Consider the following 67,743-nt stretch of genomic DNA (forward strand, 5'->3'; position numbering starts at 1 on the left):
GTTAAACCCTTCTCCACATCCTAATTCTAATTCTTCTTGAACAAGTTTCATACTGTAACAACCTAGTGCTGGTCATCCATTCAGGAGCCCTCTGGGTTAGAACTGCCTCAATTTGATGTGAGACCTTAACAATGACAGATCCCCCATCTGGCAGCTCCTGGGCCTCAGTTACCATTAAAACTGTAGCTGCACAGCTTTGCAGGCAGTGTGGCCAACCCCTAGCCACTGGATCCAATCCTTTGGAAAAGTAAGCCACAGGTCTTCAACTCCCACCGAGTTCCTGCATTAGAATTCAACACAGAACTCAAATTCTTTTTCCAGGTTGTCCTGAAGGGACAAAAGCCTCAAAGATGCTCTGAACCAGACAAGGAGCAGGGGCCAGCAGGTCTGGTGGTTCAGGAGATTGCCCACATTGCCCAGGCTTGTCTGAACGTGCCCCAGGGTCCAAGCAGGCCAGGTGTGTGTGCCTGTGGCCACCTTTGGAGAAAACTCATTCTATAGGTTACAGGGTCAGATTTTTAGCTGTTCATCTTTGTTATCACTGCCAGCATTGTCTCAGCATATCTATAAATACCAGCCCAAAGAGCCGGAGCCTTGCCTTGCAATTGTGCAAGCTCTGGGAGAAGTGACAAGCCTTGCCTGGAATCCGAGCTGTGCTTCATTTTACCCAGACTGCAAGACCCCTCACTGTAAGTGTTGTAAAGCCCAGGAGCAGGCAGAAGTCTTGCTGGGCTGAGAGAAGAACCCCAGGAGGAGCTGAGAGTCCCTGGCACAGTTTGGTTTCATTGGAAGACGCCACAAGCACTGCTGTGAAGATTGCAGCTGGCGAGCCTCTCCAAACAGGCAAAGCTACAAAGCCGACAGCCCTGCAAGCCTCGGCAGCAACCTCTTTGCTACAAAGCTTTCAGCCACAAAGCCTTCAGAGATAAACCCTGCGTGTGCCTCAGCAACGAGCTGCAGGAGCCAAGAGAAAGTGAAACTCTTCCTGCAGCTCTCACCTGCTCGACACCACTTTGGTTGTGTTTCAGCCTCCCTGGTGCCGCGGGTGCCAGGATCGGTGAGGAATGGCATCTGATTTTTATAAGCATCTGTTAGAGGTTTGTTGCCCTGGAGAATTCCAGAGTCCCTCCCCCCTCGTGGGCAGTCTCCAGCTCTGGTGCTGATGTTCCCTATGCCTGGTCTCTACAGTTTAAATTGCTGTTTGCTGTGCCTGGAGTTTTGCTCATATTGGTTGCCTTGCTCCATGTTGCTGTGGGAGGGATCAGCTCCACAACCAAATATTTCCAACCACAAATTAGGTTTTATTAATATTTCCCACGGGATTTTTTTTTATTAATAAAGTAATTAATATGTTATTAATCATTCTGCCTATTGAATATTAATAACCTCCTTGGGATCACAACACAGCTCTGGAAGGGAACCTTCAGGTAATCTGCTTTTTAACACTTCCAAGCTCTGCCTCCCTTCTGAGGCTGGATATGCAAGCACAAGCTGCACTCTACAATGGAAAGCAATGACAGGTACAGAGCATACAGGAGTTGCAATGTTATACAGATATTTACAATGAGCAAACAACACGGAAACCCCCCCGGTCCAAAAGACCAGGGAAGCTACTCCACTGCTCCCCACCCCCCAAGCCTCCCCCCACCCTGTACCAGAGAGAGAGAGAAGCTGGGAGAAAGCAGTGTGTTAGCTAATCTCAGCCTCAGCCAGAAGCGTAATCTTCTCCCAGGCAAAGCGGAACAGCCAAGCTCGGAGAAGAGAAAAGGAAAGAAAAGGGAAGTGAAATGTGAGGAGCTGTTATGAAACAGCTTCTTTGATCCCAGACATTTATCCAATGAATATGTTTAGAATAATCTTCTGCTTTCTTTTTCACACCCAATAGTGATTTGTAGATTGTTTTCTACTTCTCTGCTTGAAATCTGCAGCTGAATTTTAAAGGCATAGCCTAAAACTCCCCCAGGGCTCTCACTCTGGCGCTCATATTCCACTCTCTCTTGCTCCCCTTTGCTGCTCTCATCTTGGACTTGCTCTGCATTCAGGGTAGAATTGGAGAAACCAGCACTGGGACCTGGCTTCTCCCCCAGACCTGCCTGCCTTGGGATCCTGCTCCCTGCCTGCTGTGAAACTACAGCTTTCTTGCGCTGCTCAGGCACCTAACACCCCCTGACAGCTAAACCATGGCTCCAAGTGCCACATCCACTCCCCTTTTGAACACCTCCAGGGATGGTGACTCCACCACCTCCCTGGGCAGCACATCCTAGTGGCCAGTTCCTCTTGCTGGGAAGAACTTTCTCCTCACCTCCAGCCTAAACCTTGTTGTGGAGGGGGTCTATAAAAGGATATTTTAATGTTCAATAAGCAGGGCAATTAATTAAAATATTAATAATTTATTAATATTATAAAAATACCGGGGAAAAAAGAAGAAACAACTAATTAAAACCTATTTACAGGTTCGAGGTGTTCGGTTGTGGAACAGATACCTCACCAGCAGGAACAAGTAACAATTTAAACAATATGTACAAAAATCCAGAAGCAAACAGCACTTTAAACTGTAAAGAAAAGGAACCTCGGCAATGAAGCTGGCGATTGCCCACAATGGGGGAGGGAACTCCAGAATTCCCCAGGGCAACAGACCTTCAATAGATGCTTATAAAAATCAGATATTGTAATTACTCACTGATTCTGACACCTCGTGGCACACGTTAAGATCTAGACAAACCAAGATGGCGTCGACCACGTGGAAGCTACAGGAGCACCGTTTCACTTTCTGTTGCTGTCTGCAGCTTATTGCTGAGGCAGGCTTTATTCCCAAAAGATTTGTAGCTGAGAGCTTTGTAGAGAGGAGGTTTCTCGGCTGTAATCCTTTTGTAGCAGCGCTCGCTCCTTGCTGCAGTCAAACGAAACTGTCCTGGGGACTCAGCTCCTCTGGGGTTTCGCCTCTCGGCCCGGCAAGACGCGTGTTTGTCCGCTGGGCTTTACAACGCTGAAACAGCGAGGGGTCTTTGTTGTCCTGTCTGAGCAAAACTGAAACACAGTTCAGCTTCCAAGCGAAGTTCGTGCTTCCTTCCAGAGGGTGGACAACTGCAAGACGACCCTCTGGCTCTTTGGGCTGGTACTTATAGATTTTCCCGAGGCAATAATGGCCAGTAGCAACACAGATCTAGGGGTAAAACCCTGGTATTGCAACCTATAGAAAACCACCTTTTCAAACGTGGCCAAAGGCACACCCACCTGGCTCATTGTCTGACTCAAGAGCCATTCAGAACAAACCTCCCCTGGCACAGCTTGAGACTGTGTCCTCTTGTTCTGGTGCTGGGTGCCTGGGACAAGAGACCAACCCCCACCTGGCTACAACTTCAGGGAGTTGGAGAGAGCAAGAAGGTCTCCCCTGAGCCTCCTCTTCTCCAGGCTAAGCAACCCCAGCTCCCTCAGCCTCTCCTCACAGGGCTGTGCTCCAGACCCCTCCCCAGCTTTGTTGCCCTTCTCTGGACACCTTCCAGCATCTCAACATCTTTCCTAAACTGAGGAGCCCAGAACTGGACACAGCAGTCAAGGTGTGGCCTAACCAGTGCTGAGCACAGGGCAGGATGACCTCCCTGCTCCTGCTGGCCACACTGCTCCTGATGCAGGCCAGGATGCCATTGGCCTTCTTGGCTACCTGGGCACACTGCTGGCTCATGTTCAGCCAGCTGTCAAACAGTACCCTCAGGTCCCTCTCTGCCTGGCTGCTCTCAGCCACTCTGACCCCAGCCTGTAGCACTGCCTGAGGTTGTTGTGGCTGAAGTGCAGCACCCTGCACTTAGTCTCGTTAAATCTCATCCCATTGGCCTCTGCCTACCCATCCAGCCTGGCAAGGTCGCTCTGCAGGTCCCTCCTACCTCCAACAGTGTGGCAGTTCAGGCTGGGTGCCTCCTGCTGGTGCCACACAAGATACATCTTGTTATAGATGACTGCAGGTAACAGTTTCTGGTAACAGTTTTATGAGCAATGAAAGGCCATAAAAGGCAATAAAGGGCAATAAAAGCAAGCAAGAAGCATGCTGGGCTTGTGAGGGTACAAAAATTTCACCTCACAGCACTTTACAATAGCTTCCTTTCCCTTATATAGCTACATCATCTACATCAACAGGCTTATGCTAGAAGGCAGGCATATGATAATGAGTTCTCAGCACAGGTGGGCAAATCCCTGGAGGAGGAGAGGCTTCCTTGCTCATGAGCACTCTGCATGGTAGAGGTCTTCCCAAAGGTTGAAAGATGAAGTAAAAGAGTCATCTTCAAAGTGTCCACTTCCATGCATGTCCTCTTGCTCAGGCTTCTTATCTGAAGAAAACAAATTCCTAGTTCTGGATAGAACTGGGTGTTTGTCTCAATACATCTTCTCCTCGGCCTTGGTGTCTCCAACTAACCAGGCACAGTCTCTGTTTGAGTCTGTGAAACATGCAGCTTTCCCTTTGGCCTCCAAACAGGCTCTTGCAAGCTTCTGACCCTTCATTTCAGTGCACTCCGAGTTCTGTACTTTTTACAGAAATCACTAGCATATTCATCACACATCTCAGGTGTCCTGAGTGTGCAGCCTGGTGGGTGGACACAAGAAGCGGAGTATTTCATACCCATAATATCCTGCACCCTCTAATTCCAGCTGCAAAGTCTTTCTCTGCCTTTTTCTTCCCTCCCTGCTCCCGTGGGAGATGCTCCCTGTGTGCTGTGAGAGACTCTGTGTGCTTTGAGTTTGGCACTGTGCTTGCAGCTTCTGCACAACACCAACTGCTTTTCCATTTAACCTTTCCATCACTTCTGCAATCCATCTGTGTGATGAGTGCCATTCCTTTGCCCCTGTCAGGGGGCAGGAGAGGATCTGCCTGGCCTCGAACCTGCTCCTAACTTGGTGTCATCTGCAAATCTTCTCAGCAGCTTCAGTTTAGAGCTGCCTCCCCCGATAAGGGCAGAAGCTGCAGCCCCAGTAACTGCAAAGCCACCCAGCGCCAGACTGCTCAGGGTGAGGTGCCTGAGCAAAGACCTTTGCCTAATGACCTGCAAAGTTTACTCCTCCCTCCCCCCCACAAGGCAGCTCTTCCCCTCCAGTTAAGTGTCGCAAGAAGGGGTCGCCAACGATCAATATGATCCACGAAATCCCCCTTTATTGTTCCACACTTCCTTATTTATAGTCTTATCTTATACATAGTTAATTCTATTCTAATTTAACACATACTATTGGTTACTTTCTAAAAGGTTACATCATTGTTTTCACTACTCTGTGGGATTTCCTAATTGCTTTTTTTCCCAGCTCTTGTCCACTTCTTATCTTGTTTGCCTTCCTTCTCAGGGGCAGCTTGACTTCAGCATATCAAGCATCAGAACTTTTCCACAACTCCTACTCCATTGCTATATTAATAACAGAAAGTCCTTCAAGGACTAATTTGCACAGATGTTCAAACCATTTCCCAACAGTTAAGAGCTGTGTGTGCAGCACAGCACTGACATTGTTACTGCTGCTAGGAATTAGCAGCCCGCACAGATTTGTGTGCCCTGCCCCGCTGGGTGTTCCCCACTCGACTTTATGTGCTGGATGGTAAAACAATTACAGACACAGATCCTCCAACCCTGCCCCCACGACCCTGCTGCGAAGGCATTTGATGAGCTCCTGTGTTTCCCTGCACCCTGAGGCAGACCCCCACACCCCAGACACCCCGCCCCAGATGCCCCCCCTCACCTCTGGCACTCCCACTCCCTGCCACCAGCAAGGAGAGCTGCAGGCCCCAGCTCCTGCAGACCATTATTTCCTTAGTTATCTCTGGGGAAATATGCAGAAATACCCCAAGGCCTCAGCACCCTCCCTTAGCAACTTTTCAGCTATATATTGCCATGGGTCAGGAGCAGTGTGGCCAGCAGGAGCAGGGAGCTCATCCTGCCCTGTGCTCAGCACTGGTTAGGCCACACCTTGACTGCTGTGTCCAGTTCTGGGCTCCTCAATTCAAGACAGATGTTGAGGCTCTTGAAGGTGTCCAGAGAAGGGCAACAAAGCTGGGGAGGGGTCTGGAGCACAGCCCTGTGAGGAGAGGCTGAGGGAGCTGGGGCTGCTTAGCTTGGAGAAGAGGAGGCTCAGGGGAGACCTTCTTGTTCTCTCCAACTCCCTGAAGTTGTAGCCAGGTGGGGGTTGGTCTCTTGTCCCAGGCACCCAGCACCAGAACAAGAGGACACAGTCTCAAGCTGTGCCAGGGGAGGTTTAGGCTGGAGGTGAGGAGAAAGTTCTTCCCAGCAAGAGGAATTGGCCATTGGAATGTGCTGCCCAGGGAGGTGGTGGAGTCACCATCCCTGGAGGTGTTCAAGAGGGGATTGAATGTGGCACTTGGTGCCATAGTTTAGCTGTCAGATAATAGGTTGGACTTGAAGATCTTTGAGGTCTCTTCCAACCTTATTCATTCTATGATTCTATGATATGTGGGGGACTCACCCAGGCCTTTCCATTTCTACCCTCCTGCAGTTCCCATAGCACTCCCCAGGGAGATTTCATAGAATCATAGAATCAATAAGGTTGGAAAAGACCTCAGGGATCATCAAATCCAATCTAGCACCCAACAGCTCATGGCTAAGTAAACCATGGTACCAAGTGCCACATCCAATCCCCTCTTGAACACCTCCAGTGATGGTGACTCCACCACCTCCCTGGGGAGCACATTCCAACAGCTAACAATTCTCTGCACCTCTTAACAGCCCTCCTTGGTCTGCCCTGTGCCTGCCCTGCAGACCCCCCTGGGGGTGTCTCTCCTCTGTCTCAGAATAGAATAGAATAGAATAGAATAGAATAGAATAGAATAGAATAGAATAGAATAGAATAAAGCCAGGTTGGAAGAGACCTTCAAGATCATCAAGTCCAACCCATCATCCAACACCACCTAATCAACTCAACCATAGCTCCAAGCACCCTATCAAGTCACCTCCTAAACACCTCCAGTGATGGTGACTCCACCACCTCCCTGGGCAGCACATTCTTAGTTGTTTAGGTGGGTTTGATTGGTTGATGGGTTGGACATGATGATCTTGAAGGTCTCTTCCAACCTGGTATTATTATTATTATTATTATTATTATTATTATTATTATTATTATTATTATTATTATTATTATTATTATTATTATTATTATTCCAATGGGCAATCACTCTGTGTAGAATTTCTTCCTAACATCCAGTCTGAACCTCCCCTGGCACAGCTTAGACTGTGTCCTCTTGTTCTGGTGCTGCTTGCCTGGGAGAAGAGACCAGCCCCTGTCCATCTACAACCTCCCTTCAGGTAGTTGGAGAGAGGAAGAAGATCTCCTCTGAGCCTCCTCTTCTCCAGGCTAAGCAACCCCAGCTCCCTCAGCCTCTCCTCACAGGGCTGTGCTCCAGCCCCTCCCCAGCTTTGTTGCCCTTAGGTCTCCAATCAACCTTTCGGTGCCAGCGGCCACTGGAGGGAATTGATCACCAAATTCAGGAGGGGCTGCTGCCCATCCCCTTCTCCAGCTGCCGTCCCTGAGAGGTGTGGAAGCTCCCGGACGAAGCTCCCAGCTGCAAGGACAAATTCTCTCAAGTTGCTGTTCACAACAGAGAGGAGTTTAATAAAACTCTGAGTAAAGGGAGACTCCACAGGACAATTCCTGGTGGGGTGTCTCCAATTGCTGAAGCCACAGCTCCCCTTGGATCCTAAATTCCTGGATGCAAATTTCCCTTTCCCCGCCTCCGGGGACAGCTCGGAGCGGCCCGGAGGGGACAGCGGGGAGCGGGCGGCGGTGCCGAGCCGCGGGCGGGGAGCAGCCCCCGGGGACTGCCCGGGGCCGGCAGCAGAGCAGGGCGGAGGCGCCGAGGAGCGGCGGGAGGCGGAGAGCCAGGGCCGAGCGGAGCGGACGGGACCGGGACCTGCCCTCCGTAGCGCCCCGGAGCCGCTCTCGTGACCGCCCCGGAGCCGCCCCCGGCGCCGCCCAGCGGGGCACGGCCGAGAGCCTCCGCGGCCGCCTAGCGACCTCCCCGAGATGGCAGCGTTCGGAGCCGGCCGGGTGAGGCCGAGGAGATCCCCGGGGGCTGGGGGCAGCCGGGGCGGGACGGGAAGGGCCGCAGGAGGCTTCGGGGCACCGCCGAAGCAGGGCTGGGGAGGGTCTCGCCGCGGCCGCCGGGGTCGGGGTCCGGCCGAGCGCCGCCAGCTCCGAGCCCGGAAGGCTTCGACCCAGTGCAGGACAGGGCCTGGAGGCGACCCCGGGGGCGGCAGCTGCGCCGCCAGGAGCCGGAGCTGCCTCGGCTGCGGGCGGCGGCCGCCGGAGCTCCGATGGCTCCGCCCGGGGCTGCTCCCGGCACAGGCAGCGCCGCAGTGGGGGAAAGGTGAAGGGCGAAAGGACAGGGAGGAAGCGGCCAGCGGCGGAGAGCCAGGACGGCAGCAGAGTCCCAGGACAGTTCTGTGTCCCCAGGGCGGCAGCAGAGTCCCCAGGGGCAGTTCAGTGTCCCCCAGCACCGCCCCCGGCTCTGCTGTCCCCAGCCTCTGACCCCTCCCCAGCTCTGCTGTCCCCAGCCTCTGACCCCACCCCGGCTCTGCTGTCCCCAGCCTCTGATCACCCCCCCCGGCTCTGCTGTCCCCAGCCTCTGATGCCCCCCCCCGGCTCTGCTGTCCCCAGCAGGTGCTGCGAGCTGTGGCAGGGCAAGGATGGAGATCCCTGACCAGCAGAGCTGCTCCAGATGTGCACAGCAGCACAGCTGGGGCTGGCTTCAGCTTCGGTGAGTGCTGAGGCTGGGCAAGGGGCAGGGACAGAGCTCAACTGTGCTGCAGCTCCCTGGCAGTGCCCAGGGCAGGCCTTGGCTCCGGGCAGCTTTCTCTGCTGCTCTCACAGCTTTGGGAGCCCCAAAGTCCTTCCCTGCCGGCTGAGGGCAGCCAGGCCTGGGGGGGCTCTGGGGGAGCTGCTCCTGCCCTCGGCCAGGCTCTGGCTGGAGCTGCTGGGCTGCCAGAGCTACCTGCAGGAGCTGTCCCCAGCTTGGCTTTTGCAGCGCTCCGGTGGCTGCCTGTGGCCTGAGCTGGGCTTGGGCACAGGGCCAGGGCAGGCAGAGGTTCCCCTGCCCCTGGGCCGCTCCAGAGGGCACTGCAGCCACTGTGGGGCACAGCCAGGTGCTGGAGCTGAGCAGCCAGAATGGGCACAGCAGCAGCATCGCTCTGCCTCCAGCTCCTGCTGCCCTCCTTCAGCCAGGCACAGCTCCTGGCGCGGGGCACTGCACTGCAGCTGCCCTGGCACTGCCCACTCTGGTGCCCTGCTCTGGGGGTGCCTCGGTGGGGAGGCCGTGGGGGCCCCGGGGGGTCGGGGAGGGCTCTGAGGAGGCTTTCTCCGGGCAGCCAGGGGCGGCTGACCCACTCTGCCTGCTGGGCTGGGCCCTGCCTGCTGGGCTGGCAGCCCTGGTGACTGTGCTGTGCCCAGGGCTGGCCTGGCAGAGCTGACTGAGGAGCAGAAGGAGTTCCAGGCCACGGCTCGGAAGTTTGCCCTGGAGGAGATCATTCCTGTGGCTGCTGAGTACGACAGGACTGGAGAGGTAAAGCTGCCTGCAGGGGGCACAGAGCAGCCCTGGGGGGGGGGAACAGAGCAGCCCTGGGGGGGGGGGGGGACAGAGCAGCCCTGGGGGGGGGGGAACAGAGCAGCCCTGGGGGGGGGGGGCACAGAGCAGCCCTGGGGGGGGGCACAGAGCAGCCCTGGGGGGGGGGGCACAGAGCAGCCCGGGGGGGGGGGGCACAGAGCAGCCCTGGGGGGGGGGGGCACAGAGCAGCCCTGGGGGGGGGCACAGAGCAGCCCTGGGGGGGGGGGCACAGAGCAGCCCTGGGGGGGGGGCACAGAGCAGCCCTGGGGGGGGGGGGGCACAGAGCAGCCCTGGGGGGGGGCACAGAGCAGCCCTGGGGGGGGGGGAACAGAGCAGCCCTGGGGGGGGGGGGAACAGAGCAGCCCTTGGGGGGGGGAACAGAGCAGCCCCCAGCTGCCCCTGGCACGGGCAGGCTGTGCCCCATGCTGAGTGCTGCCTGCCCTGCCCTCTCTCTGCCAGTACCCTGTGCCCCTCATCAAACGAGCCTGGGAGCTTGGCCTGATGAACTCTCACATCCCAGAGAGCTGTGGTGAGCAAACCCCTGGGGCCCTTCCTCTGCCCCCCAGGGGCTCTGCAGGAGCTGTCCAGAGCCCAGGGCTGCGTCCCTGCCATGCTGTGCCCCCTGGCAGCCCCTCTGGCCCTGGCACAGCTCTCTACAGCCAGCTGGGCTGGGGCTGGCTGGGGGCAGGCAGGGGCCAGGCCCTGCAGGGGGAAGCTGCTGCTGGAGACAGCCCAGCAGGGGCTGGGGAGATGCTGGGGGGGGCTGGAGCGGCTCCCTGGGAGGGAGGGCTGAGAGCCCTTAGGGCTGTGGAGTCTGGGGAGGAGAGGGCTGGGACGGGACCTGGCCAGGGGCTGGGAAGAGCTGAGGGGTGGGGGGCAAGAGGAAGGGGCCAGGCCCTGTCTGGTGGTGCCCAGGGAGAGGGCAGGGGGCAGGGAGGCCAAGCTGGAGCCCAGGAGCTGCCACCTGGGCAGGAGGAGAAACTTCCGTGGAGTGAGGCTGTGGAGCCTCCTGCCCTGGAGCCTTCCCAGCCCCCCCTGACGTGGCCCTGGCAGCCCTGCCCTGGGTGCCCATGGGGGCCTCTGGAGGTCCCTCCCAGGCTCAGCACTCTGTGACCCTCTGCTGTGGAGCACTCCTGGCTGGGGGCACTCGGGGTTGGGAGGCACTCAGAGGGGCTGGGAAGCACTTGAGGGGCTGGGGGCACTCAGAGGGCTCCCCTGGGAGCTGCCCTCAGTCGCTGCCACCCTTCCCCTGCAGGGGGGCTGGGCCTGGGCACCTTTGATGCTTGCCTGATCACCGAGGAGCTGGCTTATGGCTGCACTGGGGTCCAGACTGCCATCGAGGCCAACTCCCTGGGGGTGAGTACTGCCTGCTCCTGCCTCCCCCCCCCCACCTCCTGGGCCCATGCCCGAGCTGGGTTCATGCTCTCAGTGTTCCCTTGCAGCAAATGCCAGTGATCATTGCAGGCAACCAGCAGCAGCAGAAGAAGTACCTGGGCAGGATGACAGAGGAGCCTCTGATGTGTGTGAGTACAGCCCAGAGCCCTGCAGCCTGCCCCTGGCCGCTGCCGGCACCGAGGCCACAGGCAGGGGATGCTGAGTGGCTGCTTGCAGCCGTCCTGAGTCCCTCCTGCAGGGCAGAGCCTCTGCTGCCCCCTCCCACAGCGGCTGCAGGGAGGTTCAGGGATGGGCCCAGAGCTGCAGGGCTGGGGCCGAACCCTTCCCCCGGGGCTGCCTGGGAGCCAGCAGGGAGCAGAGAGCCCTGGGCAGGGCCTCCGGAGCTGCCCAGCTGAGGCTCCTCGGGGGCAGAGCAGGGAGCCCCCAGAGCCTCTCCCGGGCTGCTGCTGCCAGGCTTGGAGCTGCTCAGCTCCCAGCCCAGGGCCTGGGACAAGCTCCAGGCTGCTCCTGGCCGGCTTCCAAAGCCCATTCTCAGCATCCCTGTGGATTTCTGAGGGCAATGATCCCCCCGGGGCCGGATCCTCGCCCAGGCAGCTGCTGGGGCTCCGGTTACAGCCCCTTGGGCTCCTGCAGGCACTTGAGTGCAGGCTGTCCCAGCCCAGCCCGGGGCTGCTGCAGCGGCTGGAGGCTGCCTCAGCTCAGCCTCTGCTGCTGAGGCTTCTGCTCTGCCTCTCTCCAGGCCTACTGTGTAACAGAGCCTGGGGCGGGCTCTGACGTGGCTGGCATCCAGACCAGGGCCGAGAAGAAGGGAGATGAATACATCATCAATGGGCAGAAGATGTGGATCACCAACGGGGGCAAAGCCAACTGGTGTGTAGGCTTCTGCCTGGGGCAGCTGCCCTGTGCCTGCTGGGCACCCAGCTCTGGCCCCGAGGCACAGCCTGCTGGCCCTGGCAGCCTCTGCCCCGGCCCTGGGGCCCCAGCACCCTGCAGCCAGCACTCAGCTCGGCGCCGCCTGCAGAGGGACCTGGGCCGGGAGCTGCCATCTGCCCCCCGCAGAGGCTCTCAGGGGCTGATGCTGCCGGCCCCAGGCAGTTCTCTTGCTCCTCAGGGCAGGGCAGCAGCGTAGAGAGCTCCTGCACAGAGCTCAGGAGGCTCTGCCCAGCCCCAGGCCTGGCTTGGGGGATGTGGGCTTGGGGGCTGAGCTGCTCCTGCTGCGAGCCCAAGCCTGCTCCACCACCTCCCAACCCTTGCTCCTCCCCAGCTCCTTCATTCTTTGCCAGCCAAGGGGAAAAGGTTTCCCCCTTCCCATCTCCAGCTGCTTTTCCTCCCCCCCATGGCCTCAGCCCAGGCAGAGCCATCAGAGGACCTCCCTGGTGCCTCTGGGCACCGCTGGAGCCACAGCAAATCCTCCCCCCTTGGGCTCAGCCCCAGAGCTGTGCAGGCAGGAGGCTGCCAGCAGGTCCCCAGTGGCCCCTGGAGCCTCTCTGCTCTCAGCAGCTTCCTTTGGTGCCCCTGGAGCCAGCTGCAAGCTGCATCCTTGGCACAGCTGCGGGGGGGCAGAGCCTTGGCCTGCTGCTGCCAGGGAGCTGCAGCAGCTCTGGGCTCCTGCAGTGAGGGCTGCACTGGCACTGCCCTGCAGCTCTAGGGCAAGGGTCCAGGGTCCAGGGCCCAGGGCTGCTCTCTCAGGCACAGACTGCCTGCCTGGAGCCTCAGCTGGAGCAGCCTCTGGCTGGGGAGCTGCTGCCCCCTGCCCTCTGCTTCCCCCCAGGTACTTCCTGCTGGCTCGCACCCACCCAGACCCCAAGGCTCCTGCAGGCAAAGCCTTCACTGGCTTCATTGTGGAGGCCAACAGCCCTGGCATCCAGGTTGGCAGGAAGGTGAGGAGCAGGCCCGGCCCTGCCAGCCCAGGAGCCGCTCTTGGCGTCTCACCCAAGCAGGCCCCCAGCTGCCTTGAGAGGAGAGGCCTTGGGGCAGTGCCCCCGGCCCGTGCCCACCTGCAGGGAGCTTGGCACTGCCCAGCACAGGGGCAAGAGGCTCCCTTGGGAGCCTTGGGTGGGCCCAGGGCAGGGATCCCTCAGCAGGAGCTGAAGGCAGCTGGCCTGGCACAGCTGCCAGAAGCACCTTGGAGCCCCAAGCGGTGCCAGGCGGTGCCAGCAGCAAGGGGCAGAGCTGCAGCCACAGCCCCCTGAGTGCTGTGCCCTCAGCTGCTCCTGCCCAGGGAAGAGGCCTCGGGGGGCACAGGGCTGGGGCCATGCTGGGGCCGGCAGGGAAGCAGCAGTCGGGTGGCAGCCAAAGCTCAGCCCCGGGCAGCAGGCAGGGCCCTGGGCGGCCGCTGCCCATCTCCCTCCCGCCCTGCTGTGGGCACAGCTGCAGCTCCCTGCTGCCCGCCCCGGGGGGCTCTGTCCTGCCTCTGCCAGCCCTGGCACAGAGCCCAGCTGGGCACAGCCCCGGGACTGAGCCCCAGGCAGAGGAAGGATCCTGCCCAGCTCCAGGGCGGGCTGGGGGAAGGCAGAACTGGGGCTGGGGAGGGAACTGGAGCTGGAACTGAAGCCCTTGGGCAGAGAGCAGCCCAGAAAGCTCAGGGCTGGTGCCCGGGGGCCGCTGAGGCGCTGGCACCGTGCTGCCCCTCGGCAGCCCCAGCGAGCTGCCCCTCCGCCCCCTGCCCCCCGCAGGAGCTGAACATGGGCCAGCGCTGCTCGGACACCAGGGGCATTGTCTTTGAGGATGTGAGAGTGCCCCAGGAGAACGTCCTGAGAGCAGAGGGAGCAGGCTTCAAAATCGCCATGGGAGCCTTCGACAAGACCAGGCCGCCGGTGGGTGCCAGGCACGGCCCCGGGCAGCTGTGCCGGAGGAGCTGTGCCGGAGGAGCTGTGCCGGGGGTGCTCTCCCGGGGTTGCTCTCCCGGGGGGAGCTGTGCCGGGGGTGCTCTCCCGGGGGTGCTCTCCCGGGGGTGCTCTCCCGGGGAAGCTGTCCCGGGGCTGCTGTCCCGGGGGAGCTCTCCCGGGGGCGCTGTCCGGCGGTGCCGGTGCTGAGGCTCTGCCCTGTCCCTGCAGGTGGCAGCCGGGGCCGTGGGCTTGGCTCGGAGGGCGCTGGACGAAGCCACCAAATATGCTCTGGAGAGGAAAACCTTCGGGAAGCTGCTGGTGGAGGTGAGAGCAGAGCCTGCAGAGGCAGGGGGCCAGGGGCTGCCTTCTGCCAGCTGTGCCAGCAGGGAGCCCCCACGGCTGTGCCCTGGCTCTCAGCAGGGAGCTCTGGCACAGCTCTGCCCCTGCCGGGCTGCCCCAGGGCACAGCTCGGCCCCGGCTGGGCCGAGGCAGCGCTGCAGCAGCTCCTGGGCTGCTCCTCTGGCCCCTGCTGCTCAGAGACAGCTCTGGGCCAGGCCCCTGAGGCTGCTGTGCTGCCAGGGCAGGGCTGAGCTCTTCAGCTGCAGCCAGGAGAGGTCTATGGGGGGCAGAAGCCTCTGGGGGACAGAGCAGCCCAGAGCCAGCGAGCCCCAACCCAGGGCCGGGCACAGCCCTGCGGGGGGCAGGGGCAGCACTCATGGGCTCAGGGCATTGCCAGGGCTGGCAGAGCCCTCAAGGACCACCCGGTGCCAACCCCCTGCCAGGGGCAGGGTCGCTTCCTCCTGGATCAGGATGCCCAGAACCACATCCAGCCTGGCCTGGAGAGCTTCCAGCAGGCCCTGGGCACCCCCTGCCAGTGCCTCCCCCCCGATGGGGAAGAGCTTTTTCCTCATGTCCAGCCCACACCCACCCTGCTCCAGCTGGGGTCCATTCCCCCCCCCAATCCCTCCCTGGCATCCTAAGCAGTTCCTCTCAGCTCTCTGTAGCCCCCTGCAGGGCCACACTCAGGTCTCCTGGGAGCCTTCTGCCCCCCAGGAGCCAGCAGTGAGCCAGACCCACAGCTCAGAGCACTAAAGCTCAGCTGCAGCATCCCAGGTTGCATTCCTGTGCTGCAGAGCTCAGCCCCTGGCAGTCAGGCTCAGTGCAGCCCAGAGCCTGCTGCCAGCCTGTAATGGGTTGGGGCCGACCCCCTCCCCACCACAGGCAGAAATAACGACTCAGACAAACTGATTGCAAAAGTAGTGGAGAGTTTAAATAGAGAACAGTGAGTGTGCACAAAAGGAAACATGGTGACAAGAAAGGAACCAAAGTAAACCCAGGAAGACCCCAAACCCCACCTGAGGGTGCATCCAAAACCCCCAGGGCTCCTTCTTCCCCCTCCCTCTGCTGGGCTAGTCTCAGCTGGCCAGGCCTGAGACTGCCCATCCCCCTGTGGCCTTGGGCCCAATCAGGCCCATGGCCGGGAGATCTCTCCCCCAGTTACCAAGTCTCGGAGAGGGAAGGAAAGAGGAAGTGCCAGACCCCACCGCAAAATTTATAGTGGTGCAAGGGATTATGGTAGAAATACCTAATTTCCTGAGTCCACCCACTGGGATGGACTTCTGGACACAGGAAACACCCCTGTAGCAGAGGGCACCCAGCCCAAACTACGACACAGCCCTGCAGAACTCAGCTGCAGCCCAGAGCCTGCTGCCAGCCCAGGCACAGAAGGCAGCCCCAGAGCAGCCTCTGCTGTGCTGTGCTGGGCCAGGCCCCGGGCTGGGCGCTCAGGGGCTTCGGTGTCCCCGTGGCAGCACCAGGCAGTGTCCTTCCTGCTGGCTGAGATGGCCATGAAGGTGGAGCTGGCTCGCTTGGGCTACCAGAGAGCTGCCTGGGAGGTGGACGCCGGCCGCAGGAACACCTTCCAGGCCTCCATCGCCAAGGCCTTCGCCGGCGACGTGGCCAACCAGGTGGCTGCAGATGCAGTGCAGATCTTTGGGGGCAACGGCTTCAACACTGAGTACCCTGTGGAGAAGCTGATGAGAGATGCCAAAATCTACCAGGTGAGTGCAGGGCAGCAGGGGACCTGCGGGGAGGCTGCCTGGCACAGCTGGGGGGGACAGGCTGCCCCTGAGTCCTGCCCCTGGCTGCCCTCAGCCCTGCCCCTGGCTGCTCTCAGCCCTGCCGCTGGCTGCCCTCAACCCTGCCCTCAGCCCTGCCCCTGGCTGCCCTAAACCCTGCCCTGCTGCTGAGCCCTGCCCCCAAGTCCTGCCCTGAACCCTGCCCCTGGCTGCCCTCAGGTCTGCCCTTGCTCTCTGCAGGCCTCAGCTCTCGCTGGCTGCTGTCCCCTTTGCTGCCCTGCAGCTGCTGCTGCAGCCTGGGGGTGCAGGGCAGGGTCCCAGCTGTGGCAGCAGCTGCCGGGCTGTGGGGAGCTGCTCAGCTGACTCTTCTGCCCCTTCCCTTGGCAGATGTATGAGGGCACTGCCCAGATCCAGAGGCTGATCATAGCTCGGGAGCACCTGGGCAAGTTCAAGGGCTGAGGAGAGGCCTGGGGCAGGGCTGGGGCTGCTGCAGGCTGCCTGTGCCCAGGGCAGGGCTCTGGGGGCCTTGCTCAGGGCCAGCAGAGGCCTGGAGAAAGCCTTTTGTGTCCCAGCCCCAGCCCTGTGCACAGGATGGAGCTGTGCCTGCCCCTGGCTACCTGGCTACCCTGGCTGCCGACCTCGGTGCCTGCTGGGCAGCTGTGGGCTGCCAGGGCACCGCTTGGGCTCTGGCCTTGCTCTCTGTCCAGGCACAGCTCTGGCCGGGGCTGGCAGCAGAGCTAAGCCCCTGCCCAGTGCACCTCTGATTAAAACAGGAGCAAAATGCTGATTGCCTTCTTCGGGCCCCGGCTCTGTGGGGGGGTCCCCCCTGGGGGCAGCTGCCAGGAGCCGCTCTGCTCCCCCAGGAGCCCCTCGGGGCCAGCAGCTGGGCTCTGGGCACCACTGGCGCAAGGACATCCTCTCAGAGAGAGCTCTGGCGGCCCCGAGCCCGGGCTCTGTCCCCAGCCCTGGAGCTGCCTCGGGGCGCTGTGGCAGCCAGGCAGCCCCAGCAGCGCCAGCCCCGGGGGAGCTCTGTGCTGCCTCCCCAGCAGGAGGCCTCCCGCTCACAGCGGCTCCACAGCCAGCAGGGACACAGCCTCAGCCGCGCTGCCCGAGAGGCTTCTCCGCAGGGGCCGCAGCTCCTCCGGCTCCAGCCCGGGCAGCGCTCGGCACCGCCTGCGCTGCTCCTGGCTCTCAGAGAGCCCCGGAGCGGCTGGGGTCAGGCAGAGCTCTGCCCCGGGCAAGGAGCAGCCCCCGCGGGGTGCAGCCGAGGGATGGAGCTGCTGGCAGGCAGCCCCGCGGCAACGGAGCCGGCAGCGCTGCCGGGCAAGGAGCCCTGCGGGGGCGTCCGGGGGCAGGGAGGAGAGCGCGGCCAGGAGCACAACCGGCAGGGCTACGGCAGCCGAGCTCCGAGCCCGGCCCGGCCCCGCCGCCCGTCAGCGGCACAGCCTCGCCCGCAGCTCCCGCGGCGGCAGCGCCGTCGATTGGCGGGACACGCCCCCGGCGGCCGGCGCTGCCCGCGCCGGACCCCTCCCCCCTGCTCCGGGGCCTTCGCGCGCCCAGGGCAGTCCGTCCTGAACACCGGGTCCCGAGGGCCCTTCGGAGCTGCGCCTAGCAGCGCGGCTCAGGCGAACGCCACGGGCAGCCCTGCCGGGGACCTGAGCCGGGTCCCTTCGGCCCCGCCCCGCAGCCGCGTGCCTCTTTCCCGCGGCCGCCGCGCGGCGCAGGTAGGACCCGGCCGGGGTCGCTTTGGCGGCAGTGGCAGGGAGCCCCGAGCCCGGCCGCACCGGCGGGGAGCCCCGGGCCGAGCCGAGCCCGGCCGCACCGGCGGGGAGCCCCGGGCCGAGCCGAGCCCGGCCGCACCGGCGGGGATGGCGGCGGAGAGCTGCGGGCGGCGCTGCCGTTGTGGCGACCCCGACCCCGCCGCCTGCTCTCCGGCTGCTGCTGCCCGGGGCCGCCGGCGGCAGCTTGGGCTCCGCCCGGGGCTCGGTGCGGGCGGAGGAGGCCCTGGGGCCGGGCGAGAGGAGCAGGGCCGTAGGCCGCGGGCAGGCCCCGGGTGAGTGCGGGCGGAGCAGAGCCGCTGGGAGCCAGAGCAGGGCCCGGGGCAGGGCTGGCTGCGGGAGGCCTCCCTGGGTCCCTGATGCTTCTTGGCGTGGAGCAGCTGCTGCCAGCTGCTGCCGAGCGCTTCGGTCTGGGGTTGCTCTGAGGCACAGGCTGCTGCTGGCCAGGGACTGCCCCGGGCAGCTTTGGGTTCTATCCTCTCAGCTGGGGCTTGAAGCTCTGCTGCTTGTTGTGCCCCAGAGCCTGGCTGCATTCCCTGTCCCCTCCCCTGCAGGAGCAGCGGCCCCAGGGTGCCCCCCCGACCCGTGCCGGGCAGGGAGCTTATCAGAAGCCCTCCCTGGGCTGTGCTGGTGCAGCCTGCTGGGGGCAGGTTGGCTGCCTTGGGGCCAGGGGAAGGCAGCAGGGGAGTGGGGGCTGGGCAGGGCCCTGCTGGGGAGCCAGAGGAACCCCCCCAGGGGTGGGGAGAGCAGGGGCTGGGGGCTGTGCTGCCTGCTGGCCAGGGCTGCTCTCAGCTAGGGCTGAAGGGGGGCTCGAGGGGAGGGTCTGGGGGAGCTCAGGGCGGGGCTCTGGGAGCCCTGGGGCCAGGTTTGCTGGATGAGGGCCAGCAGTAGGCTGGGGACTGCTCCTGGCTGTGCCTGCAGCTGGCAGCAGAGCTGAGTTGGGGCTGCAGGTGCCAGGAGGCTTTGCCCCCCCGGGCCATTTCAGCAGCCCCCAGCTGGCTGCAGGGGGCAGAGTGGAGCTGCTGGCAGTGCCTAGGGTGTGCCCAGGAAGGTGCCCTGCTGCCCTCTGCTGTGTCTAACAGAGGCTCCCTTGCTGCTTTCTCAGGGAGTAGCAGCTGGCAGTGCAGAGCTGAAGCTGTGTGCCCAGGAGCTGCCCTGCTGAGCTGCTGGACCTTGGCACGGGACCTGGGAGGCCCAGGTCAGTGCTGCCTCAGACCCCTCTGTGCCCTGCTGGGGCTTGGCCTCCTCCCCCTGCAGCTTGTGCCTGACCCTGCTGCTCAGGAGTGCTCTGGGCTCCCTGCAGCTGGCCCTGGCTGCTGGGGCTGGCATCCAGGCCTGCTCTGTGCCCCTGGCTGGGGCTGGCAGTGTTGGCAGCTTGGGTGGCCCCAAGGCAGCAGCCTCCCTGGGTCAGTGATGATCCTTGGCATGTATTAGCTGATGCTAGCTGATGCCCAACCTCTTCAGCTCTAGAATTACTCTGAGGCCCAGGGAGCTGCAGGCCCTTGGGTTGCTGGCACCTTGGGGCCCTTGCTCAGCCAGGTGCCAGCTCTTAGCCCAGGCTGAGCAGAAGGAGCACAGCTGGGGCTCAAGGAGGTGCCCACAAAGCCTTCTGTTTCTTCCCCCAAAGGTTGCTTCCACTCCAGCCCTGCTGTGGACTTCTGCTCTGCCTTCCCTGGGGGAAGAGTTCAGCTCTGCCCTGTTCTTGTCTCACTTGCAGGGCTATGTCCAGCTCTGGAGCCCTCAGCACAGGAGGGACCTGGAGCTGCTGGAGAGGGTCTAGAAGACGCCCCCAAGAGGATCAGAGGCTGAGGAGCTGGGGCTGTACAGCCTGGGGAGGAGAAGGCCCCAGGGAGACCTCAGAGCAGCTCCCAGCCCCTGCAGGGGCTGCCGGAGGGCTGCCGAGAGGCTGCAGGAACAATGGTTTGGGCTGAGAGCAGAGCAGGTTGAGATTGGATGTGAGGAACAAGTTCTGCACCAAGAGGCTGCTGGAGCACTGCCACAGGTCTCCCAGGGAGGTGCTTGGGGCCATGCCTGGAGATATCCAAGGGAAGGCTGCACAGTGCCCTGGGCAGCCTGCTCCAGCTGAGGATGTCCCTGCTGGCTGCAGGGCTTGGACTGGGTGATCTTTGGAGCTCCCTTCCAGGCCAAAGCATTCCAGGCTTCCACAGTCTGGGTGCACAGGACAGGTGCCAGGAGCAGAGCAGAGCTGCTGCCCTGCAGGCAAAAGGCTTCCAGGGTGGCCCAGGGCAGCCTGCTGCAGCTGGGGCTCTCTGCTGGCTGCAGGGGCTTGGCGCTTGGGCGCTCCCTTCCAGCCCAAGCCTTTGCGTGGCTGTGAGCAGTGGAGAAGTCTCTGCACCAGAGGGGCTCTGGCAGAGGTCTCCCTCTCAGCACAGCAGCTCCTGGCACTCTGTCTTCTCCACTCCCAGGAAGGTTTCTTCTTCCTTTCCCCCCTGGCTGTCCTGCCCATCCTGTCCTGCCCATCCCTCTCTCCAGGCTCTCTTGCTCCAGGGTGGATCCTTGGCACTTTCAATAAAGATACCAACAACTGAAAATCCATCCACAATTTATTGATCCAGAGCTCTCCCCAGGAGCTTCTCTGCAGCAGAGCTCAAGGTTCAGGTTGGGGTTGGCCCTTCCCGCTGAGAGAAGCTCCAAACAGCTTCAGCAAGGCCAGAAGCTCACAGCCAGAGCTCCTTGGGCTTGGGAGAGGAGAGCCTGGTGTCAGCAATGCAGCTTGACCTCTGGCCACTCAGCAGAGGTGGCTGAGGCAGGAGGCGAGAGCTGAGCCTCTCCCCCAGACCTGGCTGTGCCCAGGATGTGCCCTGCTGCCTGGGGGCACCAGCTAGGGCAGCACTGCCAGGCCATGGCTATGCCACCACTGGGCAGTAGGGCAGAGAGGTTCCCCTGCTCCCCTGCTCAGCTCAGGCCACATCTGGAATCTTGTGTCCAGCTCTGGGCCCTCAGTTCCAGAAGAATCTCAGGGAGCTGCTGGAGAGAGTCCAGCCCAGAGGCACAGAGCTGCTGCAGGCAGTGGGAGATCTGCGAGGAGAGCCTGAGGCAGCTGAGGCCGGAGCCCAGAGCTGGAGGTGAGAGCCAGAGCCATGAGCCAGAGCCAAACCTGTGAGCTGGAGCTGAGAGCCAGAGCCTGGAGCTGCAGCCATGAGCCAGAGGTGAGAGCCAGAGGTGAGAGCCAGAGCCGGAAGCTGGAGCCATGAGCTGGAGTCGAGAGCCAGAGGCTTCCTGTGCCACTCACACAGCAGAAACTGTGCTGTGCCGCACCCTGAGAGCCGGCCCCCAGTCACAGGATCAGAGGATCACAGATGTCAGGGACTGGAAGGGACCCATAGATACAATCGAGTCAAAGCCCCTTGCCAGAGCAGGGTCATGCACTGTAGCTCAGGTCACACAGGAACACATCCAGGCAGGCCTTGAGCATCTCCAGAGAAGGAGACTCACAGCCTCTCTGGGCAGCCTGCTCCAGTGCTTTGTGACCCTCCCAGTGTAGAAGTTCCTCCTGGTGTTGAGGTGGAACCTCCTGTGCTGCAGCTTACATCCATTGCCCCTTGTCCTGTCACAGGGAGCAAGTGAGCAGAGGCTGTCCCTGTCCCCTCCCTCTTGACCCCCAGCCCTCAGCTATTGATAGACATTGATCAGATCCCTCTCAGCCTTCCCCTCTCCAGACTGAACAGCCCCAGGGCTCTCAGCCTCTCCTTCCCAGGCAGTGCTGCAGTCCCTTCAGCATCCTCACAGCCCTCCCTTGGACTCTCCAGCAGATCCCTGTCCCTCCTGAACTGGGGAGCCCAGAACTGAAGGCAGTACTGAAGATGAGGGCAGAGCAGAGGGGGAGGAGAACCTCCCTGCATCTGTGTGGTAGTTTCAGGCTGTGCCTTTAAAATTCAGCTGCAGATTTCAAGCAGAAAAGTAGAAAAATATAAATAATTCACTCTTGGGTGTAAAAAGGAAAACGAAAGATTAAACAAATCCATTGGACAGAATGGTAGAGCAGCAGCTGTTCCATAACATCTTTCACATTTCGCTTCCATTCCCATTCCTTTTCTTCTGTGCTTTCTGCTTTGCTTGGGGAGATCAACAAGTGCTTCTGGCTGGCCTTGAGAGAAGATGAGAACACAACACTGCCTCTCCTGCTGACATGCCTTCCTTTTACCAAAGAGAAAGGGGAGGAAGTTTGGGGGGGGGGGGCAGTGGAACCAGAGGGTGCCAGGAGGGTTCTGTGCTATTTTCTGACTGTAAACACCTGTGTGACACTATAGCTCCACTGTAGCTCCTGTGTGCTCTGCACACATTCATTGCACTCTGGGGCAGAGTGCAGTTTGTGCATGCCAATACAGCTCCCATTGGCTTCCAGCTGACTCAGTTGCGCTTAGCTAATGGGAAGAGGGAACTGCAGGCCCCCACAGTCTGCTGGACACTCTCAATGCACCCCAGGACCCCATTGGCCTTCCTGGCCACTAGGGCACCGTGGCTGTCCGAGGCCTGTCTGGCCCTACCAATGCCCCATCTGTGGGGTGCAGGCAGCCTCCCAGGAGCTCTCTTGGAGCTGCTGCTTGTTCTGAGTGCTCTGGGCCATTTTGGTTCGATAGCCGCTCGGCACCGCTGCTTCGGGACAGCTCCGCTTGGTTTGAGAGCTTTCTGCTCGGCTCTTTGCCTTGCTTTCGGGGGTTTGCCGGTCGGGAGGAGTCCTGGTGGGCAGGGGTGCGGGCGGGACCGTGCTCTCATGAGCGGGAGCGGGAGCCTGCCGTCAGCGGCGGCAGGTTTCAATCCCGCCCAGGCTGTGCGCGCGGCGCCAGATTGGCTCCAGAGCCTTGCGGCTGCTTGCACAAAAAAAACATTGCCCCATGGTCGTCACTCGGACAAAGGGTAGAAAAACAGCATCTACCCAGACAGAGCTGTTTCATCAGCATGCTGCAGTCCAGGCTGCCAGCTGCAGAGAGTGCTTCAGCCTGGCACTTGGAATAGAGGGAGAGGGAGAGGAATGCTGTGTCAGGTGTGAGCAGGTGAACTTTCTCCTCAGCCTGGTGGCAGAGCTGAAGGACAAAGTGGCCGAGCTGAAGGAGGAGGTATCTAGGCTAAGGACAATAAGGGAAAGCTCACTGGAGAGATCCCAGATGACTGGAAGCTGGCCAACGTGGTACCCATCCACAAGAAGGGCCAGTTGGATGAGCCAGGGAATTACAGGCCTGTCAGCCTGACCTCAGTGCCAGGAAAGATTATGGAGCAGGTCATCCTGAGTGCAATCACACAACACTTAGAGGATGGCCAAGGGATCAGGCCCAGCCAGCATGGGTTTAGGAAGGGCAGGTCCTGCCTGACCAACCTGATCTCCTTCTATGATCAGGTGACCCGCCTGGTGGATGTGGGGCAGGCTGTGGATGTAGTCTACCTGGACCTCAGCAAGGCCTTTGACACCGTTCCCCATAGCAAACTCCTGGCCAAGCTGTCAGCCCATGGCTTGGATGGGAGCACACTGCGATGGGTTAGGAACTGGCTGGAGGGCCGAGCCCAGAGAGTGGTGGTGAATGGTGCCACATCCAGCTGGCAGCCAGTCACCAGTGGTGTGCCCCAGGGATCAGTGCTGGGCCCCATGCTCTTTAACATCTTTATTGATGATCTCGACGAGGGCATCGAGTCCATCATCAGTAAATTTGCTGACGACACCAAGCTGGGGGCAGGAGTTGATCTGCTGGAGGGTAGAGAGGCTCTGCAGAGGGACCTCGACAGGCTGGGCAGATGGGCAGAGTCCAACGGCATGAGATTTAACACATCCAAGTGCCGGGTTCTGCACATTGGCCACAGCAACTCCATGCAGAGCTACAGGCTGGGGTCAGAGTGGCTGGAGAGCAGTCAGGCTGAGAGGGACCTGGGGGTGCTGGTTGACGGTAGACTGAACATGAGCCTGCAGTGTGCCCAGGCAGCTAAGAGGGCCAATGGCATCCTGGCCTGCATCAGGAACAGTGTGGCCAGCAGGAGCAGAGAGGTTATTCTGCCCCTGTACACTGCACTGGTTAGGCCGCACCTCGAGTCCTGTGTCCAGTTCTGGGCCCCTCAGTTTAGGAAGGAGGTTGACTTGCTGGAACGAGTCCAGAGAAGAGCAACAAAGTTGGTGAGGGGTTTGGAACATAAGCCCTATGAGGAGAGGCTGAGGGAGCTGGGGTTGCTTAGCCTGGAGAAGAGGAGACTCAGGGGTGACCTTATTACTCTCTACAACTACCTGAAGGGAGGTTGTAGACAGACGGATGTTGGTCTCTTCTCCCAGGCAAGCAGTACCAGAACAAGAGGACACAGTCTCAGGCTGCGCCAGGGGAGGTTCAGGCTGGATGTTAGAAAAAAGTTCTATACAGAAAGAGTGATTGCCCATTGGAATGGGCTGCCTGGGGAGGTGGTGGAGTCGCCATCACTGGAGGGTTTTAGGAGAAGACTTGACGGGGTGCTTGGTGCCGTGGGTTAGTTGCTTGGGCGGTGTTGGATTGGTTGATGGGTTGGACGCGATGATTTTGAAGGTCTCTTCCAACCTGGTTTATTCTATGTATTCTATGAAAGGGAGTTAGATTTGTGGGAGAAGGCTCTGCAGATCTCCCCTGTTGAGGGAAGGGTCCCTGGAAACAGGGACGGATGGATACAGGTCCCTGTATCCAGGTTCCCCAGTGGAGAAATCCACCCCGGCCCTCTCCTCCTCCTCCGCTGCCCTTGCATAATAAGTATGAGGCCCTGCAGGCCGAGGGCAGTGGGGGTGAGAGGGCTGAGGAGCAGCCATCCAGAGGGGAGACTAAGGCCAAGCAGTCCCCACCAGCTGTAACAACCAGCTCCACAAAGAAAAGGAGAAGGGGTATAGTTGTTGGGGACTGTCTCCTGGGAGGTACTGAGGGACCCATATGTTGTCCCGACCCATCCCACAGGGAGGTCTGCTCCCTGCCCGGGGCGCGGGTAAGGGACTTTGCAAGGAGAATCCCCAAGCGGATCCATCCCTCTGACTATTACCCTCTCCTGGTAATACAGGCTGGGAGTGATGAGATTGACAAGAAGGGCACCAGGGCGATTAAGAAGGAGTTCAGGGCCCTTGGACAATTGATCGATGGGGCAGGACTTATTAAATGCCATCCCGTTGGACTCTGCCCATCTGTCCAGTCAGTCGAGGTCCCTCTGCAGAGCCTTTCCACCCTCTAACTGACCAACATCTGTTCCCAACTTGGTGTCATCTGCAAACTTGCTGATGACTGACTCAACCCCCTCATCCATACCATCAATGAAGATGTTAAAGAGGATGGGGCCCAGCACTGATCCCTGGGGGACGCCACTGGTGCCTGGCTGCCAGCTGGCTGTGGCACCATTCACCACCACTCTCTGGGCTCGGCCCTTCAGCCAGTTCCTAACCCAGCTCAGAGCGCTGCTGTCCAAACCACGAGCTGACAGCTTAGCCAGCAGTTTACTGTGGGGGACGGTGTCAAAGGCCCTGATGAAGTCCAGGTAGACCACATCCACAGGCCTCCCCACGTCCACCAGACGGGTCACCTGATCATAGAAGGAGATCAGGCTGGAGAGGCAGGACCTGCCCTTCCTAAATGAAGACATCGGTCCCTCTGCAGAGGTAAGAGTAGGGCACAAGGTAGGGTCAATTGAGAGGTCAGGAGCCCAGCTGCAGTGCATGTACACCAATGCACCCAGCCTAGGCAATAATCAAGATGAGCTGGAGGTCCTAATCCACCAGGGCAACTATGATATAGTTGCCATCTCAGAAACATGGTGGGACAACAGGCACGATTGGAGTGCTACACTGGGGGGCTACAGGCTCTTTAGGAGGGATAGGCGAGGGAGAAGAGGAGGAGGGGTGGCTCTGTATATTAGGGAGATACTTTCTGCCTCAGAACTTGAGGTGGAAGATGAGGGAATTGAGAGCCTGTGGGTTAAAATCAGAGGGCAGCCTAACAAATCTGACATCCTGGTGGGAGTCTGTTATAGACCACCCAACCAGGATGAGGAGGCTGATGAATTATTCTACAAACAACTGGAGGCTGTCTCAAGATCATCAGAACTTGTCCTCGTGGGGGACTTCAACCTGCCAGATATCTGCTGGGAACTTAATTCAGCAGAGAGAAGGCAGTCCAGAAGATTCCTGGAGCGGATAGAGGATTGCTTCCTGACGCAGCTGTTAAGTGAGCCTACCAGGGGACAGGCTCTGCTTGACCTGCTGCTCTCCAATAGGGAAGGGCTGGTGGGAGATGTGACCGTGGGAGGCTGCCTAGGGTGCAGTGACCACCAGATAGTGAAGTTTTCAATCTGCAGGGAGATAGGGAGGAGCACCAACAGAACCTTCACCTTGGACTGCAGGAGGGCAAACTTCAGCCTCTTTAAGAAACTTATTAGTAAAGTTCCCTGGGTACCAACCCTCATGAACCGAGGGGTCCAGGAGGGTTGGAGCTGCTTCAAACAGGAGCTCTTGAAGGCACAGGAACTGGCGGTTCCCATGTGCCGAAAGATGAGCCGGCGGGGAAGGCTCTGGGCCTGGGTGAGCAAGCAGCTCCTGGAGGATTTAAGGGGAAAAAAGAGGCTGTGTCACCTTTGGAAGGAGGGGAAGGCTTCTCCAGGTATGTTCAAGGAAGTGGTTAGATTATGTAGGAATAAAATTAGAGAGGCAAAGGCCCAGTTGGAACTGAAACTGGCCACCTCTGTGAAAGATAATAAAAAGCAATTTTACAAATATATCAATGCTAAAAAGAAGGGCAAGAAGAACCTCCACTCCTTACTGGACCTGGAGGGGAACACGGTGAGTGAAGATGAGGAAAAGGCTGAGGTCCTGAATGCCTTCTTTGCCTCGATGTTTAACAGCAAGGTAGGAGTCCAGGATGAGTGGCCTCCTGAGCTGGGTAATAGGGTGGGGGAGCAGTGTGATGCCCCAGAAATCCATGAGGAATTAGTCCGGGACCTGCTGAGCCACTTGGACACCCATAAGTCCATGGGACCAGATGGGATCCATCCTAGGGTGCTGAGAGAGCTGGCAGATGAGCTGGCCAAGCCGCTCTCCATCATTTTCCTCCAGTCCTGGCTCACTGGAGAGGTCCCAGATGACTGAAACTGGCCAATGTGGTCCCCATCCACAAGAAGGGACGGATGGAGGAACCTGGAAACTCCAGGCCAGTCAGCCTGACCTCAGTGCCAGGGAAAGTGATGGAGCAGATTATCCTGGAGGCAATAACGGCGCACCTCAAGTTCTGAGGCAGAAAGTATCTCCCTAATATACAGAGCCACCCCTCCTCCTCTTCTCCCTCACCTGTCTCTCCTAAAGAGCCTGTACCCCCCAGTGCAGCACTCCAATCGTGCCTGTTGTCCCACCATGTTTCTGAGATGGTGACTACATCATAGTCACCCTGGTGGACCAGGACCTCCAGCTCCTCTTGCTTATTGCCCAGGCTGCCTGCATTGGTGTGCATGCACTGCAGCTGGGCTCCCGACCTCTCAACTGACCCTACCTTGTGCCCTACTCTTTCCTCTGCAGAGGGACCGATATCCTCACCCACCCCCTTCAGACCTAGTTTAAAGCCCTCCTAATGAGCCCTGCCAACTCTAGTGCTAGGACTCTCTTGCCCCTTCTAGATAAATGCACCCCATCAGGACCCAGCAGGTCGGGTGCTGTAAAAGTTGCCCCATGATCAAAGAAGCCAAAGTTCCGCTGCTGGCACCATCCCCTGAGCCAATTGTTGATGGTGTGGGTTCTGTTCCTCTCAGTGTACTCCCCTGCCACTGAGGGAACTGAGCAGAACACTACTTGAGCTCCTGCCCCATCAATCAATTGTCCAAGGGCCCTGAACTCCTTCATAATTGCCCTGGTGCCCTTCTTGTCAATCTCATCACTCCCAGCCTGTATTACCAGCAGAGGGTAATAGTCAGAGGGATGGATCAGCTTGGGGATTCTCCTTGCAAAGTCCCTTACCCGCACCCCGGGTAGGGAGCAGACCTCCCTGTGGGATGGGTCAGGACAACATATGGGTCCCTCAGTACCTCCCAGGAGACAGTCCCCAACAACTATAACCCTTCTCCTTTTCTTTGTGGATGTATTGGGTTGAACTGAGCTGGAGTTAATTCTCCTCGCAGTATTGTTCTAGTGCTGTGGTGTTTTGTTTCTTTTTTCAGCAGTAGTTGATAACACAGCAGTGTTTGGCGAATCGAATCTGACAATGGGACTCACTTCAGAAACAATACCGTTAGCTCCTGGGCCAAGAAACATGGCATCGAGTGGGTGTATCACATTCCCTACCACCCACAGGCCTCTGGGAAGGTTGAAAGATACAATGGACTGTTAAAGACTATGTTGAAAGCATTGGGTAATGGAGCATGGAGGCACTGGGATGTAAATTTAGCAGAAGCCACTTGGCTGGTTAATTCTCGAGGATCTGCTAACCGTCCTGGTCCTGCCCAAACAGAACCCTTGCACACTGTGGGGGGGGATAAAGTCCCTGTAGTACACATGGGGAAGTGGCTAGGAAAGGCAGTGTGGGTTGCTCCTCCCATGGGGAAAGGCAAACCCATGCGTGGGATTGTCTTTGCTCAGGGGCCTGGATGTACTTGGTGGGTAATGAAAAGAAATGGGGAGACTCAGTGTGTGCCTCAAAGGGATCTAACACTGGGGGAAAGGTGATTTGGAATGTGAATAATGTGAGTTGCATGTTGCAGAAAGTAATGAATTAGGAAGAACCCAGACTGATGAAGGTTTGCAAAGATCAAGAGTGACACAGCGGTTGGGACCAGCTAGAGTTGGTGTCTAAGAACAGAATATCCTGCATCTCCTGTCTTGAATAATCCCAAGTGACATATGAAGGACTGAGACATTGATATAAGTCTTTATATGTTGGAGTATTGAGATAGTTTAAGTATGTAGATCGGGTTGTGAATGTAAGCAAGAAGCTTTTCCTTTTGTTGTTTTGGTGTAAGAATCAAATGAGATGGCTAAGTGCATGGAAATGTGTAGAACCTGAGCATGATGTAAATGGTATGGAATAAGGGGTGGAGATTGTATTGGGTTGAACTGAGCTGGAGTTAATTCTCCTCGCAGTATTGTTCTAGTGCTGTGGTGTTTTGTTTCTTTTTTCAGCAGTAGTTGATAACACAGCAGTGTTTTGGCTACAGCTAAATCCAGTATTCAAGCTGTGTCCTTTCAACATTTCCCTGCCCCAGGAGTACATTGAGGGGTGGGCAAAATCTTGGGAGGGGACACAGCTGAGCCAGCTGACTCAGACTGGCCAAAGAGGTATTCCATACCATATGACGTCAGCTCAGGTATAAGTAGGAAGTGAAAGAAGGAAGTGTGGGGATTCGTCTATGGCGTTTATCCTCCTGAGGAACCATCAAGCTTAGAGAGCCCTGCTTCCCGAGACGACCACCGTCCTGCTGATGGGAAGTAGCGACTAACATCTCTCTCTCTCTGCTTTCTTTGCTTCCGCGCGGTCTATTGCTATTTGCTCATTAGTGTTATTAAATTGCTCTTATCTTATCCCCGGCTTCTGTTATATTTTCTTTCCCTTCTTCCCCTCTTCACTTAAGAGGGGGAGTGATAGAGCGGCTTGGTGGGTATCTGGCCTCCAGACCAGGGCCAAACCACCACAGTCGAGCTGGTTGTTATAGCTGGTGGGGACCGCTTGGCCTTAGGCCTGTCCTTAGGCTCCTCTCCAGAGCTGGTTGTTACAGCTGGTGGGGACTGCTTGGCCTTAGTCTCCCCTCTGGATGGCTGCTCCTCAGCCCTCTCATCCCCACTGCCCTCGGCCTGCAGGGCCTCATACTTATTATGCAAGGGCAGCGGAGGAGGAGGAGAGGGCCAGGGTGGATTTCTCCACTGGGGAACCTGGATACAGGGACCTCTATCCATCCCTCCCCGTTTCCAGGGACCCTTCCCTCAACAGGGGAGATCTGCAGAGCCTTCTCCCACAAATCTAACTCCCTTTCGCTTGCCCTTATTGTCCTTAGCCTAGATACCTCCTCCTTCAGCTCGGCCACTTTGTCCTTCAGCTCTGCCACCAGGCTGAGGAGAAAGTTCACCTGCTCACACCTGACACAGCATTCCTCTCCCTCTCCCTCTATTCCAAGTGCCAGGCTGAAGCACTCTCTGCAGCTGGCAGCCTGGACTGCAGCATGCTGATGAAACAGCTCTGTCTGGGTAGATGCTGTTTTTCTACCCTTTGTCCGAGTGACGACCATGGGGCAATGTTTTTTTTGTGCAAGCAGCCGCAAGGCTCTGGAGCCAATCTGGCGCCGCGCGCACAGCCTGGGCGGGATTGAAACCTGCCGCCGCTGACGGCAGGCTCCCGCTCCCGCTCATGAGAGCACGGTCCCGCCCGCACCCCTGCCCACCAGGACTCCTCCTGACCGGCAAACCCCCGAAAGCAAGGCAAAGAGCCGAGCAGAAAGCTCTCAAACCAAGCGGAGCTGTCCCGAAGCAGCGGTGCCGAGCGGCTATCGAACCAAAATGGCCCAGAGCACTCAGAACAAGCAGCAGCTCCAAGAGAGCTCCTGGGAGGCTGCCTGCACCCCACAGATGGGGCATTGGTAGGGCCAGACAGGCCTGGGACAGCCACGGTGCCCTAGTGGCCAGGAAGGCCAATGGGGTCCTGGGGTGCATTGAGAGTGTCCAGCAGACTGTGGGGGCCTGCAGTTCCCCCTTCCCATTAGCTAAGCGCAACTGAGTCAGCTGGAAGCCAATGGGAGCTGTATTGGCATGCACAAACTGCACTCTGCCCCAGAGTGCAATGAATGTGTGCAGAGCACACAGGAGCTACAGTGGAGCTATAGTGTCACACAGGTGTTTACAGTCAGAAAATAGCACAGAACCCTCCTGGCACCCTCTGGTTCCACTGCCCCCCCCCCCCCCAAACCTCCTCCCCTTTCTCTTTGGTAAAAGGAAGGCATGTCAGCAGGAGAGGCAGTGTTGTGTTCTCATCTTCTCTCAAGGCCAGCCAGAAGCACTTGTTGATCTCCCCAAGCAAAGCAGAAAGCACAGAAGAAAAGGAATGGGAATGGAAGCGAAATGTGAAAGATGTTATGGAACAGCTGCTGCTCTACCATTCTGTCCAATGGATTTGTTTAATCTTTCGTTTTCCTTTTTACACCCAAGAGTGAATTATTTATATTTTTCTACTTTTCTGCTTGAAATCTGCAGCTGAATTTTAAAGGCACAGCCTGAAACTACCACACAGATGCAGGGAGGTTCTCCTCCCCCTCTGCTCTGCCCTCATCTTCAGTACTGCCTTCAGTTCTGGGCTCCCCAGTTCAGGAGGGACAGGGATCTGCTGGAGAGTCCAAGGGAGGGCTGTGAGGATGCTGAAGGGACTGCAGCACTGCCTGGGAAGGAGAGGCTGAGAGCCCTGGGGCTGTTCAGTCTGGAGAGGGGAAGGCTGAGAGGGATCTGATCAATGTCTATCAATAGCTGAGGGCTGGGGGTCAAGAGGGAGGGGACAGGGACAGCCTCTGCTCACTTGCTCCCTGTGACAGGACAAGGGGCAATGGATGTAAGCTGCAGCACAGGAGGTTCCACCTCAACACCAGGAGGAACTTCTACACTGGGAGGGTCACAAAGCACTGGAGCAGGCTGCCCAGAGAGGCTGTGGAGTCTCCTTCTCTGGAGATGCTCAAGGCCTGCCTGGATGTGTTCCTGTGTGACCTGAGCTACAGTGCATGACCCTGCTCTGGCAAGGGGCTTTGACTCGATTGTATCTATGGGTCCCTTCCAGTCCCTGACATCTGTGATCCTCTGATCCTGTGACTGGGGGCCGGCTCTCAGGGTGCGGCACAGCACAGTTTCTGCTGTGTGAGTGGCACAGGAAGCCTCTGGCTCTCGACTCCAGCTCATGGCTCCAGCTTCCGGCTCTGGCTCTCACCTCTGGCTCTCACCTCTGGCTCATGGCTGCAGCTCCAGGCTCTGGCTCTCAGCTCCAGCTCACAGGTTTGGCTCTGGCTCATGGCTCTGGCTCTCACCTCCAGCTCTGGGCTCCGGCCTCAGCTGCCTCAGGCTCTCCTCGCAGATCTCCCACTGCCTGCAGCAGCTCTGTGCCTCTGGGCTGGACTCTCTCCAGCAGCTCCCTGAGATTCTTCTGGAACTGAGGGCCCAGAGCTGGACACAAGATTCCAGATGTGGCCTGAGCTGAGCAGGGGAGCAGGGGAACCTCTCTGCCCTACTGCCCAGTGGTGGCATAGCCATGGCCTGGCAGTGCTGCCCTAGCTGGTGCCCCCAGGCAGCAGGGCACATCCTGGGCACAGCCAGGTCTGGGGGAGAGGCTCAGCTCTCGCCTCCTGCCTCAGCCACCTCTGCTGAGTGGCCAGAGGTCAAGCTGCATTGCTGACACCAGGCTCTCCTCTCCCAAGCCCAAGGAGCTCTGGCTGTGAGCTTCTGGCCTTGCTGAAGCTGTTTGGAGCTTCTCTCAGCGGGAAGGGCCAACCCCAACCTGAACCTTGAGCTCTGCTGCAGAGAAGCTCCTGGGGAGAGCTCTGGATCAATAAATTGTGGATGGATTTTCAGTTGTTGGTATCTTTATTGAAAGTGCCAAGGATCCACCCTGGAGCAAGAGAGCCTGGAGAGAGGGATGGGCAGGACAGGATGGGCAGGACAGCCAGGGGGGAAAGGAAGAAGAAACCTTCCTGGGAGTGGAGAAGACAGAGTGCCAGGAGCTGCTGTGCTGAGAGGGAGACCTCTGCCAGAGCCCCTCTGGTGCAGAGACTTCTCCACTGCTCACAGCCACGCAAAGGCTTGGGCTGGAAGGGAGCGCCCAAGCGCCAAGCCCCTGCAGCCAGCAGAGAGCCCCAGCTGCAGCAGGCTGCCCTGGGCCACCCTGGAAGCCTTTTGCCTGCAGGGCAGCAGCTCTGCTCTGCTCCTGGCACCTGTCCTGTGCACCCAGACTGTGGAAGCCTGGAATGCTTTGGCCTGGAAGGGAGCTCCAAAGATCACCCAGTCCAAGCCCTGCAGCCAGCAGGGACATCCTCAGCTGGAGCAGGCTGCCCAGGGCACTGTGCAGCCTTCCCTTGGATATCTCCAGGCATGGCCCCAAGCACCTCCCTGGGAGACCTGTGGCAGTGCTCCAGCAGCCTCTTGGTGCAGAACTTGTTCCTCACATCCAATCTCAACCTGCTCTGCTCTCAGCCCAAACCATTGTTCCTGCAGCCTCTCGGCAGCCCTCCGGCAGCCCCTGCAGGGGCTGGGAGCTGCTCTGAGGTCTCCCTGGGGCCTTCTCCTCCCCAGGCTGTACAGCCCCAGCTCCTCAGCCTCTGATCCTCTTGGGGGCGTCTTCTAGACCCTCTCCAGCAGCTCCAGGTCCCTCCTGTGCTGAGGGCTCCAGAGCTGGACATAGCCCTGCAAGTGAGACAAGAACAGGGCAGAGCTGAACTCTTCCCCCAGGGAAGGCAGAGCAGAAGTCCACAGCAGGGCTGGAGTGGAAGCAACCTTTGGGGGAAGAAACAGAAGGCTTTGTGGGCACCTCCTTGAGCCCCAGCTGTGCTCCTTCTGCTCAGCCTGGGCTAAGAGCTGGCACCTGGCTGAGCAAGGGCCCCAAGGTGCCAGCAACCCAAGGGCCTGCAGCTCCCTGGGCCTCAGAGTAATTCTAGAGCTGAAGAGGTTGGGCATCAGCTAGCATCAGCTAATACATGCCAAGGATCATCACTGACCCAGGGAGGCTGCTGCCTTGGGGCCACCCAAGCTGCCAACACTGCCAGCCCCAGCCAGGGGCACAGAGCAGGCCTGGATGCCAGCCCCAGCAGCCAGGGCCAGCTGCAGGGAGCCCAGAGCACTCCTGAGCAGCAGGGTCAGGCACAAGCTGCAGGGGGAGGAGGCCAAGCCCCAGCAGGGCACAGAGGGGTCTGAGGCAGCACTGACCTGGGCCTCCCAGGTCCCGTGCCAAGGTCCAGCAGCTCAGCAGGGCAGCTCCTGGGCACACAGCTTCAGCTCTGCACTGCCAGCTGCTACTCCCTGAGAAAGCAGCAAGGGAGCCTCTGTTAGACACAGCAGAGGGCAGCAGGGCACCTTCCTGGGCACACCCTAGGCACTGCCAGCAGCTCCACTCTGCCCCCTGCAGCCAGCTGGGGGCTGCTGAAATGGCCCGGGGGGGCAAAGCCTCCTGGCACCTGCAGCCCCAACTCAGCTCTGCTGCCAGCTGCAGGCACAGCCAGGAGCAGTCCCCAGCCTACTGCTGGCCCTCATCCAGCAAACCTGGCCCCAGGGCTCCCAGAGCCCCGCCCTGAGCTCCCCCAGACCCTCCCCTCGAGCCCCCCTTCAGCCCTAGCTGAGAGCAGCCCTGGCCAGCAGGCAGCACAGCCCCCAGCCCCTGCTCTCCCCACCCCTGGGGGGGTTCCTCTGGCTCCCCAGCAGGGCCCTGCCCAGCCCCCACTCCCCTGCTGCCTTCCCCTGGCCCCAAGGCAGCCAACCTGCCCCCAGCAGGCTGCACCAGCACAGCCCAGGGAGGGCTTCTGATAAGCTCCCTGCCCGGCACGGGTCGGGGGGGCACCCTGGGGCCGCTGCTCCTGCAGGGGAGGGGACAGGGAATGCAGCCAGGCTCTGGGGCACAACAAGCAGCAGAGCTTCAAGCCCCAGCTGAGAGGATAGAACCCAAAGCTGCCCGGGGCAGTCCCTGGCCAGCAGCAGCCTGTGCCTCAGAGCAACCCCAGACCGAAGCGCTCGGCAGCAGCTGGCAGCAGCTGCTCCACGCCAAGAAGCATCAGGGACCCAGGGAGGCCTCCCGCAGCCAGCCCTGCCCCGGGCCCTGCTCTGGCTCCCAGCGGCTCTGCTCCGCCCGCACTCACCCGGGGCCTGCCCGCGGCCTACGGCCCTGCTCCTCTCGCCCGGCCCCAGGGCCTCCTCCGCCCGCACCGAGCCCCGGGCGGAGCCCAAGCTGCCGCCGGCGGCCCCGGGCAGCAGCAGCCGGAGAGCAGGCGGCGGGGTCGGGGTCGCCACAACGGCAGCGCCGCCCGCAGCTCTCCGCCGCCATCCCCGCCGGTGCGGCCGGGCTCGGCTCGGCCCGGGGCTCCCCGCCGGTGCGGCCGGGCTCGGCTCGGCCCGGGGCTCCCCGCCGGTGCGGCCGGGCTCGGGGCTCCCTGCCACTGCCGCCAAAGCGACCCCGGCCGGGTCCTACCTGCGCCGCGCGGCGGCCGCGGGAAAGAGGCACGCGGCTGCGGGGCGGGGCCGAAGGGACCCGGCTCAGGTCCCCGGCAGGGCTGCCCGTGGCGTTCGCCTGAGCCGCGCTGCTAGGCGCAGCTCCGAAGGGCCCTCGGGACCCGGTGTTCAGGACGGACTGCCCTGGGCGCGCGAAGGCCCCGGAGCAGGGGGGAGGGGTCCGGCGCGGGCAGCGCCGGCCGCCGGGGGCGTGTCCCGCCAATCGACGGCGCTGCCGCCGCGGGAGCTGCGGGCGAGGCTGTGCCGCTGACGGGCGGCGGGGCCGGGCCGGGCTCGGAGCTCGGCTGCCGTAGCCCTGCCGGTTGTGCTCCTGGCCGCGCTCTCCTCCCTGCCCCCGGACGCCCCCGCAGGGCTCCTTGCCCGGCAGCGCTGCCGGCTCCGTTGCCGCGGGGCTGCCTGCCAGCAGCTCCATCCCTCGGCTGCACCCCGCGGGGGCTGCTCCTTGCCCGGGGCAGAGCTCTGCCTGACCCCAGCCGCTCCGGGGCTCTCTGAGAGCCAGGAGCAGCGCAGGCGGTGCCGAGCGCTGCCCGGGCTGGAGCCGGAGGAGCTGCGGCCCCTGCGGAGAAGCCTCTCGGGCAGCGCGGCTGAGGCTGTGTCCCTGCTGGCTGTGGAGCCGCTGTGAGCGGGAGGCCTCCTGCTGGGGAGGCAGCACAGAGCTCCCCCGGGGCTGGCGCTGCTGGGGCTGCCTGGCTGCCACAGCGCCCCGAGGCAGCTCCAGGGCTGGGGACAGAGCCCGGGCTCGGGGCCGCCAGAGCTCTCTCTGAGAGGATGTCCTTGCGCCAGTGGTGCCCAGAGCCCAGCTGCTGGCCCCGAGGGGCTCCTGGGGGAGCAGAGCGGCTCCTGGCAGCTGCCCCCAGGGGGGACCCCCCCACAGAGCCGGGGCCCGAAGAAGGCAATCAGCATTTTGCTCCTGTTTTAATCAGAGGTGCACTGGGCAGGGGCTTAGCTCTGCTGCCAGCCCCGGCCAGAGCTGTGCCTGGACAGAGAGCAAGGCCAGAGCCCAAGCGGTGCCCTGGCAGCCCACAGCTGCCCAGCAGGCACCGAGGTCGGCAGCCAGGGTAGCCAGGTAGCCAGGGGCAGGCACAGCTCCATCCTGTGCACAGGGCTGGGGCTGGGACACAAAAGGCTTTCTCCAGGCCTCTGCTGGCCCTGAGCAAGGCCCCCAGAGCCCTGCCCTGGGCACAGGCAGCCTGCAGCAGCCCCAGCCCTGCCCCAGGCCTCTCCTCAGCCCTTGAACTTGCCCAGGTGCTCCCGAGCTATGATCAGCCTCTGGATCTGGGCAGTGCCCTCATACATCTGCCAAGGGAAGGGGCAGAAGAGTCAGCTGAGCAGCTCCCCACAGCCCGGCAGCTGCTGCCACAGCTGGGACCCTGCCCTGCACCCCCAGGCTGCAGCAGCAGCTGCAGGGCAGCAAAGGGGACAGCAGCCAGCGAGAGCTGAGGCCTGCAGAGAGCCAAGGGCAGACCTGAGGGCAGCCAGGGGCAGGGTTCAGGGCAGGACTTGGGGGCAGGGCTCAGCAGCAGGGCAGGGTTTAGGGCAGCCAGGGGCAGGGCTGAGGGCAGGGTTGAGGGCAGCCAGCGGCAGGGCTGAGAGCAGCCAGGGGCAGGGCTGAGGGCAGCCAGGGGCAGGACTCAGGGGCAGCCTGTCCCCCCCAGCTGTGCCAGGCAGCCTCCCCGCAGGTCCCCTGCTGCCCTGCACTCACCTGGTAGATTTTGGCATCTCTCATCAGCTTCTCCACAGGGTACTCAGTGTTGAAGCCGTTGCCCCCAAAGATCTGCACTGCATCTGCAGCCACCTGGTTGGCCACGTCGCCGGCGAAGGCCTTGGCGATGGAGGCCTGGAAGGTGTTCCTGCGGCCGGCGTCCACCTCCCAGGCAGCTCTCTGGTAGCCCAAGCGAGCCAGCTCCACCTTCATGGCCATCTCAGCCAGCAGGAAGGACACTGCCTGGTGCTGCCACGGGGACACCGAAGCCCCTGAGCGCCCAGCCCGGGGCCTGGCCCAGCACAGCACAGCAGAGGCTGCTCTGGGGCTGCCTTCTGTGCCTGGGCTGGCAGCAGGCTCTGGGCTGCAGCTGAGTTCTGCAGGGCTGTGTCGTAGTTTGGGCTGGGTGCCCTCTGCTACAGGGGTGTTTCCTGTGTCCAGAAGTCCATCCCAGTGGGTGGACTCAGGAAATTAGGTATTTCTACCATAATCCCTTGCACCACTATAAATTTTGCGGTGGGGTCTGGCACTTCCTCTTTCCTTCCCTCTCCGAGACTTGGTAACTGGGGGAGAGATCTCCCGGCCATGGGCCTGATTGGGCCCAAGGCCACAGGGGGATGGGCAGTCTCAGGCCTGGCCAGCTGAGACTAGCCCAGCAGAGGGAGGGGGAAGAAGGAGCCCTGGGGGTTTTGGATGCACCCTCAGGTGGGGTTTGGGGTCTTCCTGGGTTTACTTTGGTTCCTTTCTTGTCACCATGTTTCCTTTTGTGCACACTCACTGTTCTCTATTTAAACTCTCCACTACTTTTGCAATCAGTTTGTCTGAGTCGTTATTTCTGCCTGTGGTGGGGAGGGGGTCGGCCCCAACCCATTACAGGCTGGCAGCAGGCTCTGGGCTGCACTGAGCCTGACTGCCAGGGGCTGAGCTCTGCAGCACAGGAATGCAACCTGGGATGCTGCAGCTGAGCTTTAGTGCTCTGAGCTGTGGGTCTGGCTCACTGCTGGCTCCTGGGGGGCAGAAGGCTCCCAGGAGACCTGAGTGTGGCCCTGCAGGGGGCTACAGAGAGCTGAGAGGAACTGCTTAGGATGCCAGGGAGGGATTGGGGGGGGGAATGGACCCCAGCTGGAGCAGGGTGGGTGTGGGCTGGACATGAGGAAAAAGCTCTTCCCCATCGGGGGGGAGGCACTGGCAGGGGGTGCCCAGGGCCTGCTGGAAGCTCTCCAGGCCAGGCTGGATGTGGTTCTGGGCATCCTGATCCAGGAGGAAGCGACCCTGCCCCTGGCAGGGGGTTGGCACCGGGTGGTCCTTGAGGGCTCTGCCAGCCCTGGCAATGCCCTGAGCCCATGAGTGCTGCCCCTGCCCCCCGCAGGGCTGTGCCCGGCCCTGGGTTGGGGCTCGCTGGCTCTGGGCTGCTCTGTCCCCCAGAGGCTTCTGCCCCCCATAGACCTCTCCTGGCTGCAGCTGAAGAGCTCAGCCCTGCCCTGGCAGCACAGCAGCCTCAGGGCCTGGCCCAGAGCTGTCTCTGAGCAGCAGGGGCCAGAGGAGCAGCCCAGGAGCTGCTGCAGCGCTGCCTCGGCCCAGCCGGGGCCGAGCTGTGCCCTGGGGCAGCCCGGCAGGGGCAGAGCTGTGCCAGAGCTCCCTGCTGAGAGCCAGGGCACAGCCGTGGGGGCTCCCTGCTGGCACAGCTGGCAGAAGGCAGCCCCTGGCCCCCTGCCTCTGCAGGCTCTGCTCTCACCTCCACCAGCAGCTTCCCGAAGGTTTTCCTCTCCAGAGCATATTTGGTGGCTTCGTCCAGCGCCCTCCGAGCCAAGCCCACGGCCCCGGCTGCCACCTGCAGGGACAGGGCAGAGCCTCAGCACCGGCACCGCCGGACAGCGCCCCCGGGAGAGCTCCCCCGGGACAGCAGCCCCGGGACAGCTTCCCCGGGAGAGCACCCCCGGGAGAGCACCCCCGGGAGAGCACCCCCGGCACAGCTCCCCCCGGGAGAGCAACCCCGGGAGAGCACCCCCGGCACAGCTCCTCCGGCACAGCTCCTCCGGCACAGCTGCCCGGGGCCGTGCCTGGCACCCACCGGCGGCCTGGTCTTGTCGAAGGCTCCCATGGCGATTTTGAAGCCTGCTCCCTCTGCTCTCAGGACGTTCTCCTGGGGCACTCTCACATCCTCAAAGACAATGCCCCTGGTGTCCGAGCAGCGCTGGCCCATGTTCAGCTCCTGCGGGGGGCAGGGGGCGGAGGGGCAGCTCGCTGGGGCTGCCGAGGGGCAGCACGGTGCCAGCGCCTCAGCGGCCCCCGGGCACCAGCCCTGAGCTTTCTGGGCTGCTCTCTGCCCAAGGGCTTCAGTTCCAGCTCCAGTTCCCTCCCCAGCCCCAGTTCTGCCTTCCCCCAGCCCGCCCTGGAGCTGGGCAGGATCCTTCCTCTGCCTGGGGCTCAGTCCCGGGGCTGTGCCCAGCTGGGCTCTGTGCCAGGGCTGGCAGAGGCAGGACAGAGCCCCCCGGGGCGGGCAGCAGGGAGCTGCAGCTGTGCCCACAGCAGGGCGGGAGGGAGATGGGCAGCGGCCGCCCAGGGCCCTGCCTGCTGCCCGGGGCTGAGCTTTGGCTGCCACCCGACTGCTGCTTCCCTGCCGGCCCCAGCATGGCCCCAGCCCTGTGCCCCCCGAGGCCTCTTCCCTGGGCAGGAGCAGCTGAGGGCACAGCACTCAGGGGGCTGTGGCTGCAGCTCTGCCCCTTGCTGCTGGCACCGCCTGGCACCGCTTGGGGCTCCAAGGTGCTTCTGGCAGCTGTGCCAGGCCAGCTGCCTTCAGCTCCTGCTGAGGGATCCCTGCCCTGGGCCCACCCAAGGCTCCCAAGGGAGCCTCTTGCCCCTGTGCTGGGCAGTGCCAAGCTCCCTGCAGGTGGGCACGGGCCGGGGGCACTGCCCCAAGGCCTCTCCTCTCAAGGCAGCTGGGGGCCTGCTTGGGTGAGACGCCAAGAGCGGCTCCTGGGCTGGCAGGGCCGGGCCTGCTCCTCACCTTCCTGCCAACCTGGATGCCAGGGCTGTTGGCCTCCACAATGAAGCCAGTGAAGGCTTTGCCTGCAGGAGCCTTGGGGTCCGGGTGGGTGCGAGCCAGCAGGAAGTACCTGGGGGGAAGCAGAGGGCAGGGGGCAGCAGCTCCCCAGCCAGAGGCTGCTCCAGCTGAGGCTCCAGGCAGGCAGTCTGTGCCTGAGAGAGCAGCCCTGGGCCCTGGACCCTGGACCCTTGCCCTAGAGCTGCAGGGCAGTGCCAGTGCAGCCCTCACTGCAGGAGCCCAGAGCTGCTGCAGCTCCCTGGCAGCAGCAGGCCAAGGCTCTGCCCCCCCGCAGCTGTGCCAAGGATGCAGCTTGCAGCTGGCTCCAGGGGCACCAAAGGAAGCTGCTGAGAGCAGAGAGGCTCCAGGGGCCACTGGGGACCTGCTGGCAGCCTCCTGCCTGCACAGCTCTGGGGCTGAGCCCAAGGGGATCAACAGAGGAGGACAAGGGATTGGTAGAGCAGCCTGGGGGCATTCAGGGGGCAGGGATGGGTACAGCCTAGGGGCACTCAGGGGGCAGGATGGGCACAGGCTGGAACCAAGGGGCAAGAACAAATTCCTGCCGTGGAGTGGCAGAGCTCAGCTGCCAGGAGCCGCTGGAGGCTTTCCAGTCCTGCCTGGACTTTGTGCTCCCCTGGGAGCTGCCCTGGGGGCGCTGCTCTGGTCCCCTGCACGCCCCCCAGCCTGACCGTGGTTGGGTTTGTGCCAGGTTGGGAATGGTGTAATGGGTTGGGGCAGGTCCCCTCCCCACCACAGGCAGAAATAACGACTCAGGCAAACGGATTGCAAAAGTGATGAAAGTTTAAATAGAAAGCAGTGAATGTTACAGAAAACCCAAAGCGCAGTGACAAAGAAAGATCCCATCCCCACCTGAGGGTGCATCCAAAACCCCCAGGGCTCCCTCTTCCCCCTCCCTCTGCTGGGCTAGTCTCAGCTGGCCAGGCCTGAGACTGCCCATCCCCCTGTGGCCTTGGGCCTAATCAGGCCCATGGCCGGGAGATCTCTCCCCCAGTTACCAAGTCTCGGAGAGGGAAGGAAAGAGGAAGTGCCAGACTCCGCACTGGATCTTATAGTGGTGCAAAGAATTATGGTAGGAAATACACAATTTCCTGTGTCCATCCCTCTGGGCTGGACTTCTGGACACAGGAAGTGAATGCACCAGGGGGGCACCCAACTCAAACTACAACATGCCACCCCTGTATTTCATACCATAATCTTTGCACCCAAACACATCATCAGATCAGAAAACTTCTGATGACATGTCCGGCGGAGTCCATATCTTCATCTGGGCGTCCACTCAAACAGTCTCTCATTCAGGCTCAAGCATCAGTCCATTCCAGTTGTTCTTCCTCATGTGATGGAACCTCCCAGCGACGCAGTCCTTCTCCTGCAGCGTGAATTCCTTGTGGACTCCTTGGGACATGCTGCTCACCTGGAAATACCTCACAACTTCTCAGCCAAGCCTTTACTCTCCTATTCAGCGGCAAATTCTCCACCCCTGGGGCAGGCCAGTCGGAACAATCCGGCTCCACGACTGCCTTTTTCAATCCATCCAGGGTGCCGCAGCCAACCGCTTTCACGCGGACCAAAGCTACACGGATGCATGTCAGAGGCACTCCGCACCCCCCACTGGGCGCTCGCGTACCGAGGCAGGACAGCATCCGGCTGCACAACCTCCACCCCCGGAAGAGGGAGGAGCTGCGCCACAGCCCACTGAAGAAGCAGGGAGGCGGAGCCAGGTGCTCGGCGCCATTTTCGGAACACGTCCGAAAACACCAGGGAAAGATTTACAGCTGCCGCCGCCGCCTGAACGCAGCCCGGCTCGGGCGGTGCCGCCGCCGCCGCCGCTTGAACACGGCCCGGCCCGGCCCCCGCCGTCTCTGTCGCCGCGATGCAGAGTCCGAGTCACCTCCAGCAGTCGCTTGCCCGCTCGCCGCGGGTGTCCGCTCCCCGCAGCGGCCGCGGGCCGACCACGCTCTGCTTGCCGCTGCCCCTCCTCCGCTCCCTGCCGCTCCGCAGAGAACGAGGAGAAGGCAGGTCTCGCCTTCTTAGGCTACTCGAGCATTCTTAAGCTACCCTGGGCAGAAAGTCACAGAAAGAACCACCCCTCGCTGTTCCCAAACAACAGGAGGGACTTCCATGCCATCAGCCACGCACCAGCTATCCTTCTGCAGTCCACAGGAGTTCACACAGTCGCCCCGGTAACACAAAACCTGAGCCCCAACTTTCCAAACCCAAACCAACGCCCAGAACTAAATTTAAACTCTCCATCTTTTGCAATCCGAGCTGCAGTTGGCCCCACGTTGGGCGCCAAAAATGTAATGGGTTGGGGCAGGTCCCCTCCCCACCACAGGCAGAAATAACGACTCAGGCAAACGGATTGCAAAAGTGATGAAAGTTTAAATAGAAAGCTGTGAATGTTACAGAAAACCCAAAGCGCAGTGACAAAGAAAGATCCCATCCCCACCTGAGGGTGCATGCAAAACCCCCAGGGCTCCCTCTTCCCCCTCCCTCTGCTGGGCTAGTCTCAGCTGGCCAGGCCTGAGACTGCCCATCCCCCTGTGGTCTTGGGCCTAATCAGGCCCATGGCCGGAAGATCTCTCCCCCAGTTACCAAGTCTCGGAGAGGGAAGGAAAGAGGAAGTGCTAGACCCCGCACTGGATCTTATAGTGGTGCAAAGAATTATGGTAGGAAATACACAATTTCCTGTGTCCATCCCTCTGGGCTGGACTTCTGGACACAGGAAGTGAATGCACCAGGGGGGCACCCAACTCAAACTACAACAAATGGCAAGACCCAAACCTGGGCAACTGGGCAGGAACTTTGGTGCTGCTGCCCCGAGCTGCCCAAAGCCTTCCCAGAGCAGCCAGAGACTGAAAAGGGTCCTGGAGGTGCGACCCAGAACTGCCTTGGGGGCGCAGAACGGCCCTGGGGGCTCTGCTGCCTCCTTGGGGGACACAGAACTGCCCTGGGGGCTCTGCTGCTGTCGAAGCCTTCCGGGCTCGGAGGCGCTCGGCCGGACCCCGACCTCGGCGGCCGCGGCGAGACCCGGTCCCCGCCCTGCCTCGGCGGCACCGGGGGCGGCACCGGGGGCGGCACCGGGGGCGGCACCGGGGGCGGCACCGGGGGCGGCACCGGGGGCGGCACCGGGGGCGGCACCGGGATCATCCCAAAACCTCCTGCGGTCCTGCCCGTCCCGTCCGCCCCCAGTCCCCAGGGATCATCTCGGCCTCACCCGGCCGGCTCCGAACGCTGTCATCCCGGGGAGGTCGCCGGGCGGCCGCGGAGGCTCTCGGCAGTGCCCGGCCGGCACCGGGGTCGGATCCGGGGTAGTGCCAGAGGCGGGTCCCGGTCCCGGTCCCGTCCCGTCCGCTCCGCCCGGCCCTGGCTCTCCGCCTCCCGCCGCTCCTCGGTGCTCTGCTGCCGGCCCCGGGGGCTGCTTCCCGCCCGCGGCTCGGCACCGCCGCCCGCTCCCCGCTGTCCCCCTCGGGCCGCTCCGAGCTGCCCCCGGAGCCTTCTCCCCTCCGGGCTGAGCAGCCCCAACGCCGCCAGCCCGGCTCTGCACTCTCCGCGTCTCCGCCGCCGCTGCGCCGTGTCCCGGTGCCGGGGCAGTGAGCGGCGGCATCGCCTCCCCCGGTCCCGCCCCCCCTGCGGCCGCCCAGCTCTCGGGGGGTGCTCCTCGGGCTGCTGCCGCCAGCTGCTGGCTCCGGCGCTGAAGTTCTCCAGGCTCTCTCCAGCACTTCTGCACCCAGCCTGGATCGGTGCTTGGGGTGGCTCTGTCCCAGCTGATGGCTCCGGGGGGCTTGAGGAGCACCCCGGGAAGCAGCCTCAGTGCCCAGCAGGGGACTGAGATGTCCAGGGGGAGACCCAAGCCGTTTTGGGGTCCCCTGCTCAGCGCCAGCCCCTTGCCTCGGGGCTGGAACCCCCAGGTCGAGAAGCCCAAAGGTCCACAGGAAGCCCTGGAGGAATGGTCCAGGGTGTGAGGGCAGAGCCCAGAGACCACCCTGGGTCCCTCCCCCTGAGGCGTGGGAGAAGCCAAAAGGATGGATTTGGACCCAAAAGTGGAGAAGACCAAGTACATTGGGGCAGAAAAGCTGAGCCTGAGGGACTCAAGCACCAGGAGGGGACCCAGGTGCCCAGGAGGGACCCAGACATCTGGGGGGGTCCCAAGAATCAGGAGGAGGACCTAGGTGTCCATGAGGGGACCCCAAACATGAGGAGGATATCCAGGAGAGGACCCCAAGCATCATGAGGGGACCCAGGTGCCCAGGAGGAAACCCAGGGGTCCAGGAAGGGTCCCAGGCATCAGGAGGTCATCCAGGGGTCCAGGAGGGACCCAGACTTCTGGAGGGGTCCCAGGAATGCAGGAGGAGGACCCAGCTATGCATGAGGGCACCCCATGCATCATGAGGGCACCCATGGGCCCAGGAGGAAGCCCAGGCATCAGAAAGGCACTCAGGAGTCCAGGGAGCCTCAGGAGGGTGCCCAGGCCCAGCTCAGGTGGTGCTGAGCAGGCGGCGCTTGGGGGCGGTGGCAGTGTAGGGGTGCCAGCGCCACTCGACGTCGGCAGCATCGCCCTGCTCCAGCGTGCCCAGGCGGATCAGGTAGGCTGTGGGGACACGTTGGGGACATGTTGGGGACACAGGGGGCGAGGTGGGGGTGAGGTGGCATTTGTGGGGGCAGCTGGGGGCACACTCACGGTGCAGCTGGAACCGGGGTCCGACCTCCTCCAGCTCCACCGTCCTGCCCCGGCGCTTGTAGATGTGGTTCCTGCAGGGGGGGCCCAGTCGTTGGGGGGGGTCCCCAGGGATGTCCCAAGTGTCCCCTGTCCCCCTGCCCCAGCCCCTGCCCCACCTGACCAAGATGACATCGTCCTGGTTGGCGAAGGTGACGACGCGGCGGCTGTCCGGGCGGGGCACCGGGAAGAGATGCTTCAGGATGGTCCCAACCTGGGCAGGGCACAGCAGCAGCTCAGCCCCCCCCAGCCTGCCCAGCGTCCCCAGCATGCCCCAACCCCAACCCCCCCCCCCGACCCCTCACGACCCCCCCACATGCTCTCACTGGCCCCCCCGACCCCAAAGTCCCCAGCCCCTGCCCCTCGACATCCCAACCCGCACCCCACGCCCCCCCGGCTGTGCCCACGCCCCCAGAGCCCCCCTGCCCCTTACCCTTCGGCCCAGGGGGGAGTCCAGGTGGAGCAGCAGCAGGTGGGGGGCAGCCAGGGGAGCCCCCCCCAGGCCCCCAACCTCCTGCCGCAGGACGACGCCGCTGAGGGTGAAGTGGGCGGTGGGGCCGTGGGGCAGGTGGCACAGCAGCAGCCCATCTGGGGCGGGGGCAGGGGTCAGCAGCTGGCCCCTGGCCAGCAGCCCCCCCCCCCGGTGAGCCTTCACCCCCATGAGCCAGCCCCCTCCCTCATTAGCCACGCCTCCTTAGCCAGCCCCCTCCCTCATTAGCATCATCCCTTCATTAACCCCCATCAGCCACACCCTTCTCCCATCACCCCTGCCTGGGTCATTAGCTCCACCCCTTTGATAAGACACCCCCTGGTTGTTAGCCTATCCCCTCAGCAGCCCCACCCCTCTGTTAAACCCACCCCCATTAGTCCCACCCCTTTGTTGACCCCACCCCTTCAATAGCCACACCCCTTCATTGACCTCACCTCTCCACTAGCCCTTCCTGTTAGCCCCATCTATTGGCCCCACCCTATTAATTAGCCCCAGTTAACCCCACCTCTCCACTGGCCCGCCCCCTCCATTGGCCCCATGCAGGGCCATGTGGCCCCCAGGGTGTGTCCCCCCCCTCCCCCCCGAGGGTTCCCTGTGTCCCCAGAGGGGAAGGAGCCTTGGGGGGTGGGTGGGGCAGGGACCCTGGGGCCGTGCGGCAGGGTGGGACACCGGAGCAGACAGTGCAGGGTGGGGGAGATGGGGCCAGGAGGGGCCAGGGGGGCACGGGGGGAGGAGGGGGGAGGGGGGAGGGGGGGGGGGCCCAGGGTGGGGCCACGGCCCCAGGGCTCACCGGGGCTGCCGCGGGTCTCGTGCACCACCAGCAGGTCGCTGACCCCCGCGGCCTGGCAGGCCCCGACCAGGGCGCCCAGCTCCGCCCGGCCGCGGTTCATGCGCCAGGCACCCGGCAGCAAGTAGGCACAGCTCCTGCGGGCACCCAGCCTGGCACCGGGACACTGACCACACCCAACACCACCACCACCACCCCCCCCCCCCCCCCCCCCCCCCCCGACACTGACCACACCCGCCCCTCCCCCCCCCCCCCCCCCCCCCGGACACTGACCACACCCACCACCACCACCACCACCCCACCCCCCCGGGACACTGACCACACCCAACAACACCACCCACCCACCCACCCCCCCCCCCCCCCCCCCCCCCACACCGACCACACCCGACCCCAACCCCCCCCCCCCCCCCCGACACTGACCACACCCAACACCACCCCCCCCACCCCCCCCGGACACCGACCACACCCGACCCCCCGACCCCCCCCCGGGACACTGACCACACCCAACACCACCACCACCACCCCCCCCCGACACCGACCACACCCGACACCCCCCCCCCGACACCCCCCCCCCCGGGGACACCGACCACACCCAATGCCACCCAGGGACACTGACCACACCGGACACCCCCCCCTCCCCCCAGGGACACTGACCACACCCGACCCCACCCCCTGGGGACACCGCCCAGGGACACCGACCACACCCTACCAGACCTGACCCCACCCAGGGACACCAACCCCTCCCAGCCCCACCCTACCCCACCCAGGGACACCAACCCACCCAACCCCACCCAGGGACACTGACCACACCCAACCCCACCCAGGGACACCGACCACACCCAACCTCCTGGTGACCCCCGAGCCCCTCCCACCAGCCCCACCCACCTTGGCGAAGAGGCGGAGCCGTGAGCTGGGCTCCCGAGAGGTGGTCACCATCACCCTGGGGGGCTCCAGGCCTGCCCAGCGGTACTCATCGTCCTGGCTGCCTGTGCCATCTGCAGAGGGCACAGCACAGGAGGCTCACAGCCGCTCTGGGGCTGCTTGGGCCTGGTTTGGGGATTCTCAAGGCTCTTTGAAGGGGCAGCAGTTTGGGGGAAAATAGAGCAAATTCAGGAGATTTTAGGGGGGAAAGTTTGATGCCCATTTTGGGCTAAAGCTGAGCCAATTTGATGCTCATTTTGGGGTAAAACTGAGCCAATTTGATGCCGATTTTGGGCCAAATCTGTTCCCACTTAGAGACCAAATTTCACCTCCTTTTTGGGGGGAGAAAAAGCCAAATTCCACTTTCATTTTGAAGGGTTTTGGGGTAGACCTTTGTCCCTTTTTGGGGCTAAAACCTGGGAAACTGGGTAACTGTCCAAGTCTGATCCTCATGTTGGGGGTGCCTATGGGGAAGCCTCCTTCCTCCCCCCTTTTCCAGGTGAATTTTGCTGCCCCTTCAGGAGGCATCGCAGCAAACTGCAGCTGGATTTTGGGTGGCATTCAGAAAAATCCAAGCCCAGTTTTGGGGAGGATTTCAGGCAAACCCAGAAGCTTCTTTTGTTTTGGGGTGAAATGAGGCAGATCTGGTCCCTGGCTGCCCTCACCCAGCCCTGGGGTGTCCAACTCCAGCTCCTTCTGCAGGGCCAAGGCCTCGCGCCGCAGCTCCGTGGGCAGCAGACGGTTCTCTGGGGGGGGGACAGGGCACAGGGCATGGACAGATGGACACAAAACTGGGGGTCTCAGCCCCCAATAACCCCCCAGGCCCACACCTCCCCCACTCTCCCTCCCCCAACTCCTCTTTACACTCTTTAATCTCTCCAAACCCTCTTTAGCCCCCCTGAAACCCACTTTTACTCCACATCCACCTTTACTCCCCTTTATTCCCCCCACCCCCTTCACCCCCATGATTCCCCTTTTGTCCCCTCCCAGCACCCCTTTAACCCTACCCCAGTCCTCTTTATCCCCCACCCCCCCTTTTCCTGCTTCTTCACTACCTCTTTCTCCCCAGTCACAGATTGAACCCCCCAAAACATTTACCCCCCAAGCCCCCTTTACTCCCCCAAATCCTTTTTATCCCCCAGGCCCCCCTACTTAACCCTCTCAAACCACTCCCTACCTCACCATCCCTCTACCCCCTCTGAAGCCTTCTCTCCCCTGAACCTCCCTTGGCTCTGCTCAAACTTTCCTTTCACCCCCCCAAATCCCACTTCATATGCCCAAACCACTTCACCCCCTTCAGCTCCCCTTTAGCCCCTCAGCAGCCCCTCAGATCCCCACCCCTCCCTGCTCCTCCCCTCTGCTCCCCCCTTGCTCCTCACCATCCAGAGCCTGTCTCAGTTTCTGCTTCTTCTCCTCCTGCCGCCGCAGCTGCTCCTCCTGCGCTCGGCGCTGCAGGTACTCGCGGCGCTGCCGAGCCTGGCGCCGCAGCTGCCACACACACAGAGCTCAGGGGCAGCCGGGGGGGGCACAGGGACGGCCAGCCCGGGGGGGGGCACAGGGACGGCCAGCCCGGGGGGGGGCACAGGGACAGCCTGGCCAGGGGGTGGGCACAAGGACAGCTGCAGGCACTCAGAGAATCATAGAATCAATAAGGTTGGAAAAGACCTCACAGATCATCAAGTCCAACCTAGCATCTAACACCCAGCACCTCCTGACAGCTAAACCATGGCTCCAAGTGCCACATCCAGTCCCCTTTTGAACACCTCCAGGGATGGTGACTCCACCACCTCCCTGGGCAGCACATCCCAATGGCCAATCTCTCTCTCTGGGAAGAACTTCTTCCTCACCTCCAGCCTAAACCTCCCCTGGCACAGCTTGAGACTGTGTCCTCTTGTTCTGGTGCTGCTTGCCTGGGACAAGAGACCAACCCCCACCTGGCTACAACCTCCCTTCAGGGAGTTGCAGACAGCAGTGAGGTCTCCCCTGAGCCTCCTCTTCTCCAGGCTAAGCAGCCCCAGCTCCCTCAGCCTCTCCTCACAGGGCTGTGCTCCAGACCCCTCCCCAGCTTTGTTGCCCTTCTCTGGACACCTTCAAGTCTCTCAATGTCCTTCTGAAACCGAGGGGCCCAGAGCTGGACACAGGACTCCAGGGGTGGCCTAACCAGTGCTGAGCACAGGGCACAAGGACTTCCCTGCTCCTGCTGGCCACACTGTTCCTGATGCAGGCCAAGATGCCCTTGGCCTTCTTGGCCACCTGGGCACACTGCTGGCTCATGTTCAGCTGCTGCCACAGCTGGGACAGACACACAGACAGGGACAGCTCGGGGGGACACAGGGGGACAGCCCGGGGCGGGGGGAGGATGGGAGGGACGGGGACAGGGGGACAGCTGCAGGCACTCACGGCCCGGCCAGGCCTGCTGCGGCTGCAGCTAGGAGAGAGGGCCAGGGACAGCTCAGGGGGACAGCAGAGAGGGACACGGGGACAGGGGAAGGAGGCGGAGGGGCGTGGGGGCACCGGGGAGGACGCCGGAGGGGCCCCGTGGGGCCGACACGAGGACCGGGGGGGGGAGGGGGAGCACTAGGACACGGGCGTGGGGGTCCCGCGAGGACACCGCGGGGGAGGGGGGGTGGGGAGGGGCTCCGCAAGGGGCGGAGGTGCCGCGGGAGGGTTCAGGACGAGCCTGAGGGGAGCCCCGGGCCCGGCTCCGGCTCCCCCTTACCATTGCCGCTCCACGCGCCGCAACCTCCCCACAGCGCCGCCGCTGATTGGCCGGGCGATAGAAGACCAATGGGAGCGCCCGGTGCTGCCAGAGAGGACCGAGCCCGAGCGAGCCGCGTTCCACAGGCGGAGAGGGGGCGGTGACGGCGACGGCTGCGCCCTCACTCAAGATGGCGAATAGGGAGAGGTGAAGCTTCGCCCTCACTCAAGATGGCGCCCAAGGGCTTCAGCACGCCGCGCCGCCAGCACCCTAAGGAGAGCGCTGATTGGTGGAGCCTCAGGCGCTAGGGTTCGGTGGTGGCTTTAGGATTAGATTCAGGTTTGGGCTGGAAGGGAGCTCCAAAGATCACCCAGTCCAAGCCCTGCAGCCAGCAGGGACATCCTCAGCTGCAGCAGGCTGCCCAGGGCACTGTGCAGCCTCCCCTTGGATATCTCCAGGCATGGCCCCAAGCACCTCCCTGGGCGACTTGTGGCAGTGCTCCAGCAGCCTCTTGGTGCAGAACTTATTCCTCACATCCAGTCTCAACCTGCTCTGCTCTCAGCCCAAACCATTGTCCCTGCTCCTGTCCCTGCAGCCCTCTGGCAGCAGTCCCTCTGCAGCCCTCTTGTAGCCCCTGTAGGGGCTGGGAGCTGCTCTGAGGTCTCCCTGGAGTCTTCTCCTCCCCAGGCTGTACAGCCCCAGCTCCTCAGCCTGTTCCCAGAGCAGAGCTCCTCAGCCTCTGGTCTTCTTGGGGGCATCCTCTGGACCCTCTCCAGCAGCTCCAGGTCCTTCCTGTGCTGAGGGCTCCAGAGCTGGACACAGCCCTGCAGGTGAGGTCAGAGCAGAGGGGCAGGATCCTCTCTCTCCAGCTCTGGCCATGCTACTTCGGGTGCAGCCCAGTTGTGCCCTTGCCCTGCTATGTCGCCAGTGCCCATTGCTGGCTCCTGTCCAGCTTCTCCTCCACCAGCACCCCCGAGTCCATCTCTGCAGGGCTGCTCTGGATCTCATCACCCCCCAGTCTGAACTGATACCCAGGGCTGCCCTGACCTAGGTGCAGGACCTTGGCCTTAACGAACATCATAAGGCTCTCCTCAGCCACCTCTGCAGCCTGTCCAGGGCCCTCCATCCTATCCTTCAGCCTTACCAACCTCACCACTCAGTTTGGTGCCACCTGCAGACCTGCTGAGGGGGTCTCAATCTCTGTGCTGCTGCTGAACAGCACTGGTCCCAGTGTAGACCCCTGAGAGACACCCACTTGTCCCCTGTCTCCACCTGGATGTGGAGCTGTTGACAACCACCCTTTGGGTGCCACCCTCCAGCCAATACCTTCTCCACTGCCCTGCCCACCCAGCACATCCTCAGCTCTGCTGAGAGTGAGGATTGTCCCCACCCAGCTGCACGTGGTCTTGTTGAACCTCCTGAGGTTCACCTGGTTAGGGTTGGTGTTAGGCTAGGCTTAGGGTGTTAGCTTTAGGTGTTGGGGTTGAGAGAAGAGCTCAGTTTAGTGTTAGGTTTTGGGGTTAGATCTTAGGGTTAGGGTTTGGTGTTAAGGCTAGGGCTAGGGGTGAGGTCAGAGATCATTTTGGTGTTAGCAGTTAAGGCTTGGCTTTAGTTTAGGTGTCAGGGTTAGACTGAGAGTTGAAGTTAGGCTTAGGGGTTAGGAGGTTAAAATTCCTGTCAGGGGTTAGGGTTAGGATTCTGAGCTAGGTTTAGGGATTAGGTTGATCAGTAGTTGGGTTAGGGATTAGGGTTAGGAGTTTAGGATGATGTTAAGGTCTGGGCTTTAAGTTAGGGTTAAGGCTTAGGATTAGGGTTAAGTTTAGGGTTGGTGGTTTGGGGTTGAGGTCAGGGTTAGGGCTTCAGTGTTAGGGTTAAGGTTAGTGTTAAGTTTAGGGTTTGCATTAGGGGCTGGGTAAGGGTCAGTTGTTGGTGTGAAGATTAGAGGTCAGGGTTAGTGTCAGGGTTAAATTTAGGGTTAGGTGTTAGTGTGAGGGTCATTAGGGTTAAGGTTAGGGTTCAGTTTAAGTTAGGCTTAGGGCTGTCCTAGTTTAGAGCAGCCAGATTGCTCTGTTGCTCCCAAAGGGGCAGAAGGATCAGGCTCACACAGGCTCACATTGGGAAGCAATGGGAAGTTGAAATGGAAAAGCAGTTCCCAGGCTACAGAACTGCAAAGTGCAGAGCAGAGCACAGCAGAGGAAGCTCAAGGAAATCCCCAACCTAACCTTGGCACCACCCAGCACTGCCCTGCTCCCCTCCTGGCCTTCACCCAACCCCCCAGGGCTCTTTCTTCCCCCCACCATTGCTAGGCTGGTTTCAGGCTGGCCAAGCCTGGACTGCTGTTTTCCCCCTCCCCCCCTCCCCTTTTCCCCTCACACTAGGCCTAAACAGGCCAAGACTGTGCAGGAGAAAATTTACTGAGGCCCAAGAGGGCTGGGAGGCTCCCCCAGCATTAGCAGGAAAGAGAGAGTCTCCCTCCCATGGGAGCAGGGAAGGAAGAAAGAGAAAGAGAACAACTTTGCAGCCAGGTTTAAGAGGATGCAGGATTTCTGGGTAGCAACACAGCATGGCCTGTGCCCACTCCCTGGACTGGACACTCTGGATGCTGGAGGGCTCAGCTCTGTGGCCTCTTTTGTTTGGAGGCACCCAGCCTGAGCAGCCACACCTGGCTCTGCATGATTGGAGATACAGAATTCACAGATGCCACCAAGCTGGGAGCAGGATTCCACCTGCCAGAGGGTAGGAGGCTGTGCAGAGGCCTTGCCAGGCTGGACAGATGGTCAGAGTCCAGGGAAGTGAGGTTTAACACATCTGAGTGCCAGGTGCTACACTTTGACCACAACAACCCCAGGCAGTGCTGCAGGCTGGGGTCAGAGTGACTGAGAGGAGCCAGGCAGAAAGGGACCTGGGGGTGCTGGTTGACAGCAGCTGAACATGAGCCAGCAGTGTGCCCAGGTGGCCAAGAAGGCCAATGGCATCCTGGCCTGCATCAGGAACAGCGTGGCCAACAGGAGCAGGAAAGTCCTTGTGCCCTGTGCTCAGCACTGGTTAGGCCACCCCTGGAGTCCTGTGTCCAGTTCTGGGCTCCTCAGGTTAGGAAAGCTGTTGAGATGCTGGAAGGTGTCCAGAGAAGGGCAACAAAGCTGGGGAGGGGTCTGGAGCACAGCCCTGTGAGGAGAGGCTGAGGGAGCTGGGGTTGCTTAGCCTGGAGAAGAGGAGGCTCAGAGGAGACCTCACTGCTGTCTGCAACTCCCTGAAGGGAGGTTGTAGCCAGGTGGGGGTTGGTCTCTTGTCCCAGGCAAGCAGCACCAGAACAAGAGAACACAGTCTCAAGCTGTGCCAGGGGAGGTTTAGGCTGGATGTTAGGAAGAAATTCTTCCCAGAAAGAGAGTTTGGCCATTGGGATGTGCTGCCCAGGGAGGTGGTGGAGTCACCATCCCTGGAGGTGTTAAGGAAGAGACTGGATGGGTGCTTGGTGCCATGGTTTAGTTGATTAGTTAGGGTTGGGTGATAGGTTGGACTTGGTGATCTTGAAGGTCTTTTCCAACCTGGTCTGGTCTGGTCTATTCTATTCTGTTCTATTCTATTTGATTCTATTCGATTCTATTCACTTCAGGCATCTGTCTCGGTCCAGAGAGGGAAAGAGGCTCAAGTTCTTTTGAATATTCCCATGTTGTGAAATGAGAGGCACAAGCGAGGCCAAAATATCAACAGCTAGACTATTGATTACATAAATAAAATGGAAATAAGAAGGGGAGAGGCAGAAGGGGAGGCTAGTCAGTGTTATCACGATGCAATCGCAGGGTGATTTGCATCCAGGATTGGTCTTTGCATCTTCTTTCCAGTGGCTCTGCCCAACAACATATTGTCTGGGCAAGCAGCAAGTGATTTTATCTTTGTTGAGTCACACAAGGAGTTTAGACTCTCACAGCATCCAAGCCCAAATCAGAGAGGGACTCTGCTGTGGGGAGCTGTGTGGGAGCTGTGGGTGCAGGCCAGCATTAAGCAGAAGCTAAGCAGGAAGGGCTGCAGGCGGCGGCAAACGCGGCTCCACCCCTGTGGCCGCACCAAGCCCTGCAGCAGCAGCAGAAGCAGCTGCTGGAGGAATACACAGGAACCTGAGGAGGCCATAATGGATTTTGTGTTTGCCATGGGTCAGCAATGTGCCCTTGTGGCCAAAAGGGCCAATGGGATCCTGAGGGGCATCCAGCAGATCCAGGGAGATTCTCCTCCCCCTCTGCTCTGCCCTGGTGAGACCTCACCTGGAATATTGCATCCAGCTCTGGGCTCCCCAGCTCAGGAGGGGCAGGGATCTGCTGGAGAGAGTCCAAGAGAGGCTACCAGGATGATGGAGGGACTGCAGCACTGCCTGCTGAGGGGAGACTGAGAGCCCTGGACCCCTGGAGAGAAGGCTGAGAGGGGATTTGAGAAATGTTTATAAATATCTGAGGGCTGGGGGTCAGGAGGGAGGGGACAGGGCCAGGCTCTGCTCAGCTGCACCCTGGGGTAGGACAAGGGGCAATGGATATAAACTCCAGCACAGGAAGTTCCACCTCAACACAAGGAGGAACTTCAGTGTCAGAATCACAGAGCCCTGGAGCAGGCTGCCCAGAGAGGTTGTGGAGTCTCCTCTGGAGATGCTCAAGGCCTGCCTGGATGTGTTCCTGTGTGACCTGAGCTACAGTGCATGGCCCTGCTCTGGCAGGGGGTTTGGACTTGATGATCTTTGGAGGTCCCTTCCAACCCCTGACATCTGTGATCCTAGGGCTCAACAAGGCTTGTGGCTTTAGCTCTGTACAGGAGGAGTTACAGCATCAGAGGCCCTTCAAGCAGAGGCTTAACCTAGAAGTGCCAGGTGAGCCAGCAGGGGGTTCAAACTGAGCTCAGTGCATGCCAAGCAGATGCCCTGTGTGTTTTGTTTGCAGTGAGGCTTACAGCTCACAGCTGCCTGCCTGCCCAGGCTGGGCCTGGTCCATTCTGGGCAGGGGCTAAAGCTGCAGCTGAAGCTGCTGGCAGGTCCACGGTGGGGGCTTCCCTCCAGGCAGTGGCATTGGGGGCAGCCTTCTCCTCCCATGGAGGCTGGGGGGGGATGAGATGTAGACTTCTGCTGGCTGGCAGATTCCCTTGCAGGGCTTGGGTGGCTCCCTCGGGGTGGTGGTCCCTGCTTGGGAGCAGGGGGGGCTGTCAGGGACCGGTCCCTGCCAGAGGCTTGGGGTTTGCAGGGCCGGCGCTGGCTCCCTGGTCGGGTTGGGGCCCTTTGGGGTCAGCCTGTGCTGAGAGGTCAGCTTGGGGCCGGCAGAGCAGCTCCGGGTTGGGGCTCAGCTGCGTGGAGTGGCAGCAGCTTCCCCTGGGCTCGAAGTGAGCTGCAGGACGCTCTCCCAGGTCCTGGCTTTGAGGCACCCTGGGGTTTACAGGGCTGCGGAGCAGGCACGGGTGGTGGTTCCTCTTCTCCCGTGATGGAGCAGGGTCGGGCAGGATGCGGCTGGGCACTGTTCCTGCTTTACAAGCTGGCACACAGGGTTGTGGCTCCGCTGCTTGTAGCTGTGGCAGATGTTTGGACTGCCGGGATTCAGGCTAGTCCCTTCCCCCACCCCTGGGCACTCTCACCCTCAGGGCTGCAGTCCTCTTGGAGACACAGCAGCTGTCTCCCACTGGTGGGACTGGCAAATGTGACGCTGGCTGCCTGGAGCTGCAGCGAAGGCCTCTCCTTTGCAGGCTCTGGAGGGTGCTGGCTTCTCTCCAGACTGCAGAGGCTGCTGGTTTGCTTGTGTGTGGAATGAGAAGGCTTCCTAGCAAAGAGTGGCTTGTTTGCAGCTTGGGGTAATACTTGTAAGTTTCTGGAGGCTGAAGTTGGCCAGTGGGCAATCTTGTCAACAGAGAGCTTTAGCCTGCAGAAAGTGAGAGGCTGGAATTCTGCCCTTACTAGGCAGTGCCACGAGCATCCCATGCTGTACATGATGCTGTTCCCCCTGTCTGAATGGCACCTGGGTCTTCGTTTCCCTCAGCTCTGGGCTGAGTGCCCACTCCAGAAAGGAGGGTGGAAGGGGTAATGTGCCCAAACATACTGGGACAAGTTTTACAGTGTTTGGGGCATAGTTCTGGGCATTTGGTGCCTTCAGCACAGTTGTGAGAGGTCTACAACTCAGTTCAGCTCCCCTGGCCTCAGGGGATCTTTTGCTTTGGTGACCCAAAGGCTCTGGTGAGAAGTACTGGTTTGGGCCTGGCAAAACAAAGCCCATGGTGGCATCAGGTGACAAGAAGTGAGACATCTGTGTCACACATTCTCCTCTTGCAGCTCCTTCTGCTAGCCCACTGTGCCCGTTTGACACTGTGCCTTTAAGGACAAAGAGTGCTGAGACACTGGCTAAATGTTTTCAGTACTAGAACCAAAACATTCTGATATTCTAAACGAATTTCATTGGTGGATAGACAAAAATATGCAGCTTTAGATTGTAGAGCAGTTGGAATTTTATTTTTTTCCTCAGTTCAGTTGGGTTTGGGAGTCGGGGGAGTTTGGTGTTTCAGCCTGTTCTCCCTGCCTGCTTCTTCTGCGAACTGCTGGAGTTGGCCTTCAGATAAGCAAAAACTAATCCTGCATGGGCTTTTGAAGCTTACTAACAACTCTTTTCCTTAGTAACTTGCCTTTCTCTCTCTCTAACCCCTTTTTGGGGAAAAAGGGAGGTAGGGGGGGAGAGAGGGGGTTCCAAGGAGGGGATCCCTCCCTCGGGGAGGGATTTTTTGTTGTGTTATTTCTCTTTGCTGTATATTTCTGTGTATATATTGTAAATACCTGTATATATTGTCTTATATATAATCTGCTTTCCATATATGCTTGTAAATACATACCTTGCTCTTTCAACTGGGCTAGTTGTGGTTTCTTACTCTGTGGAGGAGGGAGAGCTAAGCCCTCTTTCAACCTACCACATTATTGGCTGCCCAACTTGGGGCTTGGTGATAAATTAGTTTGATTTATTGCTTGCTTGAGTCGGACGAGCAAACATGAAGGTGTTTTGGATTTTTAAGCAATTGCTCTTCTCAGTCTTCAGTGTATTGATCTACAAGTATTGCCTGGGTATGATTATTGATCAGATAGGTAAATATATAATGCAAAAATTATATGTGTGGTTTAAGTACAAGATTCAGCTCCTATATAATCGGTGCCTGGAATTCTTTTGGGTGAAAAGATACAGAAATGTAACATCTACTACTCTCCCTATTGAGATAAAGGAGTTTAAGATTCCAGTCAGTGATAGGGTAATTTTGAGTGATGGCTGGGATCCAAAGCTGATTTTCTCGATGTGTGTAGTCCTGCTATCGGTGATGATTAATGTGTATTTGTTGGTAGCACTGTACCGGGAGAAAAAAGTGTCTAAGGCATGTTTTGTTATTAGACGGAGGGTTAAGAAATGAAAACACCACCCTGGCTCTGTTTCAGAAACATCCAGTGATGATGATAATGGGGAATCTGTGTCAGTTAAGGATAAAGCTAAAAAGTCTATTGGAAAGGTAGTTTTGAATGGCAGTGTTGATGATTTTGGCAAGCAGCCAGGGGCTGCAGCAGCCCCAAACATGGCGGCTCCCGCTCCCCGGCAGCTACCATTAACGAGGCAAAGTAATTTCATCCTTCTTCCATGGCAGGACGGAAGTGTCCTCCAAAGCAGCTAATCTGTCTCAAAGCTTATCAGCTTCTGATAATAAGGCAGCTGGAAACCCAAACACAGCTCCAGTAAAGCAAGTAGCAGTTTTAACAACAAGGAGGGGTAAGCCTAAAGCTGATTCAGGAGCTGATGGGGATGCACAGCAAGGTTCTTCTGCTGGGGAGGAAGAGAAAATTTGTCTTAAAAATATAGCTGAGTTATTGAGATCATCAGAGGATCGAGATGCATCTCTTGGTAGGACAGCAGCTAGTGGTGGTGCTTCTCAGCTTAAAGGGATCCTTGAGAGAGTGACAGAAAGGTTGTTGGAACCACAAGTTGAGGAAGAGGAGGCAAAGGAGCAAGAAGAAGATGACATAACCGACTACTCTTCACCGCGTGAGGAATTACGAAATGTGCGCAAAGACTATCTCAGAGCAGATAAGGAGCCAGTTCTTGCTTGGCTTGGTAGTTGTTATGATACAGGTGCTCCAGCTCTAATGGTTGGAGACAAGTCAGCAGCTCAGCTAGGAACTCTCTCGAAGGATAATGGAATAGATAGACATCTAGGCAAGGCTCTCGGTAAGGTTAATCTGTGGATACGCCTTTTAATGGCGGTTCTCATGAGATACCCCTCCCGAGATGATCTTCCATGGAATCCTAAGCCCTAGACTACCATAGATGAGAGAATTTGCTGTTAGGGAGATACTCTATGGTGAACATGAATCTCTGAATCCTGATGATGTTCCTGTAGGAAATGGTCTTGCTAAAAAGCTCATCAAGCTTGCTCCTTCTAATTATGCAAACATTCTGGCAAGCAGAATAGTAGCAAGAAATTATAGTGGAGCTCCTCCTATGGTTGGCCAATTCACTGATCAATTGAGACAATTGGATGATAGCATGACACATGTTTCTTTGGTTTCAGCCATTGAAACTCTGTCTGGAAAACTGGAGAATTGCATGAAAGAGCTGAAGGATGAATTTAAGAACACCATATCCCAATTGGCACAAAGAGATAATTCCAATTCTTCTTCCAGGTGGATGCAGGTTTCAGCTGTGAGGAACAGACATCCTCCAAGGAGGTCATTCCAAAACAGGCCAAACCAAAACAGACCACCAAGGCAATCACGTAGGACTATTTGGATAACCCTGCGTGATCAGTTTGGTGAGAACATGAACAGATGGGATGGCCAACCAACTTCTAATCTTTTCAGGAGGCTGAGGGAACTGCAAAGTGGCAGAACCCAAGGTAGCAATACCAGAAGGGTAGCTGTTACTTCCACAGTTCCCCAGGACAACTCTAGTAGCTCCAACAGTGGCTCCAGCTCTAACACTGCACAGTGTGCTCGTTGCACCTGTGGACATGTTCCCCATAACTAGGGGTGCCCTGCCTCCCGCCAGGGGGAGGAGAGGGGTAATAGAGATAATAGAATCTCTTGGGATGTGTACATCCAGTGGCCTGGCACTTCACAATTTCAGAAGTACAGGGCCTTGGTTGACACAGGAGCTCAGTGCACCATAATGCCATCAAATTATCAGGGATCAGAGTCCATAACTATTCTGGGAGTCACTGGTGGATCTCAAGAGTTAAGTAAGGTGGAGGTTAATATAAGTCTAACTGGTAAGCAGTGGAAGAAGCATACAGTTGTGACCGGACCTAATGCACCTTGTATTTTGGGAATTGATTTTCTGAGAGAAGGGCGTTTCAAGGACCCTAAAGGTTACAAATGGGCTTTTGGAGTAGCTTCTGTAGAAATTGATGGACAAAAGCTGAAACTGTCCGCTAGACCTGAGCTTTCTGATGAATCTACAGTTGTGGGACAACACAAGATTCAGGACATTAAGTTGCCGGTTGCTTCTCGGACTGTGCATCACAGACAATACAGAACCAACCGTGACTCTTTGTTGCCCATTCAGAATCTGATTCGTCAGTTGGAGAGTCAGAAAGTCATCAGCAAAACTCATTCACCTTTCAACAGTCCAGTGTGGCCTGTGCGAAAGCCGAATGGAGACTGGCGTCTGACAGTGGACTACCGAGCCCTGAATGAAGTAACTCCGCCTATGAGTGCAGCAGTACCAGACATGATGGAACTCCAGTATGAGCTGGAATCCAAAGAGGCCAAATGGTATGCTACCATAGACATTGCTAATGCCTTCTTCTCTATTCCCATAGCAGAGGAGTGCAGGCCTCAGTTTGCTTTCACCTGGAGAGGAATCCAGTACACTTTCAACAGACTGCCAATGGGCTGGATCCACAGCTCCAGCATCTGTCATGCAGTGATCCATGATGCTCTGGAGGAAGGTGGTGCTCCAGAACACATCCAGTTCATCGATGATATCATCGTCTGGGGTAAAACTGCTGAGGAAGTCTTCGAGAAAGGTAACAAAATCATGGACATTCTTCTGAATGCAGGTTTTGCCATCAAGAGAGACAAAGTGAAAGGTCCTACCACAGAGATCCAGTTTCTGGGAGTGCGGTGGCAGTATGGATGCCGACACATTCCAGTGGATGTGGTAAACAGAGTCTCTACCATGGCAAATCCCACGAACAAGCAAGAAACTCTACGTTTCTTGGGGATAGTGGGATTTTGGAGACTACACATTCCTGGATACAGTCAGATTGTGAAACCTCTGTATGATGTGACTCGAAAGAGGAACAGTTTCCACTGGGGACCTGAACAACAAGCAGCTTTTGACCAGATAAAGCAAGAAGTAGTTCAAGCAGTGGGACTGAGACCTGTGCAAGATGGTCCAGACATTAAGAACATTTTGTACACAGCTGCAGGTGAAAATGGTCCAACCTGGTGCTTGTGGCAAAAAGCTCCAGGTGAGACACGTGGACGACCTCTTGGCTTCTGGAGTCGAGGTTACAGAGGTTCAGAGGCAAATTACACTCCAACAGAGAAAGAGATTCTAGCTGCCTATGAAGGAGTGAAAGCAGCTTCTGAAGTAATTGGAACTGAATCACAACTTCTCCTAGCTCCCAGATTACCAGTTTTGAATTGGATGTTCAAAGGCAAAGGTTCCACACCACATCATGCCACAGATTCCACCTGGTCTAAGTGGATGGCTCTGATAACACAGAGAGCTCGAATGGGAAATCTTGGACGACCTGGTCTGGTGGAGGTGATCTCAAGTTGGCCTGAAGGTACCAACTGCACTAAACCTCCAGAGGAGAGAGTAACTCGTGCTGAGGAAGCTCCTCCTTACAATGACCTTTCTGGTGATGAAAAGAAATATGCTTTGTTCTCAGATGGTTCCTGTCGTCTCGACGGGAACAAGCGAAGGTGGAAGTCTGCCGTGTGGAGTCCAACACGCCGAGTTGCAGAGGCGAAGGATGGAGAAGGAGAATCCAGTCAGTTTGCAGAGGTAAAAGCTGTCCAGCTAGCTCTCGACGTAGCTGAACATGAGAGATGGCCAAAGCTTTATCTCAACACTGACTCATGGATGGTAGCCAATGCTCTATGGGGTTGGCTAAAGAACTGGAAAAAGAATGGCTGGCAGAGGAAAGGAAAACCCATCTGGGCAGCCGACCTGTGGCAAGACATTGCTGATCGAGTCGAGAGAATTCCAGTGAAAGTGAGACACATTGATGCTCACATTCCTAAGAGCAAAGCTACTGAGTAACAGCAGCACAACCATCAGGCAGATTTAGCTGCAAGAGTTTCTCAAGTAGACAAGGACTCTGAACTTGATCTCGACTGGAAGCACCGAGGTGAGATATTCTTAGCTTGGTGGGCTCATGATTCATCAGGACATCAAGGCAGAGATGCAACATACCAGTGGGCTTGTGACAGATCCATAGACATTTCCATGGATGCTATCACACAAGTCATCCATGACTGTGACATTTGTGCTGCTATTAAGCAGGCAAAGCGAATTAAGCCCTTGTGGTATGGTGACAGATGGTCCAAGTACAGATATGGTGAAGCTTGGCAAATTGACTACATCACTCTACCACATTCTTGTTCTGGTAAGCAGTACGTGCTTACTATGGTAGAGGCGAACACTGGATGGGTGGAAACTTATGCAGTTCCACATGCAACTGCATGCAACACTGTCGCAAGAAGGGGTCGCAAACGATCAATATGATCCACGAAATCCAACTTTATTGAGCATCAGACACTTCTTATATACAGTAGCCTAGTTGCCAACCCCACCTTCTGCGGTTAAACATCCTGCTTTCCCATCCTGATGAGATAATCACAAGAATTCTGTTTTACATTCTTCTTTACTTGTTATCGCCTGTAAGGGCGTAGTGACCTTGCTTTGGTATCCTGTTATCCTTTGCAGGCAGCTGCAAGCACAGCTACAAGGCCACGGTGGCCTGGCTGCATCAACACACTAGCTTACTGTGAGCAGTAAGTAACAAGATGGAGTCCGGCCTACATGCTCTTGTTCAAACAGCTGTCCCATAGAACCATGTCTTTGCAAGCCATTCCTCAACAATTCCCCCATTTTTATTTTTTTTTACAAATAAGGCCTTAAGGGTTATTCTTTGAACACTTTACATAATACAATCAGGCTTAACAATAATCAAAATTAATACAATAATACCTAAAAACCTTAAAACTTCTTTTATCAATTGTATAACCCACTGTCTGCAAGCTCAAACAAAATTTGTTACTGCCTGTCACGTTGGCCCATGTCACCCATACAAGACACAGTGCTTAAGTTGAACTAGTTAGAATGTTCTAACAGCATTGGCATAATACATGGTCAAAGATAACAGACATTGTAAAGAAGAACTTAGATCTTAATAGTTCCAGTCTTTATATTTCACTTATAGACAGAGAAGATTTGATTATGCCTGAACACATTGCACACAGAGATTAAAACACAAATGCAATCCTTAGCACTATCCTTTACAATCTGCTTTAGGGGTATGTTGCATTTTTATTTTCCCTAGGATGGTCACAAATCATCAATTGTTTAATGGCAGCAAGATTTCTTTAATCTGTAAAGGTAGATCTGGCCAGGCTCTAGCTTCACAGGCAGAAAACTTGCAAACAGCAAGAGCAAAAAGCTTCATTGCTTTGCCCAATATAAAATTACACAAAATAACGTGTTTTTTCTCATCCTAGTAATTCTGATCTCTTAACATCCATGCAACAGTTAAGCAGTCACGACACTCAGAAGTTAGATGCTCTCTGTTGACATCTTGGGTCATCGTGACAGTTGTTGAGGTCAGTGCTAAGCAGGTTTGCTGGTTGTCATTTCATGACAGTTGTGCTGTGTGTCTTGTGGTGAGAGGGTTACAGCACTTCTAGGGTTGATGTTTCTACGGTTACAGCATCTCTAGGGTTACCATGAGCTATTTTTTTCTGCTATGGGGGTATTCTCTCTATTCCCCCCCCTTTTTTTTTTGTTTTGGTTCAGTTTTTGTTTGGTGAAATGTAAAGATGAAACTTTATCCCTAGTTAACAAGAGAGAAGACAAAGTTATCAAACAACCATAATATTCAGTCCTAATTCACATGGTGCCATGGTACATTCTTCTGAATGGCATTTGTGATCCCAGCTGATCGATGTTCAGCTTCATGGGCAATGCTGTGTCCGCATGGTCTTGATTCCTCTGCTGTTGTTTATTGCGATGATCACAGGTAGCAGGAAAGAAGGCTTGAGGCGACCTACTTGTCATCTGTTTTTTAAAAATTTATTTCTTGTCTACTTTCCTAATTATTATTTGTATTTTGTCATTGTAATTTTTAATCTGTATTTTAATTTGTTATACTAATCACCTTTTTATTTTTAACTTTAATGTTTTTTATTTTTTATTTTTTTATCTAGTATTGAATCTTTTAGTTTGCTCTTATATTCTTCAATTTTTTTTTTGCATGTTTAGTTCATTTAATCTATTTTCTATTTTTATTTTTTATTTTTGCCTTTTTATTATATTTGTAACCTGCTTTTCTATTAATTCCTTTTATTATTATTGTGCATTTTAGCTTTCTTGATGTCTTCTTTTTATAGAGTTTTTGTTTAAATCTAGTAGTCTTGATAATCCTTATTTTTTATTTATTACTAGCAATTCTTACATTTTTATTAAAAGCTATTTTGTCAGCAATCCTTAACATTATTACAATATTACATGGAGCTCCTTTGAAATGCCGAGGCAGACACAAAAAACAAAAACAAGAAGGTTCGAACCAAAAGAAAATCTCACAAGGTGAACTCATCACCAAGTACTCACACCTCAGTACAATCACCGTGCATTAACTTCCCACAAGTACTAAATGCATACCATTCATCACGCTCACCAGGAAAACCCAGCAAAACTCTAAATAACAAATCTTCACACCTTAGCACAATGGCTATGTATTAACCACCCACAAGTGCCAAATGCGTACCAATCATCATTCTTATTACAAAAACTTAGCAAAACTCTAAATAGCAAATTTCTGAAAGACATTACAACCAGGAATGAGAAAATTAGCACTGTTGCTTTAAATCAGAGCAGAGTCGCGGCTGAAGCCGCTGGGAAGGGGGGTCGCTGGTGCGAGCCTCTGCGGGGGAAAGGGGCGGGGGCCGGGCAAGCGGCCGCCGCTGGGCTGCTGCTGCTGTCAGTGCTGCCGGTATCAGTGGTACGTCAGTCGGTACTGCCTTGATCGGAGCCATCGGTATCCACGGGGGCCGGCAGGGCTGGCGGGCAGGGTGCGGTGGTAAGAACGCCGTCACCGCGAGCCCCCAAGCGCTCCGCTGTTACTCAGAGGGGCCGTAAAACAAAGTCGGCGCTGTTTGAATTCCTCGCTTTTCTCGGCTTTTTCCCCGCTGGGTGCAGACAGCAGTGCTGGCTGGCAAAACGCGATGTGGCCGCCGTAAGATGTATCGGGGGCGGCCCCGGTCAATCGGTCGATACTTTGAAACACATCGTCTGGCTGCAACTCGTCCTGACAACTTTGCTGTAACTGCAGCAGCCTTTCGCTGTTCTAGTTTATATTTTTTAATACAGTTTATGCATTCTCGCCACGGCTCTTGCAGCTTGATAGTGACCCAGTCCCACAGTCTGTTTCCATAGTCTCTCCAAACAAGTTTCATCAAAACAACTGTCTCCGCTAGCAAATTTTTCTGTCCTCTCCCGTTGTAATATTACTATCCTGCTTTTTTGTTCCATAATGTAGTCCCAAGTTTCCTCCACTCTTCTCTTTCAAAACCTCATTAGGATCTTTAAAATATCCCAGACTTTCTGCATGCTCTAACAACGGCATCAGTTCCTTTTTAACATCTAACTTAGAGCCCCGCTTTTCTAAAAAGCACTTAAGTAAATCATACGTTGCCTGCCTATCCATTATACATTAGTACCTGTGCGCACAGTTCCCAAGCAGTTCCAGGTTACAACGTCTTCGGCTCTCAGGCTGTCGTCTCGCTGCCTCTCTGTGGGTCAACGAGCTCTCTGCCTCTCCGTGGGTCAACGAACAGCCTCCGGTACTGCTATCCCGGGCCGGTACTTCTTGCCTCCACACTCACGACCGTACACTTAACCCTCGAGGAACCTTCAGACTTCTCTGTGAGTCTATGACCCTCTCTGTGGGGTCGAACCCTCAAGGAACCTTCAGACTTCTCTGTGAGTCTATGACCCTCTCTGTGGGGTCGAACCCTCTCTGTGGGATCCCGGTCGAACCCTCTCTGTGGGGTCCCGAGTTCAGGCGCCACTTGCCGCAAGAAGGGGTCGCAAACGATCAATATGATCCACGAAAATCCAACTTTATTGAGCATCAGACACTTCTTATATACAGTAGCCTAGCTGCCAACCCCACCTTCTGCAGTTAAACATCCTGCTTTCCCATCCTGATGAGATAATCACAAGAATTCTGTTTTACATTCTTCTTTACTTGTTATCGCCTGTAAGGGCGTAGTGACCTTGCTTTGGTATCCTGTTATCCTTTGCAGGCAGCTGCAAGCACAGCTACAAGGCCACGGTGGCCTGGCTGCATCAACACACTAGCTTACTGTGAGCAGTAAATAACAAGATGGAGTCCGGCCTACATGCTCTTGTTCAAACAGTTGTCCCATAGAACCATGTCTTTGCAAGCCATTCCTCAACAAACACCATTCTCGGTCTGGAGAGTCAGATCCTGTGGAGACACGGAACTCCAGAGAGGATTGAGTCAGACAACGGAACTCACTTCAAGAACAACCTTGTAAAGAGCTGGGCAAAAGAGCACGGCATTGAGTGGATTTTCCATATTCCTTACTATGCACCAGCTGCAGGGAAGATTGAACGCTACAACGGTTTGTTGAAGACCACTCTCAAAGCCATGGGAGGTGGATCTTTGAAAAACTGGGAAAAACATTTAGCACAAGCAACCTGGCTGGTGAATAGTAGAGGTTCAGTGAACCGAGCTGGACCGGCACATTCAGATCTGCTGCTGAGAGTAGAAGGTGATAGAGCTCCTGTTGTTAGAGAAAAGAACCTGTTAGGTAAAACTGTTTGGGTATTTTCGCCCTCAGGAGAGGTTAAACCTGTCCGAGGGGTGGTCTCAGCAGAAGGTCCGGGTCACACTTATTGGGTAATGCAAGAGAATGGTAAAATTCAGTGTATTCCACAAAGAGATTTAACTTTAGCTGAGAGAGTTTAATTTCAGACTGTTGTACAGCTACATCGCGTCCAAAGGAAGAATCCCTGAGGAATCTACGGTGCACGAACCCTGAGAACCCTGAGAGCCCTGAGTCAACTGAGAGTCCCTGTGTCCCTGTTTCCCTTTTCTTCGCTTCGTCTGCAGAGAGACAAACTGTTTTCCATTTTCTTGATTTTTGGATTTTCTTGGACTTCTGAATCATCTACATCTGAGTATAGCCGGAATGGACTATGAACTTGACTTACAAACTGTAAATATTGTTCTGGATTGGATGGACAGTACAAACAGCCAATGAAATTGTTTAGAAAGGGGTGGACTGTGACCGTTTGACACTGTGCCTTTAAGGACAAACAGTGCTGAGACACTGGCTAAATGTTTTCGGTACTAGAACCAAAACATTCTGATATTCTAAACGAATTTCATTGGTGGATAGACAAAAATGCAGCTTTAGATTGTAGAGCAGTTGGAATTTTTTTTTTTTTCCTCAGTTCAGTTGGGTTTGGGAGTCGGGGGAGTTTGGTGTTTCAGCCTGTTCTCCCTGCCTGCTTCTTCTGCGAACTGCTGGAGTTGGCCTTCAGATAAGCAAACACTAATCCTGCATGGGCTTTTGAAGCTTACTAACAACTCTTTTCCTTAGTAACTTGCCTTTCTCTCTCTCTAACCCCTTTTTGGGGAAAAAGGGAGGTAGGGGGGGAGAGAGGGGGTTCCAAGGAGGGGATCCCTCCCTCGGGGAGGGATTTTTTGTTGTGTTATTTCTCTTTGCTGTATATTTCTGTGTATATATTGTAAATACCTGTATATATTGTGTCATATATAACCTGCTTTCCATATATGCTTGTAAATACATACCTTGCTCTTTCGACTGGGCTAGTTGTGGTTTCTTACTCTGTGGAGGAGCGAGAGCTAAGCCCTCTTTCAACCTACTACACCCAGACCCGTCTGGGTATTGCTCCAGAGGGGCAGGGACAGAGGCAAAGGGAGATACTGCCCACGTGAATCCAGTGGCTGTATTCACCTGCCACAAGCAGGCTCTAGCCCTGGGAGTGCCTGAGGTGGTCTTGAAGCCAAAGCCCAACTGGCAAATAAACTCCTGGTGCTCTTGATAAAAACCAGGGGCTGGCACTGCGGTGGCAGTTACCATAGCAGCAGCTGTGGCAAAGACAGAAGTGGCAGCCCCCGGGGGGGGGTTCCTGCTGCTTCTCCAGGAAAGGAAGTTAACGCTTTCATGCCTTGCTGGCAGGAGGCAAAAGACTAAATGGGGCAGTGACTGAATCAGGCCTCCCTCACCACTTCATTAACATTCTTCAGTTCAAGAAAGATGTTGAGATGCTGGAAGGTGTCCAGAGAAGGGCAACAAAGCTGGGGAGGGGTCTGCAGCCTGGCCCTACGAGGAGCGGCTGAGGGAGCTGGGGTTGTTTAGGGAAGAGGAGGCTCAGGGGAGACCTTGCTCTCTGCGACTCCCTGAAAGGAGATTGTAGCCAGGTGGGGGTTGGTCTCTTCTCCCAGGCAAGCAGCACCAGAACAAGAGGACACAGTCTCAAGCTGTGCCAGGGGAGGTTTAGGCTTGGTCTTAGAAAGAAGTTCTTCACAGGAGAGATTGGCCTTGGGATGGGCTGCTAAGGGAGGGGGTGGGGTCAGCATCCCTGGAGGTGTTGAGGAAGAGCCTGGATGAGGCACTGTGCCATGGTCTGGTTGATTAGTTAGGGTTGGGTGATTGGTTGGACTTGGTGATCTTGGAGGTCTCTTCCAACCTGGTTGGTTCTGTGATGCTGTGGTCTGTCCAAGGCTGATAATTCAGAGCCTTTCATTTTAATCCCATCTGGACCTGAAAGAGTGGCTGTGAAATTCCTAACTGACATCAGTGCCCAAGGAAGTGTTTTGAATTTGCAGTTGGCAGCTGGCTGGGGATCAGCCATCCCTACATGCACTACAACACTGGGTGCTACCCAGCTTGTATTTAGTGAAAGCAAGGGGGTGGCTCCCAGGGCACAAATGCAGCACCTGTCCTGAAGGGACAACCCCCAAAACATGCCCTAGCCCAGGCAAGGGGCTAAGCCCCTGTGAATTTGCAAACCTGGACATTTCCTGGGCTCCAGATGGTCCAGGTGACCATGCAGCAGGTGTGACTGACCTTGTAACACAGCTGTGAACTGTGTGTGCCCCTGGCCATCCTCGGTGTGACAGTTTTAGGTATGCCTTTAAGAAAGGGACAGTTACTGAGACACTCTGACTGAATGTTTTTGTGTGAAAAGTGAAACAAAGATATTCTAAATGAATCTTATTGGTGGATTGGCAGAATGCAACTTTAAATTTTAGTTTTAGTTCAGTTGGTGTTTCAATC

General features: G+C 58.2%; 3 protein-coding genes and 2 non-coding genes across 5 annotated transcripts; 2 read left to right on the forward strand and 3 right to left on the reverse strand.

Moving 5' to 3' along the window:
* The first annotated feature begins 7,992 nt into the window (after window positions 1–7,992).
* Window positions 7,993–16,479, forward strand: LOC104305851 (medium-chain specific acyl-CoA dehydrogenase, mitochondrial). The gene is made up of 12 exons (XM_054179432.1): window positions 7,993–8,031; window positions 8,641–8,740; window positions 9,444–9,541; window positions 10,043–10,112; window positions 10,839–10,939; window positions 11,026–11,106; window positions 11,718–11,848; window positions 12,750–12,858; window positions 13,654–13,794; window positions 14,035–14,130; window positions 15,618–15,866; window positions 16,272–16,479. Exons 1-12 carry the CDS (start codon window positions 8,008–8,010, stop codon window positions 16,341–16,343), a joined length of 1,272 nt encoding a protein of 423 aa, XP_054035407.1. The 5' UTR covers window positions 7,993–8,007; the 3' UTR covers window positions 16,344–16,479.
* A 2,588-nt stretch (window positions 16,480–19,067) lies between these two features.
* Window positions 19,068–19,149, forward strand: LOC128899749 (small nucleolar RNA SNORD45). The gene has a single exon (XR_008463158.1). It is a non-coding gene; the product is annotated as a small nucleolar RNA SNORD45 (small nucleolar RNA).
* Window positions 19,150–33,235: 14,086 nt separating this feature from the next.
* On the reverse strand, window positions 33,236–33,317 carry LOC128899750 (small nucleolar RNA SNORD45). The gene has a single exon (XR_008463159.1). It is a non-coding gene; the product is annotated as a small nucleolar RNA SNORD45 (small nucleolar RNA).
* Window positions 33,318–36,041: 2,724 nt separating this feature from the next.
* LOC128899745 (medium-chain specific acyl-CoA dehydrogenase, mitochondrial-like) lies at window positions 36,042–42,730 on the reverse strand. Its single transcript, XM_054179427.1, has 6 exons — window positions 42,556–42,730; window positions 39,527–39,717; window positions 38,591–38,731; window positions 38,255–38,350; window positions 36,469–36,768; window positions 36,042–36,113 (listed from the first exon to the last, which is right to left on the reverse strand). The coding sequence occupies exons 1-6, from the start codon at window positions 42,728–42,730 to the stop codon at window positions 36,042–36,044; spliced, it is 975 nt and encodes a 324-aa protein (XP_054035402.1).
* A 1,308-nt stretch (window positions 42,731–44,038) lies between these two features.
* LOC104309387 (U3 small nucleolar ribonucleoprotein protein IMP4-like) lies at window positions 44,039–50,319 on the reverse strand. The gene is given in 12 exon segments (XM_054179428.1): window positions 44,039–44,171; window positions 44,262–44,332; window positions 44,417–44,511; window positions 44,731–44,885; window positions 45,578–45,698; window positions 45,700–45,711; window positions 46,460–46,569; window positions 47,161–47,241; window positions 47,875–48,001; window positions 48,896–48,923; window positions 49,215–49,377; window positions 50,241–50,319. Coding segments are annotated over 12 exon segments (1,155 nt in total). The 3' UTR covers window positions 44,039–44,058.
* Between the last annotated feature and the right edge of the window lie 17,424 nt (window positions 50,320–67,743).

The sequence above is a fragment of the Dryobates pubescens genome, unplaced genomic scaffold (assembly GCF_014839835.1).
Source record: "Dryobates pubescens isolate bDryPub1 unplaced genomic scaffold, bDryPub1.pri scaffold_54_arrow_ctg1, whole genome shotgun sequence".
In the NCBI taxonomy this organism is placed as follows: Eukaryota; Metazoa; Chordata; class Aves; order Piciformes; family Picidae; genus Dryobates; species Dryobates pubescens.

What these genes read in the sequence shown, in the direction of transcription:
- LOC104305851 (XM_054179432.1), top strand. Translation starts at nt 8,008, where the DNA reads ATGGCAGCGTTCGGAGCCGGCCGG. An exon ending in CAGAGGAGCCTCTGATGTGT is followed by an intron (nt 11,107 to 11,717) that starts GTGAGTACAGCC and finishes GCCTCTCTCCAG; the next exon opens with GCCTACTGTGTAACAGAGCC. An exon ending in GAGATGCCAAAATCTACCAG is followed by an intron (nt 15,867 to 16,271) that starts GTGAGTGCAGGG and finishes TTCCCTTGGCAG; the next exon opens with ATGTATGAGGGCACTGCCCA.
- LOC128899745 (XM_054179427.1), bottom strand. Translation starts at nt 42,730, where the DNA reads ATGATCCCGGTGCCGCCCCCGGTGCCGCCCCCGGTGCCGCCCCCGGTG. An exon ending in GCATCCAGGTTGGCAGGAAG is followed by an intron (nt 38,732 to 39,526) that starts GTGAGGAGCAGG and finishes TGCCCCCCGCAG; the next exon opens with GAGCTGAACATGGGCCAGCG. An exon ending in TCGGGAAGCTGCTGGTGGAG is followed by an intron (nt 36,769 to 38,254) that starts GTGAGAGCAGAG and finishes TCCCCGTGGCAG; the next exon opens with CACCAGGCAGTGTCCTTCCT.